We start from the raw sequence: 70,866 nt of genomic DNA, 5'->3' as shown, positions 1-70,866 counted from the left end.
ACAGCAATCCTCCTACCTCTGCCTCCCAAGTGCTGGGATTAAAGGCATGTGCCACCACGTCTGGCTTTTTTTTTTTAAACTTGGTTTATTAGTTGCTTCCATGAGCATGGGTCTGGGGTTATTTATCAGGGCACAGACAACTTGCCAGTGGCCACACCACTGAATAACATGATGTTTTCCCCAGTAAACCATCAACTGCCAATCACTGTCTGGGAGGAGTGAGGCCTCCTGTGTCCCTCTCCATCCACAGTGGAATATTAATAAGTGCATCCCTTTGTGGGAAACCACAGCTACTGTATTCATGAGTGTAATGGCCATATCCTATCCAGAAGACAACATTCCACAGCATTCTTCCCCACCCTCTTATATTCTTTCCATCCCTTTCTTCTGAAATCTGTGGGATAATATAGATATCCCATTTAGGAGTGAGTGGTCAATAGTCACTTATTCTCAGCATTTTTACCAGCTATGCCTCTCTGCATGAACTACCAGCACTTTCTCTCTTACTCATCTTATCACCAAAGGCCAAATCCCAATCTCAGAGCTAGGTGTCTGGTGGCCTTCTATTTGGTCCTCTCAGCTTCTCTTCCCTAACTCTTTCAAATCCTTCCAAGTCCCATGTCAGAATACACAGTGGGTCTCTCTCATATATGCAAACACGGTGAAGGTCATCATCCGTAAATTCAGCATAGAAGGCCATTTAAACAGGATCCTCACGGAGAAGTATGAATCTCACTTCTGAGGGTCACATCACCTCCTGAGAGCATCATTTCATTCCACAGGCCCGAGGCCGAGTCCTTAGGCTGCAGCAGAAGGATCTGCAGCACGCTGTTCTTAAGACCCTCGCCAGCAGTCTGGTTTCCGCGGCTTGTTTTCAAGTTTGCTGGAGAGGAGCCACCCGGGGCCAGATTATGAGTTCCAGAGGTCGCACCGTGACGAGCGCCTCCCGCGCGCCCGACCCGGCTGACTTCACAAACGCTCCGGCCCCAAGGGCCCAGCGCCGGGCGGACCCACCCGTGTCCCCGTCCGCCCCGGCCAGGCCTCGAACCCCGCGCGGTTCCAGTAGGATGTGGGGCCAGGCGCCGCGGCGCCCCGGCCCACGGCTCCTCGACTTCCTCTCTCCGTAGCCGCACCTCCCCGCCGCAACTCCGCCTCCGTAGCCCGGAGCTGGAACGCGGCCGCTGATTGGCTCGGACGCGCATCCGGAGGCGTCGCGAATTGGCTGGAGGCTGGGGCTCGCGGCCTGTTGCCGGGTAGGATCCTGCGCGAAGGGGCGGGACACGCCACGCACGCCACGCCGCCCGAGCCTGCGGCCGCTGCTAGCCAATGAGCGCAGGCGGCGGTCGCGCGCCGGAAGTGTACTCACTACGCCGGGTGGGTGGTCGGTCTCGCCCACAGGAGGAGGGAAGCGGATTTGCGGGTTGTATCTGAACTCTTCGGCTTTCTCGGATTTAGGGTGTCAGAATAGGATTGCCATACTTTTCATTTGCACTTTGAGAGAAAGACTGTTGAATCTTCGCTAATACTTCGCCTGAAGAATCTGCCATTTCCAAAAGCTCAGGGAGAATGAGGGTGGAGCTCAGTGAAATGAAAATGTTAACAGAAAAATCACCGCCACCACCAGGGCCTATAAGAGTGAAGAACTTGAGCTCTGGTACTTCGAGTGCAAATTAAATTAAGTTGTTCTTAGGGTTTCTGATTTGGTTAGAGACAAAGACCATCCCATGGAGACTAGCACTGCAATCAGACACCCCTAATTGAGCTACACCATGTGATGAGGGCACAAGTACAGTAACTTCATTTCGGGGAATGTGTTTTTTGAGGACTATGAAAATAAAAAAAAAAATTCTGCAACGTCCAGTAAATAGTAGCTAATGTTAAATGCCTACTAGGTGACAGACACGTGCTATGTATTAAGTGTTTCTCATCTTGTGTGGGAATAAAAACTTCCTAAACCATATGGCACTGGTACAGATTACACATGAAAACACCAGTCCATAGGACACATTTGTTACTTGCCCAACGTAACCTAGCTATTAAATGTTGAAGAGATTCAAATATAGCCTGAATTTTTATTCAGATATTTGTATTTATTTGAGAGACAGAAACAGAGGAAGTATAGGTGTGCCAGGGCCTCCTGCCACTGCAAACTCACTCCAGATGTATGTACCACTTCATGCATTTGGCTTTACGTGGTTAATGGGCAAATGAACCTAGGCCATTAGGCATTGTAAGCAAGCGCCTTTAATCACTGAGCCATTTCTCTAGCCCATATAGCTTGAATTCTTATAGCCAACTAAAGCTGTTCTTTTTAAAAAAAATTTTTTTTTATTGACAACTTCCATAATTGTAGACAATAACCCATGGTAATTCCCTCCCTCCACTTTCCCCTTTGAAACTCCACTCTCCATCATACCTCTCCTCAATCAGTCTCTCTTTTATTTTGATGTCATCATCTTTTCCTCCAATTATGATGGTATTGTGTAGGTAGTGTCAGGCACTGCGAGGTCATGGATATCCAGGCCATTTTGTGTCTGGAGGAGCACATTGTAATTCTGTGGTGGTTTGATTCAGGCCCCCCATAAACTTAGATGTTCTGAATGCTAGGTTCCCAGCTGATGCAGATTTGGGAACTAATGCCTCTTGGAGGCAGTGTATTGTTGGTGGCCTGCTTATAGGTGTTATATCCAGTGTCCCCTTGCCAGTGTTTGGCATACTCTCCTGTTGCTATTGTTCATGTTATGTTGGCCAGGGGGTGATGTCCACCCTCTGCTCATGCCATAATTTTCCCCTGCTATCATGGAGCTTCCCTTCGAGTCTGTAAGCCAAAATAAACATTTCCTCCCCCTCCCACATGCTGCTCTTGGTCAGGTGATTTCTGCCAGCAATGCAAACCTGACTGCCATAGTACAGTTGGTACCAGAAGTGGAGTTGCTGCTAGACACCTGACTGTGTGGCTTTGGCCTTTTGGAGCTGATTTTCAAGAGGAATGTGGAAGGATTTGAAATGTTGGCTTAAGAGACACTTTGCAGTACTCTAAGTACAGCTTGATGGACTGTTCTGGTCAGAGTTGAAAGACCTGAATGTAGTAAGAACTATGGACTTGTGAGGTGTAGTTTATGAGGGTGAGAAAAAGGTTTCTTGGATTGGGCTAGAAGCAGTTTGTGTGAGAGGCTTGCTTATTATGCATGTGTCCTGAGAATTTGTGTAGGGTTACATTGTGTAGAAATGGACTGGTGTGAGAAGAGGGATATGGCACAGATATGAAATCTTTGGGCCAGAACTTCTGCCTTTTCAGCTGCAATTGTATGAGAAATTACAACCATTGAGATTAGGCCAGTTGACCTGCATTGGAACCACAGAAAGCAGTCTTTTGAAGAGACATGAATGCTGAAGGAGTGTCCTGTTCTTCTAAGTTTGCTTTATTCCCCCATGGATTAACAAATTGGCACCCTACCTGGTATTGTGGAGTATAAAAAATGTGGGAAAGAGAGGGTCATTGAGTTTGCAATGCTGTCTTGTGTTTTGGAAACGGCCATGGGCAGTGTGAAGCAGCTTTGCTGGATGCCTGCATGGGAACCTGATGGAGCCATGAGGATGAACCTTGGATTGCAGTAGAGATGCTGGGACCTCAAGATGGTTGCTAAGGAGAGTTGTCAGCTCTGGATGAAATTTTCCAGGACTGTGAGTAGACTAGTTAGAGGGGTGGAATTGGAACTCCAGAGACTTGTTGCTGGTTAGAATGATCAGACTTGGAGATTTGTCACTGACTAGAGTTGTTGGACTTGGTGCTAGAGTTTGATGTTTGTCATATTTAAATCTTGTATTGGTTCAATATTTCTTTGCTATGCTCAGTGCTATCTTTTGCAGTGAGAATGTTTATTCTATGCCATTATCATTTTTTGGTGGAATTTTTTGGTATTGTGGCTCAGTTAAAACACCTGGGACTATGGGGATATTTGAACATCATTGTGATTCTTAAAAATTATGGGGATTTTTAATGTTGGATGAGTGCATTGTATTTTATATCATGTATGGTTATCAGTTTATGGGGGCCAGTGGTGGAATGTGGTAGTTTGATTCAGGTGTCCTCTATGAACTTATGTGTTCTGATTGCTAGGTTCCCAGCTGAAGGAGATTTGGGAATTAGTACCTCTTGGAGGTAGTGTATTGTTAAGGGTGGGCTTATGGGTATGACAGCCAGTGTCCCCTTGCCAGTGTTTTATACACTCTCCCATTGCTATTGTTCACCTTATGTTGACCAGGGGGTGATGTCCACCCTCTGCTCATGTCACTGTTTACCTCTGCCATCATGGAGCTTCCCGTTGAGTCTGTAAGCCAAAATAAACCTTTTTTCCAAAAGTTGTTCTTGGTCAGATGATTTCTGCCAGCAATGCAAATCTGACTGCAACACCTTCCATTGATTATTACATTCTTTCTGCCACCTCTCCCACAATAGATCCTGAGCTTTGGAAGGTGTGATAGAGATGTTTTAATACTGAGCACTCCTCTGTCACTTCTTCTCAGCACCATGGTGCCTCCTGAGTTATCCCAAGGTCACCACCATCTGAAAAGAGAAGCTCCTCCAACCAAAAGTGAGAGTAGCATTAATATGAGTATGAACATTAAGAGAAGTGCTTACTGGGAATTTTGGTGAACACAGTATATTCATTTAGTCAGACACCAGCAGACATTACACCCCTAGGGCTCATGACTACCTTTGTCATAGGTTTTCACTATCAGGCATGCAGTGTTTCCTTTTTCTGGCTTTCTGTCAGCTGATCTATATGGAGGAGGTTTTTAGCTCAGCTCCAGCAGAATTTCTCAGTGACCTTGCAGCCCAAGTATGTGGTGTCTTCAGCAATAGGGTCTTACCATCTGTTCCTGGTGGGAAACCAAGAGCCTCAGCAATGACCTGTAATGTTTTGGGGGCATCAGAGACCTCCCTGGCCAGCAACATACTGGAAGGTATCCCATCCCTGGCACTGAAAATTTTCTACTAACAATCTATGGCTTCTGGGTGTTCCACTGTGCAAAAAACTAGGTTTCCATATGACTTATTCATACCATCTTAGATTTTGATCAGCTCTCCCCCCACCTTTCCTTTACTCAATCTCTTCCCGTGACCTCACTTAGGCCTTTCCACCCCCATTAATCTGTTCTTCTACTTACATAAATACAATACCATTCTATTACCTCTCCCTTACCTACATTTCTATCTCCTTTCTAGCTTACTGGCCTTTAGTACTGAGTTTTATTTCAACTCACACAGAAGTCCAATCATTTGTATCTAGGATCCACATATGAGAGAGAACATATGGCATTTGGCTTTCTGGACCTAGTATGAGTTTATATGTGTGTACTCCAGACCCTTCCTGCTAATTTATAGTTATAATATATAATATTAAGTATATTATATATAATAATTCATGCACTTAGAAATTAAGCTCAGATAGGTCTGCCATGCTTATTGGTGGTTTCCACATTCTCTGATTCTATTAACCCTGGGTAAATACTTGCATCTGTACTGAATATTCATACTTTTCATGTCATTATTTCATAAGTAAGATAGTATCCAATATTTACATAACATTTGCATGGTGTTATGCATTCTAAGTAATCTCCAGATGACTTAATATAGATGGGTGGATGTGAGTAGATTATATACCAATACTTCATCATTTTATGTAAAGGTTTTGAGCATCCATAGAGTTTGGTATCCAAAGAGTATTGGAAGTAATTCTGGGTGGATTCTAGAGAATAAATTTATTTACCTTTTTGGCCACACCACTGTTATGCCTGGTATTTAGTGAAAGTATTGATGTCCCTTTTGAAAATTCAGTATCTTGTTTGATTTTACACATAAGTGATTTTGATGTCAGAATCTTCAAATTTTTTGCCTTCGCTTATTCAAATAGTATTATATCAAAATGTGTAAAATATTATATATTATAAAGAAAAATAGGAGTCAGAAAACAGAAATGAATATTTAAATAACATTTTCCCTAAAGGGTAAACAAGTTCCTCTTTTGATATGTTAATAGTCTTACATAGTATGCCCCAAATATGATGTAATAATCTGATGTAAGATGTCCCAATGATATGTGCATTGGAACACAAGATTCCCTGTGGTTCTCATTTCTTGGAAATTGCCTGAATTATAGGTGCATTTGAGAATAGAGTTTCCCCCTTGCTTATTGCATTGCTTGAACTCAGTGAACAATAAGTGAACACCCAATAATACAATCTTTTATGTTAAGTGGTGTTCTGACATAAGCAAGAGGAATGTCTTCTAGTTTCTGCCACTATCAAAACCTGGCAAGGCAAAAAATTATTGAAAAATTGCAAAGAGGAAACTCCTTTTCTTAGAAAAAAAACCTCATGTACATAGAATGAAGGAATTATTTCTGTGGTGGTATTCTTTTCCGAAAACGCTTAAGTCATTAATCACCCATGACTGAATATCCCTGTATTGTCACAGGCAGATCTGATTATTTCAGGTGGCTGGAAACTTATTTGGAGCTGGTTTCATATGGCTTTGTTACAATTTCTTTTTTTACATTAGGGGGTCAATATAATAGAAGAGTAAACATGAGATAATAGAGAAGGAATGTTTGCAAAGAACATCTTAGTGTACTACTTATTGGATCTTAAGGAGGAAGTAGGAATAAGCTTAAAAGGTCATAATTAGAACTTTTTTCTAAGAAAACTATTGTGTTGATTAAAATCACATTACTGAAATATAGCCTGCAGCGTTCAGGTAGCGTTAACTCAGTAACTGACAAAATAAGAATTGTGAGTTGAATTCTAATACCTTTGGCAAAGCTGAATTACAGTGTGTTCCATTTTTATCGATACAACATGGGATGTGCCCGTGCTATTAAATACACTCTTATTCACTAATATTTTCACTAATTTTGAACTATGCTGAGCTTTGACTGTACTGATGATGCTTTCATGAGTTTGTTCCTGTTGAGGTTGTCATTTCATGGACGAGGATGACGAGGTCAGAGAGGTTGGATAGTTTTGAAGGTGCTAACATTATACTGCTTCCCAACAGAGGCAAAACTCTTTCCATCTCTGTCTTTTCTCCCCTAATTACACTATGTAGATTTGCATTTCAGAACCTGACTTCTGATATACAGGCATACTTTGGGGTTTTGTTTTTGAGACAGAGTCTTATCTATGTAAGAAGTCCTGTTTGCCCTCAAGCTCACAATCATCCTCTTGCCTCAGATCACCAAGTGCTAGAATTACAGGCTTGTACTAACATACTTGGCTCAGGTATAGTTTTAATAAGCAACATTTTCCAGTTCTCAGCTTTAATTTTCTTTAAAAGGAATGAATGAGGAAGAAAATAGTTGGAAATACATCTTCTTCTGGCATACTAAACATTGTTTAGAAAATTAATATAATAATATATAATATAATAATATAAAATAACAAAATTAATTAATTTTATTTTTGAATTTTTTATTGACTACCTCCATATTACAGAAATAAACCATGATAATATGCTCCCCTCCCCCACTTTCCCCTTCACATGCTCCATCATATCCCTTCCCTCTCTCTATTAGTCTCTCTTTTATTTTCATATCATCATCTTTTCCTCCTTTTATGAGGGTCTTGTGAAGGTAGTACTAGGCACCACAAGGTTATCAATTCCTGTCTGGATGATTGTATTGGAAGCAGTCTACCCTTCCTTTGGCTCTTACATTCTTTCCACCACCTCTTGTGCAATGGACCCTGAGCCTTTGAATGTGTGATAGAGATGTTTCAGTGCTGAACACTCTCCCATCACTTCTTCTCAGCACTGTGGGGCCTTGTGGGTCACCTCAGAGGTCATTGCCATCTGAAAATAGCAGCTTCTTTAACCAAAAGTGAGAGTAGCATTAATATATGGCATACTAGACCCACTCTGGTCCTTACTAATACAGTCATTGCATGGATGACCAAATTAAGTCAGGCTAAATCCAGCTACCTGCTAATTTTTATACAGTCAAAACAGCTAAGAATGTTTCTTTTTTTACATTGTTAAGGACAATATCAAAATATAAATCATAACATGTGACATGAAAATTTTGTGATATTGATCAAAAGTAAATAATTAGGTAAACTATGGACTTTGAATAATACCAATGTATGTTAATTGATTGCAACAATTGTACTCTATCTAGTTGGCATGTTGGCAATGTGGAAAGTTGTGGCGTGAGGAGTGGTGGGGGATGAGTTAGGGAGTATGTGGGAACCCTCTGTATCTTCTGCTCAATCTTGCCGTGAGCCTAAAGTTCTAAAATAAAGGCTATTAAAGTATAGATCAAATTCACATTCAGTGTCACAAATAAAGTTTTATTGAAAGACAGCCATATCCATTTATTTATTATTAACTATGGCTATTTTTACCTTACAAGAGTAGAGTTGAGTTGCTAAGACCAGGCGGTCTGAAACCCCTAAATATTTACTATGTGGGAAATATTTTCTGATGATTAGTTCCATTGCATCTGTTACTGACTTTGAGATTCTGCCTTCCTCTGTGGCCTTTCCACATAGAATCTGGATATACCTTTTTCTCTGCCACTTGCAATCTGCTTTATCTGTGTGCATGACATATGTCTGTCAGAAGTCATGTCCTTACTTATTAGAAGTTCAAACATGACATGGTTAAGTTCTTTGTTTCTACTTTCATTTGGTCTTTCCTTCTTGATCAAAATTAGTTGCAGGGTAGTAGTTATCTGGAACTTCCTCTTTTAAAATGAAAAGTGTCCGGAGAGCAAGTCATGATTAAATTTGTCTTGACCAATATCTGATTTCTGGCTGATTCAGTCTTTCTATTCCCAATGCATAAAAAGTATATAAGCATGTCTCACATGAAATCACGGAAGGATAGTGAAAAATCTAGCTACATCACTATTTTGAAGATTTTCAAAGATTCTTATTCTGTAGAAGATGAAAAAAATGTTAATGCTATTAGCCAAGAAGTTATGGATAAAAGAGAATTCCAAAGGCCAAAAGGTGCCCACTTATAGGCCATCTAATGAGACTATCATTTTATTTTATTATTTTTTTAAATATTTTTAAAAATTATTTATTTATTTATTTGAGAGCGACAGACACAGAGAGAAAGACAGATAGAGGGAGAGAGAGAGAATGGGCACGCCAGGGCTTCCAGCCTCTGCAAACGAACTCCAGACGTGTGCGCCCCCTTGTGCATCTGGCTAACGTGGGAGCTGGGGAACTGAGCCTTGAACCGGGGCCCTTAGGCTTCACGGCAAGCGCTTAACCACTAAACCAACTATCCAGCCCAAGACTATCATTTTAATGACAGGTGTTTAGATGCCCTGATCTCTGGGCAGCTGAAACATGCTATGTCTTTTTTTCTAGACATACAATTTTCACACTGTTATAACATTGTTATAGGTAAGTCAGTGGATCAGCATTATTGATGTGCAATTCTTCAGTTCTAGTAGCTGGTCACTTTGGACAAATTATTTTCTGAGGGTATTTTTGTACAATAGGCTGAATGGGCAGTTGTGGCAAGCAAGGTAAATCACAGGAATAATTGAGCATGAAACTTACCCTACATTTCTGTTCGCTCTTCCATGTTAGTCCCATAAAACACATTTTCCACTTCATCTCAGACCTGGAAAATTAAAGGAATTCTTTTTTAATGTGTAATTTCATTATTGACAACTTCTATCCTTACAGACAATAAACCATGATAATTCCCTCCTTCCCTCCTCCTCCATTTCCCCCTTCACAACTCTACTCTCCAGAGAGAGACAGAGAGAGAGAGACAGAGGGAGGGAGGGAGAGAGGAGGAGGGAGGGAGGAAGAGGGAGAGAGAGAGAGAAAGAGAGGGAGAGAGGGAGAGGGAGAGAGACAGAGGTAGATAGATAGAGGTATGTGTGTATGGGGTGGGGGGGAAGAATGGGTGCACCAGGGCCTCCAGCCACTGCAAGCTCCAGATGCATGTGCTCCTTGTGCATCTGGTTTATGTAGGTCCTGAGGAATCAAACAGGGGTCCTTTGGCTTTACAGGCAAATGCTTTAACTGCTAAGCCATCTCTCCAGCCCCTGCATTTCTTCTTTTGAGAACTCTCTATTTAGTTCCATAGCCCATTTCTTTTTCTTTTTTCTTTTGTTTTCTTTCTCAAGGTAGGGTCTCACTCTAGCCCAGGCTGACCTGGAATTCACTATGTAGATTCAGAGAGGTCTTGAACTCACAGAAATGCTCCTACCTCTGCCTCCCAAGTGCTGGGATTAAAGGTGTGTGCCACCACATCCGGCTGGGTTGATTTCTTATTGTTTTGTTTTTTGAGTTCTTTGTATATTCTGGATATTCATCCTCTGTCAGATATATAGCTGGCAAAAATTTTCTCCCATTCGGTAGGTTGTCTCTTTGTTCTATTCACAGTGTCCTTTGCTGTACAAAAGCTTTGGTTGATTAGTGGTTTTATTTTCTGAGCAATTGGGGTTATATTCAGAAAGTCATTGCCTATGCCAATATGTTGAAGGGTTTCCCCTACTTTTTCCTTTAGCAATTTCAGAGTTTCAGGTCTGATATTAGGGTCCCTGATCCATTTGGATTTGGTTCTTGTGCATAGAGAAAGACAAGAATCTATTTTCATTCTCGTACATGTAGACATCCAGTTTCCCCAGCACCACTTGTTGAAGAGGCTGTCTGGAAAATTAAAGGAATTCTTTTTCCACCTGTGGAAATTGAGAACCTCAGCTTATCAATGTCAGAGCCAAGACCAGGCAACTCCTCAATGTCATGTAGACAGAGATGTGCAAGTGGCCTCAGGACTACTGGACTTCTGGTAATGTGTCCTTGGCAACGCGAATGTGTCTCAGAAATTTAGAATGTGGGTGGGAAGCTCATGATGGTGCTTTGCCTCTGGGCATCTTGTTCTTGTACACTGCTAGCTTTTCAGAACTTGGGCACAAAGCTCACAAATAGGGTGAGGCAAGGAAGGTGTTTGGGGTGCAGAAATTTAGCTAGCATCCACTCAGAATGACGCAAGTTCTCAACCCTCATAACTTTTTCATCCTATCTGTTTAACCATGGAAAGTTTGGCCTTTTCTTTAAAAGCAAACAAAAATGCTGCCCTCATTTGTAGCCAATTATCTGAGTGATGTAAGAGGGATGATTTGGAATAGGAAAGGGAAATTTACCATCACCCTGATCAGTTTTTATTAAACTCCTTTGACTTACGTGCATGTTGGGTTTTAAATGCCTAGTCTTCCACATTTTCTTTATGTGGAGGAGCTGTCACCTAGGGATCTAAAGGAAGACATACTTTCTGGGTTTGTTTTGATACTCATTGTTTTGCTCACCCCTATGTGGTCTTCCAAATTTGGGGTGTTGTATGTATATCTTCAGGTTAAGTGAGCCTAGCTCTGGCCCCAGTGATCCTCCTTCACTTCCCATCTGCTCCGCCAGGGGGCAGTCTTTCAGAACTCCAGTTTGGGGCAGGAGGGAGCACAACAGTACCTGGAGCCCACAGCAGCGGACAGCCACAGGGAGGCGCCTGTGAGAGCTGAGGACTGGGCAGACCCCTGCAGAGAGATGATGGCGGGGGATTCCAGTAGGACCTTGTCAAAAGGTGAGTCTATAGACCTGGGTCCTCAGGGATGCTGGCTCTGGACAGAAGCTACTGGGCCTTGGCCTGTAGGCCAGAGAAGTGAGGAAGGACTTGGGAGCTCCTGTTCATAAAAGCCACGTGCAAAAGTGTCCTCCCTGGAACTTGGGAGAGTGAGCAGGCTCCTGAGACCCCCATGAGGTGAGAGAGCCCATCTCTGCACAGGGCTAACAGACTCTCTACCCTCTCACTCCTCCCTCACCCCTAGGAAGCTGCCCCCCAGGGCCAGTCCCTGATGGTGTGATTCGTCTCTACAGCATGAGGTTCTGCCCCTACTCACACAGGACACGCCTCGTCCTCAAGGCCAAGGGCATCAGGTGAGAAGCTGAAGCCGAGAGCGGTCCTGAGCAAGCAGAACGCCCCTCAGTCGTGAGCAGGGGAAGGTTCAAAATGTTATTTCTTTCAGTCTCTCTGACATGCAGGGCCCTTTTTCCAAGTAGGCTCTGATTACAACTTTTAGGCAAGGCAGAGAAAACTGAATGGCAGTGTTGGCGATCAGCCTGGTGTGGGTTTAGGAAGCACAGACAAGGCAGGTCACTGAGGCCTCGCCTGACTGCTGCCTCAAGGGTGGCCCCGCCCCCACCCAGACATCTTAGGTCAGCTCTGTTCATCCCCTCACGGCGCTTGCTGTGTCCACCGTCTTCCCATCTGTTCCTTCACTCCCACCACCACAACATCCTCACCAAAAATGTGACCTCTTTGAGGGTAAGCACTGTGCTGGTTCATGGACTTGAACGGAGTCTGAAACGTAATAGTTAGTTTAGAAATGTTTGTTGAATGAAGACATCATTCCCAACACTGACGTTGCAGACACTGCTATCAAGAGGAATATGCAAGGTTTCAACATACCTGAGAAATGGGTATATATCTCTCCAGAGGGAATTGTGCAAGGCTAGCTCCTACAGGACTTCATTTGGAAGGCAGAGTAAATTTTTTTGGGATATGGATGTCATTATGTAGCTGGCCTCAAAACTGACATGTTGAGAATGTGTCACTCAGGTGCTGACGGGGGTCTTGGAGAGTCCATCTTAGGAGTTGGCATTAGCATTTCAGAGTACAGAGATTTCGTTCTTTGGGTGTATGTGTGTGTGTGTGTTACTGAAGATAGAGCTTGTGCTCTGAATTGTTAAAATTTATCATATTCTGTTGTGACCCACTAATTCTAAGTTTGTACTTTTGTAGTTATTGTTTTTGAGACAGGGTCAATCTTACTATGTAGTCCAGGTTGGCCTTAAACTCACAACCCTTCTCCCTCTGCCTCCTGAGTGCTTAGAACAAACATGAGCCTTCATTTATATTTTTAAATTTTAAAATGCCCCGATATCTCTAATACTGTGTCTAAGTCTGCAAGTGCTGAGTCAGGGGCCTGGCCTTCATCCTGCTAGACACTGCGGGCATGAGATTCCTTCCCATGAACGGATGAGACAAGCCATAGAAAACGGCGACACCCTTCCTGCAGGAATGAGGACAAATAGGGGCTGGAGGTTGCTCAGAAGTTAAAGGCACTGCTCTGAAAGCTGCCCGACCAGAGTTCAGATCCCCAGCTAGACATGCAGTGGCACTGGGCCTCTAACCCCACTGGGAAACGAAGTCAGTGGAGTCCTGAAGTTTGCAGGCCTGCTAGTCTGGCCTTCCCGGGCCAGAAGCAACGTCGAGAGACCTCATCTCTAACAAAGTAGGAGAGGATCGTTACTCCGAGGTTGCCCTCTGACCTTCACACATACCCTGTGGCATGCATGCATCCGTACATACACACATCACACACCACACACCCATTCACATATCACACACCCATTCACACATCACACATCCATATAAACATACACACAGAATTTTAAAAATATAATGACAAATGTTAATTTTAGAAATTGATTGTTTCTCCTTTCAAAGCCAGCATCTGCCTGCACATACTTCTCATTTCTGCTCCATCTTCTTTTCCCTTTGTTTTTTTTTTTTTCAGACATGAAATTATCAACATTAATCTGAAAAACAAGCCTGAATGGTACTATACAAAACATCCTTTTGGCCAAGTTCCTGTCCTGGAGAACAACCAGTGTCAACTAATCTATGAATCTGTCATTGCTTGTGAGTACCTGGATGACGCCTACCCGGGAAGGAAGCTGTTTCCATACGACCCTTACGAACGAGCTCGCCAAAAGATGTTATTGGAACTATTCTGTAAGGTATATGCAATTATAAAGATTCACTTAGACTTGACTTTACTTTATATGTCTTTCCAAACTCCAAACCATTCTAAAGTCAAATCAAGCAATTGTGAAGTTGTCACAATTGAATGCCATGTCAGCCTGAGCAGAGTATGTGGCATAGGATTAGGATCATGTGTATCTGCTGGCAGTGAAGATCGAAGGCTTAACATCACTGCAGGGTACTTTTCCACTTCACCCAGCTGTCTCCAAATGTGTGGTTATGACATGATAGTGATCGTGTGGTTGCAAATGGAAATATTGAAAGAACCGAAAACTGGTAATCCTTTAAAGGGAGTATTTCTCAGGATCCAGGTACAAAATACTGGAATGAGATTGTGCATGTACAAGGATTGCCTCTGAAGCAGGGCAAGTGTGGCAGCAGTCTAGAAAACATGAAGAGTAAGCATAGTTATTCTTCATGCTTCCCTAGATGAGGGACAGGTGCTGACCATGAGAGAAAGATGATGGAGGAGAAAATAAATACAGACAGTGCCCTCTGGAGAGAAGAAACAATAATGCAATGATATTAGTTGCTGATATATACCAAGCATCTAGGAGGACCAAACCCCACCGTGGTGATTTCTCCCTCACTGTACTGTCCTTTGAGGTAGATGCTGTTACTGGAACCAGTTTTCAGAGGAGAACTCTGAGGCTTAGAGAGGTTAGGTGTCTCATCTAAGATCGTGGAAGTACTGAACCAGACACAGAGCATTGGAGAACAAACACCTGGCCTGACCAGGTGATGTGAGAAGATGTCTGGAAGTACAGAGATAAACCCAGTGCCCTTCACAGGAGGTGGGGGTGGGGGGCACTTGCCCTTGGGTGCTGGCCTGCCAGGCTGCAGTTATGAAGCTTCGCTGTACTTTTAGGCAGAGTAGAACCATGCGGTTTTCACAGACTTCTCCACTAGGGACCTTTATCCTCTGACTAGGTCCCACAGCTGACCAAGGACTGTCTGGTGGCTCTGAGATGCGGGAGAGACTGTACAGAACTGAAAGCCACCCTGCGTCGGGAGTTCTGCAACCTGGAAGAGGTAGGGAAGGAGCACTTCTCTTAGATAGGAGGGAAGAAGCCAGTTGGTGTCTCTAGCCTTGACACCCTGACACCTTCTGTTTGGAAAGGATTATTCTTTCTGCCAGATTCCCCACTGACTTGTGAATGCTTGTCCCCACAGACCTGCTTTGGAATTCTTGAGCCCTGGGAAGGGAGGCAAAGAGGACACGCATACTTCCTTTCCTGGAGCCACGGCATTCCCTAAGCATCCAACAAGCATGGGGTGGTGTGGTACCTAATGGCTGTAAATTTGCCTTAGGAGGGTTGTTCTCTCATTAAAAAGCCAGAGCTAGGCTGTCCAAGGCTGTTTCCATGGCTTCTTGGGGGACAGAGGCTCTTTCTCTTTCACTCAGTCATGCTTAGTGCAAGGTTGCCATTTGCAAAATGACAAGGTAGCTTCTAGCTCTGCCACTGTCATCTCCCAGTCTCAGGCCCTGGAAAGAAACGAAGAGACAGATGGCTGTGTCCCTTCAAAGGACTTTCCCTGAAGTCCCATGATTGCTTACATGCCATTGACTAGAATTCACTTGTGTCATAACTATCTACTGAAGGAGCTGGGGAATTTGTCTTGTAGCTGGGACACCCTGAATAATCAGTGTTCTGTTTTGTCATGAAGAAGGGGAAAGTAGCCGGGCGTGGTGGTGCACGCCTTTAATACCAGCACTCTGGAGGCAGAAGTCGGAGGATCGCCGTGAGTTTGAGGCTACCCTGAGATTACATAGTGAAGTCTAGGTCAGCCTGCACTAGAATGAGACACTACCTCAAGGTAGTGGGTGCAGGTGGATGGGGAGCAAGCTCTTTCAATAGAGTCTTCATTAACATGGTGGTATTGGGGCTACTTTTTGCCTGCCGCTTACCTCTGGAATCACCCAGAAGGTGATTCTTTAACTTTCTTTACCTTTGTTCTAGAAATAGATAAATTCCTTTTATGGGTGGGTTGCTCCTTTGTTGACAGCCACAAAAGACTATTTTTTAAATCATTTTTAAAAAGCATTGTTAAGTTTCTTTGTTTTAAATTTATGAGAGAGAGAGAGAGAGAGAGAGAGAGCGCAAGAGCAAGCGCAAGCCAGGGCTTCTTGCTGCTACAAATGAAGTCCAGATGCATGCACCACTTTGTGTTTCTGGCTTTACATGGGTACTGGAGAATTGAGCCCAGACCACCAGGCTTTGCGAGCAAGTGCCTTTTAGTTGCTGAGCCTATTTTTATCTTTAAGGGAAGGTTGATTATTAAGATGTCCATTTTTCTTTGTCAAGTGGAAGCAGATGAGATTTATATCCACTTCATTCCCTATCTTAGCTTTGTATAACTGCAGGATTCCTGGATGATAAGATAATGAGAAATGTTAACTTTTTGTCTGGACAGGACATGACCCTGAGGAGGCAGAGTGTGTGGGTGAAGGAGTTGTGGGTTTTGGGTGTCGTTATTGAATTCCAAAGGAAGCCTGGGTGGAAGGTTCTAGATTTGCTTTGTGAAGCACCATCTAATCATAGGGTTGGACAAGACCTCTAATAAGACAGCATTTGGGTAAGGAGATAGCTTTCAAAAAGAAGTTTTGTGAATAAAGAATTTTAAGTGCTATTTATTTATTTATTTAATTTGAGAGAGAAGAAGAAAAGAGAGAGAGGAAAGAATGGGCACACTAGGGCCTCTAGCCACTGCAAATGAACTTCAGATGGATGTGTCCCCTTGTGCATCTGGCTTTTGAAACTGGGACCTTAGACTTTGCGGGCAAGTGCCTTAACTGCTAAGTCATCTCTCCAGCCCTAAGGTCTTTTTCAAATAAAAATCATTTTTAATTAATTATTTTATTTATTTGAGAGAGAAAGGAAAAGGGAAGGAGGAAGGGAGGAAGAGAGGGAGAGAGAGAGAGGGAAAGAGGGAGACAGAGAGAGGGAGAGAGGAAGAGAGAATGGGTATGCTAGGGCCTTCAGCCACTGCATATGAACTTCAGACGCATAAGCCACCTATGCATCCGGCTTACGTGGGTCCTGGGGAATTGAATCTGGGTCCTTTGGCTTTGTAGGCAAACACCTTAACTGCTAAGCCATCTCTCCAGCCCTTATTAGATATTCTTAACCTTTCCAATTAATGCACCCACCTGGGATAGCCATTGCAGGGGTCTAACACAGCTGATGCTCTCCTGAGTGCTGTCTCCACATGAATATACACTCTTTCAGCACCACAAACAGAACAAACTGGTCTCTATCCAACTCTCGGCGACATTGTGTTTAATGTTCATAAACTTGGAAACCCAGATCGCTCCTAGCTTCTTAGTCCTTTAAAGTTCCCCCAAATTAAATCTCTCCAATCCTATGATGCAGGTCCTGATGACCCCTCCCTTCCCTCCATCCTTTACACTGGCCAAATGGCAGGAAGGAGCCACCCCTTCCCTGCCAGGCAGTCTTCAATGACGCCCCATCCACTTCATCTGTATCAAGAGCAAATTCCTTGGCACACTAGAATAAGCCTGTTTGCTTCTGGATCTGGCTTGACCCGTGCCTCTGATTCTCCACTCCTCCTCACATACCAACTCTCTTCTGCATGCCTCCAGTCCAGCACTTAACATACCTCGGTTCTCAATGACCTTAACAGTCCATCTCCTCTAGGACTGAGCCTTCTGAAGTCTTTAATGTTTGTACTCCTAGTACCCACTAGGGAGCATCAAGAGGCCCCTCTGATTGGCAAAGTACACCAGCACTATTGGGCTGAACAGGCTGTTGGCAAGGCTGACTGAGTGGGTGAATGCTAAGCATCGCATCATGATGCATGGCACTGCAGACGCCCTCCATCGCCCTGGGAAGGAGGCCCAACCGAAGAAGAGCCAGGCCTGCATCATGCTTTCACCTACTCATTTGGCAATCTGCCATTTACAAAGGGTGCCCATCATCTAAACACACAGAGTAGCAGGGAGAGCTGTCAAAATGTGCTGGCGGCCATCCTTGAATTCACAGGGTTTCGTTTTCAGCGGCCTCCTCTGGCCCAGCTTTTATATATCTCTGAGGCAGTAACAAGACACAAAGGGATATATTGAGATTATCTTTTGTAAAAAGACCTTGGGGGGGGGGCTGGAGAGATGGCTTAGCGGTTGAGGGGCTTTCCCCAGGACCCATGTAAGCCAGATGCATCTCTCTCAAACAAATAAAATAATATGATATAATATGTAATAATAAGGGTGGTGATAATTATTTCACAACCAACTCTCTAAAAAAATGTTTAAAAAGTATTGATTTGCAGCATTTTCCGCTTTCAGTATTAGAAATCCTGCCTCCAGGCCGGTGTTCAGGTTCCAAGACACTCTCTAAATTCAGCTGGGAAGAGTTGTGGGCAGTGGGCCAGCTTCAGAGCCTCACTGAACAACACACTTCACTGCATGTTTAGTCACAGAGCACAAGAAATCCCTGCTGGTAGCCAGCCTGGTTTAGGTAGCTGTCATCAATGCTATGTGAGAACCACACGGTGCTCAGCGCTGTCCCACAGGTGTGACTGCAGTTTCTGTCTCATAACAGAAAATGATAGTAGTGAAGGGACAGGCGGCCGCTGCAAGGTTTGACTGAATTGACACTGATTTGAGTCCAGGATATTGGACTAGAACTGATTAGAATGCCTAGTCTGAGGAAGTCTAGGCTTCATCTCTTTTGACCTATCTGTCTTCTGTCTTAAAAAGCATTGTAATTGTTCCCTTCTCTTGGACCTTGGGCAAGGTACCATTGCCACTGCGCATCACTACTGATGGCCACCAGGGGGAGCCATGCGCACTCCTGTACTCCTGTGTGCACATTCTCCCTTCATCCTTCTGGGGGCGCTGGAGATGTTCCCGGCAGAAGGCCAACCGCTTCTCAGGTTCAGGGTTAGCAACACTGCATTTTTATCATGTCATACAGTTCCTCCTTTATTGGCATTACTCACTGGTAGTCTTACATTTCGGTGACTTGGAAAACCAGGACATTTTAAAATGGAATGTTTCTAAAGCTATAGAACATCAAATGCCCTTTCGCAGAATACCTGGGATTCTAAAGGCAAAGGAACTTTGCATGTCTGGAAGGTGCCAGATTTGCCTGGAAGGGAGCTCTCCTGTCCAGGGTCCTAAAGAGACAGCAACAAACCTTGAAGGAGCCCTGGCCTGTGTCATTAGGAGACAAATGTAAAGGAGCCAGCACTGTGGTTGATCTAACGGGGAGATAGTTTTCCTTGCCCAGTGTACTGGATACTTTTATCGTTGCTGTGACCAAAGACCTGGCAGGAGCAACTGAAGGAGGAAGGACTTTGTTTTGGCCCATGACTTGAGGGTGCAATCAACATGGCAGGGGCAGAAAAAGCAGGGAAACTACCTCACAGATGTGGCAGTGAGAGCTTAAGGCTGTTTGCTCACACTGAGTGGACCAGGAGGCAGACACTGGGCAGGAAGTGGGGTTAAGCTATAAACTTCAAGACCTGTCCATGGTGATCCACTTCTTCCAGCAAGACTTCACCTCAAAGGCTGTACAACCTTATGAAACAGTCCCACCATCTTGGGTCCAAGTACTCAAATACATGAGCCTATGAGGGACATTTCACATTGCAGTCACAACACCTTGGTTGTCTGAGAAGCAGCTTGAGGCAGGGCTTGGAGGCTGTGGCAGCACACGGAGGAGCGTGCTGATCCTGGGTGGGGATCGATTTGGTATCTGTGGCGAGAGCTTTCAGGGGCCTGTGCTCTCTCTTCTTCATTGTGAAAGACCACGGGAAGAGAAGGCCCAGACTGTTCTCCATGTATGCTACTTTCTTCCCCTGTGAGCTCTGGATGGGCACTAGTGTCCCACTGTCCTGCAGATGAGGACATATATGCTTGGAAGGAGGGTGAGGTGAGTTGCTCTGGACGTCATGCTCAGTCAGGAATGAAGCCCAGTAGAGGACCATGTCTTCTGACTACAAAGCTAAGACCACATCCCAGGCAAAGAGATGAGTAGGTCTGGTTTTCCATCTCATTTCTACTCAGAAATTTAATTTACAGGTTGACACTCTGGTTTTTAAATCTCCTGTTGGAAACAACAGCATAGCTTAGCCCCACAATTCGCCTGGCCTAGAAATCTACGTCCACAGTGAATGGGAGCTGTCTAGATGGTTTTGAGTTGTGTGGTTCAATGTGAATTCTTGGCTTGGCTTAACTAGGAAATATGCACTGCAGTTTTCTCTTTGGGAGGTTCTGGCTCAACATCAACTTCCGCCAAGCACTTTTGCTTTTGGAAATTTTCAGGTACATTTTTGTTTTTGTCTTTGACTATTGATCTGTGTCAAGTTTGTCCATTTCCTTTATAGTCCATGTGGCTGGGTCAATTTGTCCAATTTGAGAAAGAAAAAGAAAACATTATCTTAATGTAATATGTTGGTAATATTGAATAGCCAAGTGTGAAGTATGAGGAATTAAAAAAGAAAAAGAGAAAAAGGAAGAAAGCATGATAGAAAGGAAAGACCATGCTGGGATCTGACAGAAGACATTAACAGCATCCCTTCTTTCAGCCTTAGCTGAGAAGGCAAGTGTAAGACATATGGAGACCGTGATATTCCCTTTATTCTAAGGAGTGTGTTGGGGGACAAGGGGTCCCAACTACAGCAAGTGGGGTTTCTCATGCTGGCTCTGAGCACCAGGTTGACTCCCATGCCCCAGGGTGAGCTGATCCTCGCAAGCTCCGCACATGAACAGCCTGCTTCTGGCTGGGGGAGAGGCTTGGCTGCCCTGGCCAGAGTTCTCCTTTCCCAGTTCCCAGTCAGATGAGCCACCTGTCCGGTGTTGAAGGGGGACAGGGAACAGGATGTGGCCAGGGCTGTGACACTGAGGAGGTGGAGGAAACCTCAGGAAAAGGGAAGAAGCAATCTTCGAAGACTGAAAAGTTGAAAGCTGACTTTCCTTTAGACGTAATCTGATATTTGTATTTCATATCTATAAATATGTTGGCAGATGTGTAAATTCACTGCTGTTGTTCTGTTTGTATTACTAGATTCTTGAGTATCAGAACACGTCCTTCTTTGGTGGAAGCCGTATATCTATGGTTGATTACCTCTTCTGGCCCTGGTTTGAACGGCTGGATGTATATGGACTATCTGAGTAAGACAGTTGACTCACTGCGTGACGGTGGTTGAAATGGTCTGGGTGCCTCTAACTCCCCTATAAATGTGTCTCAGGATGGGTTTTAGGCTAGCCGTACCTGCTTCCTTGTTCAACATGTATTCTCCCACTGGCTTTGTGTTCATGCTGCCTGCCATCTCTGTGGGAAAGATGCTGCGTGTGAAAACTTCTCCCAGTAGTACTCCAGAACCTGCCCTCCCCTGCCCATCCACACACTCCTTCCATGGCCCTGCACCAGTGTCACCCAGCAGGTACCATACACCTGATTGCACCTCACTGCCCTGAGGAATCTTCCCTCCTTCCCTCCCCGCCCCCCGCATGAGAATGTCCTTAAATTTTTTGTTATAATAAGCTTGATGTTTATATAAACAAAATGGCAAGTGTGCATCACAGAAGTGCCACACTTCTGTTTCAGGTACATTAAAGAGTGGCAGGGCTGCTTAAAGCTCTGTTACCTCAAAGCTCAGAGGTGACACTGGATGTTACCTACGCCAAGCTCTGCCAGTCACTTGGAGGGTGCTGGGCATCCCTAGCACTTGGAAGCTGGCTCTGTGGTTTAGCTATAATACATGTGGACATTTGAACCCTAAAGCAGGCGAAGAAGTACCCGCCTCCTCCCCAGGCAGAGTGCTGAGCCTGCGCATTAGCCAGCCCGCCCTGCCCTGGACTCCTTTTTGTCCGTGGTTTTACCTTATTAGCCTGCCAGTAGGGCCTGAATTCCCTGGCTCCTCTCTGAAAGGGCCTGCCAGCACCTTCATTTCCAGGTGTTCTTCTTCTTGTATTCACATTTAAAAAAAAAAAAAAAAGTATTTTAGGAGCTACTTTCTTTATCTGTTTCAAACCCCTTAAAGTAAAATATGCAAGTGGCCCAAGATTGTTGGGGAGGGGGGTTATCTGTGGGTCAGCAAACAAGGAAGCCGAGGCCCTTGATGCCCCACCTCTGTCCGCTTGTATTTCACACATCCTTAGAGACAGCAATAATAACGTCTACAATCCAAACACGGAGCTCGTTGTCCTAAAAATAAGTGTTTCTTACAGTAAGTGGTCATGCTCATTTGATAATAAGATAACTAAAATGGCTGCATTCCCCCAAATAAACCCATATATATATATGTATGTATGTATGTATATACACACATATATACATATATATGTATATATGTGTGTATATATGTATGTATGTATATGTATTCTTGCAAATCACTAAGGTAATAAAGGTTCCCATTCTCATACCTCTTTTCTGTCTTGCAGCTGCATCAATCACACCCCGATGCTACAGGTCTGGATGGCTACCATGAAACAGGACCCCACAGTCTGTGCTCTGCTCATCGATAAGGGCATTTTCCTGGGCTTCCTGAATCTCTATTTCCAGAACAACCCTAATGCCTTTGACTTTGGGCTAGTTTACTGAGCCTCATGATCACCTCTGTACCATTCAGACATCCCAGCTTGTCTGATTGACTCTGTCAGGGGTCAGTTCATCTGTGTCTTTCTTTGAGGCTCCTAATAAAAACAGAAATGGAAAATATATTCTGACAATCACTTGCTTGTCTCCTCTGGCCTGTAGCTTCTAATGATTCTCTAGAACATGGGTGGCCAATGTCTTGGCTTCTCTGGGCCACACTGGATGAGGAATTTTCTTGGTTACACATCAGAGTCTAGAAAGTGCCCGCCACTGATGTTGGAGTGCATTTTGGGAGTGGGTGTGACTTCTGACTCCTTGGTCTCTAGGCCAGTTTTTGTTCGTTTGTTTGTTTTTGTTTTTACTAGTTAGGGTCTTCATCCTGAGCTCAGGCTGACCTGGACCTCATTCTGTAATCCCAAGGCTGGCCTCAAACTCACAGCAATCCTCCTACCTCTGCCTCCCGGTGCGGAGAAAAAAGGCGGGTCTCTGGTGTCTCTGGGTCAGTTTTATCTCCAAATAATGGTAAAGGTGCTGGGGTTCAGGCTTGCTTTGATGACCTTTTGTTACTCAAGATTGACACCTCCACAAACCTTCCTCAGGAGAGGAAAGCTCAGAGGAAAAAAGAAAATGCTCAAAGTTGAAATACCCTGCTTTTGGCAAAGAAACCCTGCTGTCCACGTGGGCAGGCATGAGTTTCATTCTCCTTCAAATTTTGGCCACGGGCCTGGGAGACACCAGGGGTCTTGTGACTGGAAAGAATTCCAGAGCAGGAAATGAAACACCCGTTTATCACTCTGGACTAACTACGTCATAATTTCACTGTGACTGTCGGGTTCAGGATGTCTCACAAAATGTTCTGTGGCCAGCCAGCATCCTGCTTTAAAAACACCCACCCCTGCCCCCAGCCCAGTCACAGGCGAAGGTCACTGCTGGGGCTGTGTCACTCAGCTCATCCCAAAAGATGCCTCTGGTTACCTGTTGGCTACCAAGTCCAGGATTAAGGGGAGGAAAAACGTTGGAATAGACACAGACCCTGCCCCATGGAGACCCCTCATCAACTTGGTTTCATCTGTGCTGCTCTGGTGCCTTGCGTGGATGCTAGGTTTGGCTCCCAAATAGTCCCTCCATCAGCTTGGGTGGGCAGTGCTTGCTATCAAGGGCAACAGTGAAGCCAGGTGTGGTGGCGCACGCCTTCAATCCCAGCATTCAGGAGGCAGAGGTAGGAGGGTTACTGTGAGTTCCAGGACTCTTAGACTACCTAGTGAATTCCAGGTCAGCCTGGGATAGAGTGAGACCCTACCTGGGGGGTTGGGGAGGGGGAGACAACAGTGAGGAGCTAAGGTGGCCGGGTATGCCAGCAGGTGCCTTCAGCCGGGAGTGGCTGTCGCCTCCTCGAGACTGAGATTGTCCCGTGCTGTTTAATGTCAGTGGATTCTGGTCACACTGTGGTCATGTTGACTGCTCACAAGGAATATTCTTCTAACCTCTGGGTGCCTCTAACCGTGCTGAGTCAAGGCAGTGGCTCACGCAACGTTTAGACTTGTCTCTGTCTCATGAGGAGGTAGCTGTCTGCTGCCTCCCTCTTCCCCACCTCCTGCATTTCAGCCAGCTCTGCCATGCGCTGGCTCAGGACTTACTTTGCTCCACGTAAACAGTTACCAGGTGCTACTCCATGCCAGTTGGACAGAAGCAGGCCTGTTGGGTTTGGTGGCCAGGGATTCCAGAAGAGGTGCCACGTGATGGGCAGCATCCCATATCATCTGCTCCGGATATGGCGCTGGTTGCCATGGTACCAGCTGAATGCAGAGTGAAGTGTGTGAATCACTGCTTCTCTGGGATCTGTCCTGGGAAAGAGGGAATCATTTCCTGTGGCAGCTCCCAGGGCTGGAGGGACTGATCGACTTGGCAGGAATTTGGTGAGGCTTTAGCGTGGAACCAGATTGCTATGGGCACACCAAAACTGGCACAGCTCTAGGTTGGCAGGATGAAGGTGTTTCTCTTGGGACTCTCTGTGCTGATTTGGAAAGCCTGAGGATCTGGGCAATGAAAGGTGGAGAAAAGTGCTCATGGGGAGAGATTTCAAGCTGATGGCTCTGGCCCTGCTGGGGTTTGAAGGCCTTTGGGGCAAGTGTGACCGCTGCAGGTTGCCTGGTCACCTCCACTGCTTGCACTTACTCATTCTCACTTTTTTTTAAAAAAAGTTTTCCAAGGTAGGGTCTCATTCTGGCCAAGGCCGACCTGGAATTCATTATGTAGTTTCAAGGTGGCCTTGAACGCATGGTGATCCTCCTACCTCTGCCTCCTGAGTGTGCCACCATGCCCGGCTTCATTCTCACTTTTTTTTTTAATAAAAATTTTTATTTATTTATTTGAGAGCGACAGACACAGAGAGAAAGACAGATAGAGGGAGAGAGAGAGAATGGGCGCGCCAGGGCTTCCAGCCTCTGCAAACGAACTCCAGATGCGTGCACACCCTTGTGCATCTGGCTAACGTGGGACCTGGGGAACCGAGCCTCGAACCGGGGTCCTTAGGCTTCACAGGCAAGCGCTTAACCACTAAGCCATCTCTCCAGCCCCATTCTCACTTTTTGATGTTACCATCCTGACCTATCAAGGAAAGTGAGTCATCAATTTCTGCTTGAAACTAGAAGAACTTATCTTACAGAAAATGGGGAGATGGTACTAACTCATACTTCACAAAGAGCTCTTAGTAGAGGGCTGAGAGTAGAAATTTTTTTCATTTTAATTTTTATTTGTTTAACAGAGAAACAAGGAGTGGGGGTGGTGAGAATGGGTGTACCAGGGCCTCAGCCGCTGCAAACAAACTCCAGACACATGTGCCCTCTTGTGCATCTGGCTAATGTGGATCCTGGGGAATCGAACCTGGGTCCTCTGGCTTTGGAGGCAAATGCCTTAACTGCTAAGCCATCTCTCCAGCCTGAGAGTAGAAATAATTTATGCATGGTTTAAGATATAGTAATATGAAAAATAGAAAATTTGACATGATCTCATGTCCCATAGAGAACCACTTGGACCTCTGCGTATATGTCTTGTAAGAAGAATTTTAAACCTTAGAATATAAGTATGGTGAGAACCCTATCTCCTGCAGACTACAAAAAGAGAATTATTTGAAACAGTAAGCATTTGAAAGACCTCATAGTCACAGATGTTGCTAACATTAGAAGTGGGAACCAGAAGAAATATGTCATTCCCTTCCTGGGAGGTTCTGAACTGGACTGAATCCAATAGCATCTTAGCGGGACTGGGGGACAGGGGTGTGGGTGGCTGGGACTGGCAGTGGTGGTGGGAATGGTAACTGTTATTTGAAATTCCTTCTGGCTTTCAGATTTTCTGATTTCAGCTGATGGCTGTGTTAAAAGGGATTTAGCCTAAGTACAAGTCGGACCGTTGCTTTTGGTGCCGCAGGGACAGCTGAGTTCGGCTACCACACTGCTCCTTGGAGCCCTGCAGTTGCCGGGTAGGGCTTCTCCATTGACTTCTCACCTTCACGTCCATCCTCCTGGGTCTGTGTGTGTCCTCTGTGAGTCACTGGAACACATTATGTTCTCTTTCTCTGACAGGATATGTGGTGGTTTGATTCAGGTGTCCCCCATAAACTTAGGTGTTCTGAATGCTAGCTCCCCAGCTGATGGATATTTGGGAATTAATGCCTCCTGGAGGGAGTGTATTGTTGGGGGCGGGCTTATGGGCTTTATAGCCAGTTTCCCCACACCAGTGTTTGGCACACCCTCCTGTTGCTGTGGTCCATCTTATGTTGGCCAGGGGGTGATGTCCACCTTCTGCTCATGCCATCGTTTTCCCCTGCCATCGTGAAACTTCCCCTCGAGCCTGTAAGCCAAAATAAATCTCTTTTTCCCAGATGCTACTCTTATTGGGTGATTTCTACCAGCAATGCGAACCGGACTGCAACAGGATATCACTAGGAAGCCCAGAATGGCCTCTGACTCTTTGTAGTGGTTGGATTCAGGTGTCCTCCATAAACTTAGATGTTCTGAATTCTGGGATCCCAGCTGATGGAGATTTGGGGATTAACGCCTTCTAGAGGGAGTGTATTGTTGGAGGTGGGCTTATGGGTGTTATAGCCAGTTTCCCCTTGCTAGTGTTTTGGCACACTCTCCTGTTGCTATTGTCAGTCTGATATTAGCCGGGAGGTGATGTCCACCCTCTCTGCTCTTATATTCTTCCCACCATATCTTCAACAATGGACCCTGAGCCTTGGAAGGTGTGATGGAGATGTTCCAGTGCTAAACACTCCTCTGTCACTTCTTCTCAGCACTATGGTGCCTTTTGAGTCATCCCAGAGGTCACTGCAACCTGAAAAGAAAAGCTTCTCTAACCAAAAGTGAGAGTAGTATTAACATATTAAGAAAAGGGCTTACCAGGCAGTTTAGTGAGCATAATATATACATTTAGCTAGATACCAACAGGCTTATGTCTTGCCCCATCATAGGTTTTCAGTATCAGGCATGTATTCCCTCCCATGAAGCAGGCTTCTAGTCCAATTAGAGAGCAGTTGGTTTCCCCCATAACAGACATGCCACTATTGGACCCTGGCTGGCCAAACTTAAGCCTTGCACTGTCCACTGCTTTTTTTATCTCCACTGATGACTTCTCTCTCCCCCATGCAGCATAGCTTTTTCCAGCTTTCGGTCAGCTTGTCTACACAGAGGAGGTTTTCAGCTCAGCTCCAGCAAGATTTCTCAGTGACCTTGCAGCCCCAGCCTGCTCCCCCTTACTTTTTGAAGATGGAGTAGGGAGAAGACAGGCGTCTGATCGTAGGAACAGCCTTTATTAAAGCTGGGCTTAATGCAGGTGTGTGTGTGTGTGCGTGCATGTGTGCGTGTGCGTGTGTGTCTCATGTGCACATGTGTGCATACTTCCGCTGTAACAGGCAAGTATCTGGATGAATTATGGATTGCATAAATGCTAAGACAGGAGGCCTTTTAACAGTTTCATCCTTTTGTAGAGTTTCATCTGAGATTCTGTTCTCGATGGTCTGAGGCGAGAGGAAAATGGAGTGTCAGGGACCCACAGATGTCCTCTGTGCAGCGGTAGCAGGGGTTGCTTAGTCTGACAGCCAGGAGAAGGGGTAGCTGGGGCTGGTCTGAGCAAGCTCTGTGGAAGTCTTCACTAAAACCAGCTCCCCTTGCAGAGGCGGGAGCAGCAAGCCTTGCTTACTGCGCGGCAGGACTTCACTACCCTGCTTCCAGCGCAGAACCCCGTGAGGTGAGCAGGACCGGCCCCGTGCTTTGCAGGTGAGCAAGCAGAGACTTCAAGGGAGTGTGACTGCATGCATGTCAGAGCTGGTAATACGTAAATCTGGGGCTCATGCTGGCGCTGACCAGAGCCCCTGCCCCTAACTCTTGTGCCACTGTACCTCCCATCACGGCTCCTGCCTTGCCTCCACATTCCTGCCCTCCTCCTTCTGCTCCCTGCCCCTCCCCCCGCCCACCACCCACTCTCAGCCTGGAGCTCTCAAGCAAGAATCATTTTCCCTTTGGTTCCCTGGCACCTGCCCAGCGCCTGGTACTCAGAGCACATAGACAGTACTGACTGCGGAAGAGATTGCTCGGTGGTTAAAAGTACATGCTTACTGGGCTGGAGAGATGGCTTAGTGGTTAAGCACTTGCCTGTGAAGCCTAAGGACCCCGGTTCGAGGCTTTATTCCCCAGGACCCACGTTAGCCAGACGCACAAGGGGGCGCACGCGTCTGGAGTTTGTTTGCAGTGGCTGGAGGCCCTGACGTACCCATTCTCTCTGTCTCTCTCTCTCTCTCTCTCTGCCTCTTTCTCTGTCTCTGTCCATCGCTTTCAAATAAATAAAAATAAACAAAAAAATGTTTAAAAAGTACATGCTTACACAGCTTGACAGCCCAGTATTTGATTTCCCGGCACTCATGTAAAAAACCAGATGCACAATGTAGTATAAGCATCTGGAGTTTGTTTGCAGTAGTAACAGGTCCTGGCATGCCGTTCTCTCTGCTTGCAGGTAAGTAACATTTTTGTTTGTTTGTTTGTTTGTTTGTTTGTTTTGAGCTCGGGTCTCGCTCTAGCTCAGGCTGACCTGGAATTCACTATGTAGTCTCAGGGTGGCGTCAAACTCATGGCATCCTCCTACCTCTGTCTCCCGAGTGCTGGGATGAAAGGCATGTGCCACCACGCCCGGCTACATTTTTTTTTTTAAGACAGCAGTGACTGCCACTGAATGCGTCTGCTGCATGAGCGTATGTGGGAGTCCATGATGGACGTGTGGACGCATGACTGGATGGATGAATGTACGCGTGTACCCGGGCCAGTCCAGGGACATCTCATGCGGCGTCAGTCACAACAGGGACCTGTGCGCTGAAGCAGTCAGGACAGACTTGCCAGGCTTCCCGGCTCTGGCTCACTTTCAGCTTCAGAGCCTGAGAGAACAGAAGAGTTAGAAGGGCCAAGCAAGGCCCTCACTGCTCTGAAAACCTGGAGTGGCAACTGGCCAGGGACTGGTGCAATCGTGGCATGTCTGCTATGGGCATAGCCCACTGCTCTGACTGGATGTGAGGCCTGCTTCAAGGAGGGGATTCACACTTGGTACTGAAAGACCTAATCAAAGCCTGTGGCTGGGAAAGCCATCATCTCTAGGGGAATCCATTACCGTTGTTTGGCTAAGTGGATATATTGTGCCCGTAGACTGCTCTCTACACATTTGCATTTATGCTGTATGGCATGCCTGTTCTTACTTTTCGTTAGAACACTTTCTGTCTTGACATGGCCAGGACTGTGGGGGAGACCCAACGCTCGAGAGTGCTGCCAAGTGACAGCGGAGTGTTCAGCACTAAGTGAGACATCTCTATCACAGTCTTCAAGGCTCAGGGACAGCTGCAGAAGAGGTGGTGGAAAGAATGTAAGAGCTGGAAAAGTACCCGGGGATGGCGTCTTCTGAATGTGGCTGACTGTCGCATTCATGACTTCACAGTGGCTGTCATCTGCATAAGACCTGCATGGTATTGAGCCCGTTGGCATGTTGTCATGGATAATGGAGGACAAAAAAGGACATCAAAATAGAACAGGGACTAGTTGGAAAGAAGGAGGGGTTAAGTGAAAGAGGGATGGAGAAAGAGGCCAAGAAGAAAGTAATGGAGCCGGGCATGGTGGCGCATTTAATCCCAGCACTAAGGAGGCAAAGGTAGGAGGATCGCTGTGGGTTTGAGGCCACCCTGAGACTACATCATGAATTCCAGGTCAGCCTGAGCTACAGTGAGTCCCTACCTTGAAAAAAAAAAAAAAAAGTAGTTGGAGGAGATTATGATCAAAATACATCAGGTACATATGTAAAATTGTCAAGAAAAATTGTAGGTACAATAAATTGGTGCTGGTGTCCTAGACCTCTTCCGTGTAGTCCAGAAACATTTTTCTGGGTACCTACATGTGTATGGGTCCCCGGGAAAGTGCGGGGAAAATAGATCCTGCAAATACAAAGGCAAAATTTCAGGCTGAGAGGATCTCCAGGGAAGATGGGAGCCACCATTTAGGCAGTACATGCCCCACTGTGGGAACTAGGGAGTGGAAATTCGGCTGTCAGGAGCATTACTGGCAACGGGAATGATAGGTGCTGGTTTTGTCTGGAGTTTATCCTTCAGCTCCTAGGCTCAGCACTTTGCACCCCCTTTTTACTTAAGCATTACAGTTGCATCATTACTGCCATCTCACAGTTGAGGAAATGGAGGTAAAACCTAGGTTTATAGAATTGCTGAGGCTTGCTATGCTGCGATGTGGCCAGGATTTGAAGAGTCCCAGCTGTTAGCCCCTCAACCCCCCCCCCCACACTGTCACAGTCTCACTGGAAGATGTCTGGGTGCCGGATGGGTGGATAGACCCTCATGTGTGGGCCTCTGTAGTGGGAAGGCACATGGAGATGGGGCAGAGGCCTGCTTTTCTAGTCTCTCTGGATCATTCAGTAGCCAGCTGAGCAAGCTTAATGCTTGTGGAGTCGTCTTGTTCCGGATGCCTGGGCTTGCGAACTTTCCTGCCCCGGCCAGATCATAAATCGCCACCGGGCAAACCCAACACGGACAGGGCTTCTTAAGAACTGTAGCTGTCAGGAGGGCTGTGCTGAGTTGGGGCATCTGCTGTGGTTTGGCTTGGCCTGGATTCCTGGACAGGGAGTGTATGTGGGGCAGACTCTTCATATTCCACTAGGAGATCTTGGGGATGACTAGCAACCTCCAGACTCTTAAGGGCTGAACAAGCATTAGACGTGCCTTTTGGAAGAGACCCAAATCCACTGTCAGTCCCTGGGGATCCAGCTACTGTCCTAGGACAACTCTGGTGCTCGGTCTACTTTCCAGGAGTAGGTAAGCAACTGGGGAACGGGAGGAATCATTCCCAGCCAGTTGTGAAGACAGCCAGGGTTGGTTAGAGAGGAAATAGGAAGTGGGTCTTTGCTTTCTGTTTCTTTTTTTAAAATTTTTTAAAATTCATTTGTACTTATTTATTTGAGAGTGACAGAGAGACAGAGAGAGAGAAAGATTCACATAGAGAGAGAGAGAATGGGCACGCCAGGGCTTTCAGCCACTGCAAACGAACTCCAGATGCATGCGCCCCCTTGTGCATCTGGCTAACGTGGGTCCTGGGGAATGGAGCCTCGAACTGGGGACCTTAGGCTTCACAGGCAAGTGCTAAACCACTAAGCCATCTCTCCAGCCCTTTCTGTTTCTATTTTAAGTAAAGTTACTCTAAGAGAAACCAAAAACTTCACTGATGGTGGGTTGTAAAGAAACAGATGAAAAAAAAAAAAACAGAAATAACTAGATGGGACCAAAGTCCACCCAACTCTTCTCTAATCCAGGTTGTAAGACTCACTTTGCACCTTCTAGACTTGCCTTTTCCCATGGAGGGAAGAACAAATGTCTGCGAACACCCCTGAGGTTTCTGTGGTTTCATTTTGCTGGGAGATAGTTGGTTGTTGGCAGTTTCATTTTCTGGCTTCTCTGTGGGGCTGCAGAGGAAATCAGAGGAGTGGCACGTGCTGCTTTCACCGGCAAAAGCAACGCCCCACTGTGCAGGGGCAAATAAGACAACCTTGCTCAGATGAATGGGGTACCAACATTTGGAAGACAACAATTTGAGTGGATTTACTTTTTCTTCTGGGAAAACGTTTTGCATTTTCCAAAGGTGTAAGAGAGCCAAAGTGCTAAGAGCTCAAACTCACATCAGGCCTTCGCCGTTCTTCCGTTCCCCTTTAGAGGGTCTCAGAGCCACGCAGCAGTGCTTCCAGTGACTCGCCACCCCTCACGGATCTGATTTGTTCTGTAGTCACAGGGCTTCCTAACAGGCCCAGTTCTTTGGGGACAGAGCCTTTTTCTTTTATTGTGGGTCCCCACACAGTACCTGACCCCACATGGTACACAGCTGTTGCATCGCTCTTGGTTCAATGTCTTTCCTTCCTCTTGGGTGGTGATGGAAGGGTAAATCCTTAGCAATGGAAAATGTATGCTGGTGAATCTGCACACGTCAAGTGGCCAAGTACAGAACTTAGTGGTGATTTCTCAGCATTGAAAACAGTGGACACTGGAAGCCTCAGGTTTGGCCAGACAGGCCAAATGACCGAACAGTGCAATAGTGGCATGTCCGCTCTGGGAGAAACCAAACTGTTCTCTAATTGGACTGGAGTCCCACTCTATGGGAGGGAACACATGCCTGGTACTGAAAACCTAATCAAAAGCCTATGGCAGGGGAGGTCATGAGCCTTAGGGGTATAAAGCCTGTGCTTGTCTGGCTAAATGCATATATTATTCTCACCAAACTGCCCTGAAAGCACTGTACTTAATGTTCATATTCAAATATTAATGCTACTCTCACTTTTGGTTAGAGAATCTTCTTTTCAGATGATGGTGGCCATTGGGATAAAAGGCAACATAGTGCTGAGAAGAAGTGACAGAGGAGTGTCCAGCACTGAAACATCTCTATCACACCCTTCAAAGGCTCAGGGTCCATTGTGGAAGAGGTGGTAGAAACAATATAAAAGCCAAAGGAAGGGTATCTCTCCTTACAATGCAACTGTCTAGGCAGAAATTGGCCTCGATATCCACCACCTTGCAGTGCCTAACAATATCTTCACAAGACCCTCGTAATAGGAGGAAGAGATGACGGCATCAAAATAAAAGAGAGACTAACGGAGAGAGGGAGGGGATATGATGGAAAGTGGAGTTGTGAAGGGGAAAGTGGGGGAGGGGAGGGAATTATCATGGCTTATTGCCTGTAAGTATAGAAGTTGTCAATAAAAAGTTTTAAAAAAGAAGAACTTAGTGATGACTTCAAGAGGAAATTCATTTTAAAACAAGTCTTCATGGAATCCAGGCCATGCTAGACCACAGCAGATGCCCTGAGCAGAGCCAGACTCGGGCTCAGCCCTCCTGGCATCTGTAGGTCCTAAGAAGCTCTCCCCACTCTGTATGATGATTATGGTATGCATGCATGTGGAGGTCAGAGGTCGCTAATGGTGTCTTCCTTAATCACTTTCCACCTCACTTTTAAACATGATCTCTAACTGATTCAGACTAGCTAGCCAGCAAGCCTTAGGGATTCTCCTACCTGTGCCACTATACTCAGCCTCTTACGTGAATGTCTTACTTGTGCATAAACGTTTCACTGACTGAACCATCTCCCCAGCCTCAGCGTCATTGCTAATAGTTAATCAACAAAGAAAAAGAGAAAAGAGGGAGTCAACTGGAGTGTTCCTTAGGATGGGGAATGGGTAAAATGGGGCCCATGAGCTCCTATGGTGAGCGCCTATTCTAAAGAGCAAGATAGAGCCCAAGTACTCAGAAAGATGTCCAAGAAAACTTATATGGTGTGATGTCATCTTTGTAAAAAGGAATGGAAATATACACAGATGCGATATATGCGTAGAAAACTGTTGGAAGCAGACACGGGAAGCAATACTAGTGATTTCTGGAGAGTAAAGTAAGAAGTTAGGAGTGTGAGCTTTTATGTTACTTGATTTCCCTATGGGCATTGTTTCATTTTTAATCATGACTACATTTATTTTTATTTTGTACTAGAAGAACAGCTATCTTTAGATGGCGATGAGAAAAAGTTAACTCTCAATGACGCTCTTCCTCGGTAGTGGGAGGAAGGGGTGAGGAAAGATGGGGACGAGGCCAGTTGCAGGCCTGTTTCCCTCTGAGGGGGTTCTTGGCTTTCCACATGGGACTCACTGCTGGCCAAACCAAACAAGCTTCCAGCTGTCTGCCCCCTGCCCAAAAAGATGGAGACTAGATGTTGTGAATCCCAGACTTGGAGACACTGGGGATTCACTGACAGCTGTCACAGTTGCTGCCAGCCCTGCTCTGGAGGATGGCCGCATGTACCCCACAAAGCAGCGATTGCATAATTAAGGATTCCATAGTTCTGGATGATCAAGTTACCATCATGTTAAAAACACCACCGATGGCTCATTATTGCTTGTTGTACAAAGTCCAAATTTACCTTGGTTAGCATTCATGGTTACAGCACCTTTTCAATCTTACTTGCATGACTTCTCACCATATCCAAACATATGTATCTGCATTGCCTAGTTGAAATCCTGATTGCTAGTTACCCTCATGTAACGTTAGCCAAGTCACATGACCCTTCTGCGCCTCATATGTAAAATGTCCCCATTGACTCATGCGTTTGTGCCTAAGTTTCACACTTGAACCCTGGCTGGTAGAGCCTTTGGGAGGCAGAGCCTTGCTGAAGGGGGCATGCCACTGGGCGCAGGCCTTGGGGTTGGCATAGCCCAGCCATGCACGCTGGACGCAGCTCGCTCTACTTCTCTGCTGATGGGATGCACGGCTATCTGCTTCTGCCATCCTATCACGAGTGAATTTCCCCTTAAGACTGCATGCCAGAAATAAACCCTTTCCTTCCATGAGCTGTTCCTGGTCAGGGTTTTAAAATTTAATTTAATCAATGTATTTATTTGCAAGCAGAGACAGGGAGGAGAGAGAGAGAGAGAATAGACACTCCAGGGCCTCCAGCCACTGCAAACGAACTCCAGATGCATGTGCCCCCTTGTACATCTGGCTTATGAGGGTACTGGGGGAATTGAACCTGGGTCCTTTGGCTTTCAAGTGCCTTAACCGCTAAGCCATCCCTCCAGCCCTGGTCAGATGTTTTGTCTGAACAATGACAGGGTTAACTGCTACAGTAGGAAAGAAACAGCACCCATGTCAGGACCAATGTGGCTGTCTCAGTGTGACTGTCCACTCTTACTTCCAGGTATGGATGCTGTGATGCCCACTCACGGTTCTGTCCACCTGGCACCATGAGGCATTTCTCAATCACCCTGGTTAGGAGTCGGTGGTTCTTGGACTTCTCACCTGGGGAAGCTGGTGGAATGGAGGTCACTAGACCCACTTCCTAGGGAGGCCACTGAAGCCCGTGGTGGGGTCCAGGAGCCTGTCTCCAATCAATATGGGTGGCAAGGGGGCTGTTGACAGGTGAGGGAGCACTTGGAGGGCACAGGCTCAGTCCTTGTCTACCTTCTACCGAGCCTGCTACCCATTAGGCTCCTAGTGTTTGTGGACTTGTACTGACCCACTAGGAAGCAGCCCACATCACGAGCGGGAATGTGGGTTAGCTCAGAGGAAACTGTAGCGCAGTTGGTGCCATATGGACCACAGGTCTCCAGCAAGCTGGGCAATCTCTCCCAACAGAGATCTATCTTTCAATAAAACAGCCCACTTGGATTTTCTCTAAAGGGAGTAAAGAAGTCTTCCTCAACTGGACCACTTATGGGATGCTTTAAAAATAGAGTCTTGTAAAAGTAGATACTATGCTCACCAAACTGCCCAGTGAGCACTCCTCTTAATGTTTGTACCTATATATTAATGCCACTCTCACTTTTGGTTAGAGAAGCTTCTCTTTTCAGATGGCAGTGACCTTGGAACGACTCAGAAGGCACCATGGTGCTGAGAAGAAGTGACAGAGGAGTGCTCAGCACTGAAATATCTCTATCAAACCTTCCAAGGCTCAGGGTCTATTGTGGAAGAGGTGGCAGAAAGAATTAAGAACCAAAGGAAGGGTAGGACTCCTTACAATGTGCTCCCCCGACACAAAATGGCCTGGATATCCATGACCTCACAGTGCCTGATACTACCTACACAAGACCATCATAATAGGAAAAGATCATGACATCAAATAAAAGAGAGACTGATTAAGAATGAGGGGGATATGATGGAGAGTGGAGTTTCCAAGGGGAAAGTGGGGAGAGGGGGAATTACCATGGGACATTGTTTACAATTATGGAAGTTGTCAATAAAAAAATAAACGAAAAACAGTACAGCCTTACATGGTCACTGCAGATTGCATGCTGAGCACTATACAGGTTTAAGGCACTGTCTAGCTCTCCTGTGACTTGGATTACAACTTTCATGAACTAACACATTAACTGGTTCCAGGTTTCCAACCTGAGGCTTCAGGGCAATGATGAGGGAGCTGTGCTTTCGGTGTTGTGTATACCCGGAGATTCCCGTATTGGAAGGCTGGAACTTGGGGGGAGGGTGCTGTTGGGAGGTGGTATATTTGAAGTTGAGTCTAATGGGATGGTCTTCAGACAGGCAGTGCACCCTTGAAAAAGATTAAAATAGTTCTCACTGGACCCTGGTTAGTTCTAACAAAGACTGTTATAATAGCCTCAGCCTGGCTCTACCCAGCTCCCTGTTCTCAGTTCAAGATCGTGAACAAATTGCTCCTACACGTGTTCCCATCATAATGTGATTTGATCTGCCGTCATCATCAAATGAGGCCACCTAAGCTTGAGCCTAGAGCTCTCCAAACTGTAAGCTAAATACACTTTTCTTTTTAGGTAGCCAGTTGGATAGTTCATGATAGTAATGACAAGCTACCTAGAACAGAGGCTTTCTGGATGTAGTGTGTATGTGCGTGTGTGTATGTGTGTGTGTGTGTGTGTATGGAGAGAGAGAGAGCATGGACACACCAGGGCCTCTAGCCATCGTAAACGAACTCCAAGTGCATGTGCCACTTTGTGCATTTGGCTTAGGTGGGTACTTGGAAGGTGGACATGGGTTATTAAGCTCTGTAGGCAAGTGCCTTAACTGCTAAGCCATCTCTTCAGCCTCAGGATCACTCTTTTTAAAGTTTGAAGCCAGCCTAAGCTGCCAAGTGACTTCAAGTCAGCCTGGCATAGTGAGAGAGAGAGAAAAAAAAATTGTGATAAACTCTTTCTTCAAACACCAACAGCTTGCTTTCCAAAGGGTCCATGTTTTCACACATCAGCTCTGTGAAATAAGGTCTTGTGCTCGAATCTGCCCTGCAGCCTGCAGCTTTCAAAGGCTTTTTCGGGACTCTGCAGGCAGCACACAAGCTGCCTCAAAGGCAGAAATATTCCATTTTGTTATTTTAAAAAGTTTCCTCAAAGTGTAATAAAAGAGGAGTGAAAGCTCCTGCTTGTCAGTAGGAAATCCAGCCCCATCCTCCACTCTGCCCTGAGGGCCTCGCAGATTTCCCATGAAGTTAAAAACAGACACCATACCCGGCTCTCCTCGTTGCAAGAATTTAATTCTCCCTTTAATATAAATAAGGCAGCACGAAACACCAAGATCCCCGGTTCCATCAGAAGCTGTATCCGTCCCTACCAAGTTCCACATAAACAAGAAGTCAGAGGTGTTCTTCCAGCAGACTCTGGAAGGGGAGGGGACACCCAGGAGACACAGGCTTGGTCTTGGCTCCTTGAGGCTGGCTCTTGGGTGCTGGGCTGTCTTCAAAACACAGCGTGATGAGGATGATGATGGGGAAAGGCACAGAATGACAATAAATAGGGGACCTCTGCCCTGATTGTGGAAAGGAACCCTAGTGGAATAGGTGGCTCAGGGCTGCTGTGAGAGCCACGCTTAGTCAGGTTCATTCCCTTGGGCCCCGCTGCCACCGTAAGGCTGGGAAGGGGCAAGCTAACCATGCTCCGTCTAGCTCCTCACATGGAGGCTTCTGCCATTTCTGGCTGCGCTGAGCACAGTTGTGCTTCCTCACCACTAATTACCCACAGCAGATTATCTTTTGAAGCATCCTGAGGCTACCTAAGAGCGTGTGTGGAGCTAGGGCAAGCCTGGGCACCCCAGTCAATGTGGTTGCGCTGCCTGCCTTAAGTCTTGGAGGGAGAACACAGGTACCACCCGGCTCCCCGTTCTTGCTTCCTCATTGGCTCCCTGTGAAGGTTACTGCCTCGATGCTGACAGGGGAGGTCTCAAAGGGCCAGAGAAACTCAGGTGGAGGAGAGGTTGTGGGGACTCAGCCAGCCCTAGAGAGGACCCCCACTCTAGCCTCGGGCTCTGGTGCTTATCTGGGGCCCACTGTCCCCCAAAGTGCTCAGGTGGCTTTTGAATGTACAGGCCCAGCCTTCACCATGATCTTTAGGTCTGAGTCATCTGGGTGGTCAGCAAGGCCCATGCAGAAAGGGCGGGTTGTGTGCAGTGACCACGGCACCCCCGGAGTGAGGAAGTGGAGGGCTTTAGGTGGGTTTCCATAGCACCTCTTGCTTCCAAGCTCACTTTGCCTTAGGGCTGGGATTCCCCCCACCCCAAGGGCAGCTCAAGATTATGGCAGTCTTTGTTTCAGGACTCTGCAAATTTTCTCCAAACACACAAGCCAGAGCCCAGCGCCAGGCTGCGTCCCTTGCCCCCGTCACCCTGAGCCTCTTTCTGTAATTAGCTCCCACATTCAGCACCTGCCCTCCCCCTACTACCCTGATGACCGGGAGAGATGGGGGCTGCTGGGTTGGCACCCATTGTAGTAAATGACACCTACGGTGCTTGCGATGAGGCACATGAGTGATGGGACAAGGAAGAGGACACGTCTGAGTGAGAAGTGGGGCTGACCAACTTTAAACTCTGCCACCAAGTACTCATTTCTATGTCACAGAGACATTAGCTACTCAGGGTCTTGAATCCAAGTTTCTTTCTTCTCCAACTACCAAAGTGGTGGCCACTGTGGGATGACCCCTGCTATTGTGCTTGATGTGGTCCAAAGGCTGTGAATTCCCACATCTGTCCCTATTCATCCTGTGGCTGCCGGTGGCTGGTTGCTGGCACGGGGTGCTGGGTTTTACCTCTGTCCCTGGCAGCATTCCAGCAGACGGTCTACTGATATGAAGCTGACCGGACCTGTGATTACGCTGGATTCCGATTACCCTCAAATCAGAGCTCACGTTCTTTCCAACCCAGCGTCCAAAGAGTGTTCTGTCGCCCTCTTGGCCCCCCACGATGATGATCAGGATCCAAAAGTAAACTGCAAAGGCTCCGTCCCCAAACTCAACCAACAGCTTCACCGACAAGCCCCTGTGGCGGGAAAGTGAGCCAGCGTCCCATTGGAACTCTGGTTTCCTCCATTCTGCAGGACCTGGCTTCCCGGCAAGCCGAACCTCAGCTCTGCTCCAGGCCTACCATGCTCCCCACAATCGGGGTGGCAGAGCAGGGTTAGATGTGTGGGATGCTCTCCCTCTTGGCCCTCAAATCTAGGAGACCACAGATTTTGGGGACAGGCTGGCATGGTCGGAGGGGAGGTGGAGAGAGTACTCGCTGATGAGCGCGGGGGCGTTCCTGAGCATCTCATAGAAGGAGTCCAGCGTGCGACGGTAGAGAGTCCGCTGCAGGACGAAGGGCCGGAAGAGGTTGAGAGGCTCGGCCCTGCGTATGGCCTCGGGGAGTCCCAGGGTCTCGGGTACTTTGCGGTTGCCCACAAAGAAGTGACAGAGCTTCTTCTCCAGCAGGCTCTTCTCCAGGAAGCGCAGCAGCTCCTGCAGACGCGTGTCCAGCTGCGCGGCCTGCCAGTCGGCAGCGCGCCGGGACAGCAGCAGGTGCAGCAGGGCGGTCTTCAGGTGGTACTTGCTCAGGGCACTGGGGCCCGTCAGGCGGCTCTGCTTGGAGAGCAGGAAGGAAGCGATCTGTAAGCAGCTGAGGTGGCAGGCCCCCTCGGGCAGGGCCTTGGCCTTCGAGCGGAGGAACTGCCGCTCATAGACAGCGAAGGATAGAAGCCAGTCGGTGCTCGAGGCTGGGGTCCCCCCGCAGGGCTCCTTCGGAAGGTGGGAGACAAAATACAGGTCAGAATCCTCATACTGGATCACAGGGGTCAAGATGAAGGGCATGTATTTCCCCGAGCGGAACTTGATCTTAAGAGACCCTGGCGTGTCCAGCTGGCCAAAGGCGAGGTCAAACTCATACTTGTGGGCAATGCGGTGCCAGGCTCTGGTGAGGGCCACCTGGAACCACTTCATGACCTGCATGGTGTCTAGGTATGGGGACTCTCTGGAGCACAGCAGGTCTTCCACGTGACCACCGCCGCTGCTGTCACTGGACTGCTCCCGGTCGCTCTTGCCGTGGAGGAGACACAGCATGTCTTCTCCAAGCTTGGTCTTGCCGCACACGCAGCCGAGGGGGTCCCCGTCGGCCCGGGCTACCTTGATCTGCCCGTAGCCCTGCAGATCCAGGGGCACAGAGCGGCTGGAGCACCAGAGCTCCGGGTGGAAGCGGTAGGACTCTGGAGGCGTGAAGGGTACGAACAGGTGGCACAGCAGTGGCCTGTCCACGTGCCAGTTCTCATACATGCTGCCCACGCCCACGAAGTCCTCCATCTCCATGTCGGTGTCCCGGCTGCCCAGGCTCCTCAGTGCCTCCAGCAGGTCGTCCACGAAGCCTTCCATGAACTCCCGGGTGCGGGCGGCGTCGGCCGTGGCGCTTCGGATGCAGCGCTCGTGGAAGCGGGCCAGTGTGGCCATGTCGGGCAAGGCCAGGCCTTGTAGCCGGCTGCCCCCGAGCGCGGGCAGCTCATCCTCATCGCCCCCCAGACACTCGGGCAAGGGCGCGTCCTGGTAGTCCTGCCTCCACACCTCGATGGCCAGGAAGAGGATCATGCACAGGGTGCTCCACAGGTCCCAGGCCGAGTGCGCGTCCGGCCGCTGGCCTTGCTCCTCCGCCCGCGCCAGGGACTCCTTCTCGGCCGCCAGCCGCGCCACCTCCTCTTCCAGGCGCAGCTGCTCCAGCTGCAGCTTCTCGTGGTGCGCCTGCATCTTGCGGATGATCTCCTCCTCGCTCTCGGGGACCGTGGCGTTCTCCCGCGGGAAGAGCAGTGGGTGGTTGACGATGGCCGTCACCACCACGAGACACACCCGGAAGAGCCCCATGGCCATGGCCGCGGCGTTCCTGAAAACACAGAGACACTGTCAGTCACACCTATGCCCCCTTCCTTCCTTCCTTCCTTCAAGAGAGGCAGAGAGAGAGAATGAGAATGAGAGCGAATGGGCATGCCAGGGCCTCCAGACACGGCAAACAAATTCCAGAGGCATGTGCCACTTTATGCATCTGGCTTTATGTGAGTACTGGAGAATTGAACCCGGGTCTTTAGGCTTCACTGGCAAGCACCTTAACCGCTAAGCCATCTCTTCAGCTTCCCGTGCTCTGCCCCCACATGCCGGCCTCTGCCTCACAGAGCCATTGACTTGGTTCTTTCCCCAGAAGCCTCCTGTAATGGCCTCTGGTCTTCAGGTGTAGGTCTTAGAGGAAGAGTTGAAGGGCTATACCTGTTGGGGACATTTTCTTTCTGTCTTCCAGAACATTCTTCTTGCTGGAGACAGTACCCCACTGTTCCTGAAGGTCAGCCTTTTCTCTTCCTTGCACTTACAGCTGAGGTAGGGATAAACTTAGCAACCTTCAGGTGTGAGCATAGAACCCAGGTCCAAGACAGACTGTTACACACAGCCGCAGCTATGCCTACAGGCACTGATTCTGCGATGAACATGTCACTTAATTTGAGCCAATGGGAGACAGACATGGGACTTGCTGGGACCAGTGGGGAGAAGGACTCACCCTGTTGTTAGGGTTGTGTGTTAACAGGATTTCACCTGCCAGTGCTGACCAGCTTTTCAGCCACCAGGGAGGTGAGTCAGCCTGAGAAAAATGCAGCAGAGGAAAGCACATCCTCAGTCCAGTTGGGCGTGAAGCCCTCACTTCTGGGCTTTCATATTTGTGAGTTCCCAGAGAAGGCCTTTCTTGTATCACTTCAAGTCATTACAGGCTTGGATTGCCTTCTATCTCCACTGGACTGTCTAGAGAATGCACCTTCCTGTCGTCACAGCAAAGCCTGGCGGTTAAGAACGACCGGCTCCATGTTAGGAAGGTGGCCTACATCACAGTGGGAGCCGCAGTTCCTGCATTAGGTGGCTTAGTGGCAGTCCTGGATCACCAAAGGCGAGGTGGGCACGTTACCGTAATGGACAGCATGGGCAAAACAGAGCTCATAAAAGGTGTACACCTTTGGTACTGGCTGATTGATCATGGTGTTCCGAAAAGTGAAATAGATAAGAAGCCTACTAAGCGCCTGCTTGACCTATATAAGCAGGAAAGCTCCAGAGCAAAGGAACAAAAGGCCACTTTGAATTACAGCAACAGAGAATCAAGGCCTCTTAACTGGTTCCTAGACTTGAGCCAGTGTACAGATCCTGAGCCCCTTGAATAAAGGAGTGGCTAGGTCCCCCCAAAAGTTTCAATATTAAGCTTAGTCCTAGCCTTCCTCAGAGGGACCTATGGCCTTCTGGTAGGGTAACTGTACACCGGGGAAGAGGAAATAATCACACCTTCGGGGCCTACCGGACACTGGCTCTGCATTAACAATGATTCCAGGACACCCCAAACAGCACCGTGACCCTCCAGTTAAAACAGGTGCTTATGGAGGTCAGGTGACCAATGGAGTTTTGGAAAACGTTAGACTGACAGTGGGTCCCTGAACTCACCCTGTGGTTATTTTCCTAGTCCCAGAATGCACTGCATTTTACATCATGTATGGTTATCTGTTTATGGTGGCCAGGGGCAAATGTGGTGGTTTGATTTAGGTGTTCCCCCAAAACTTAGGTGTTCTGAACGCTAGGTTCCCCAGCTGATGGCAATTTGGGAAATTAAAGTGCCCTGGAGGCAGTGTATTTTTTGTATGTGGGGGGGATTATGGGTGTTATTGCCAGCTTCCTCGTGCCAGTGTTTGGCACACTCTCCTGTTGCTGTGGTCTACCTTATGTTGGCCATGGGGTGATGTCCACCCTCTGCTCATGCCATCGTTTCCCCCTGCCATCGTGGAGCTTCCCCTAGAGTCTGTAAGCCAAAATAAACCTTTTTTTTTTTTTCCCCACAAGATTCTCTTGGCCAGCTGTTTTCTGCTAACCTGACTGCAACAGTAAATGGATTGGTAATGTGCAGATTGTGTAAGCAAAAGGACCTGAGTTCGGATCCCCAGGATCCACATATGCCGATGTGTAGTGTGCACCTGTAATCACAGAACTGGGTAGGTAGAGGTAGGCCCCCTAGGGCTGGCTGGCGAGCTAGCCCAACTGGTGAGTTCTAGGTTTACTGAGAGGTACTGGCTTTAAGAAACAAACAAACAAATAAACAAAATAAGGCAAAGTGTTGAGGGAGACACCTGGCATTGACCTCTGGCCTTCACACATACACACACACACAGTGAGCCCACATACATAAAAATATACACACGTGCATGCACCCTACAGACACAGTATAATGACAGGCTCCCAAACTAGCCCAGTTATTGAATAATTGTGTGACCCTGGACATGGTCATTCATCTCTTTGAGTCCAGGCTTCCTGGTACAAAAAGAAGGTGATAATATCCCACAGGGTCATGATACTGATGTCACTGGCTTATTTTCACAAAGCACAGAACTCTGACTTCTTCACTGTGAAGGGAGACTTTTCACCTCCCTCCCCAGGACAACTGGAATTGCAGGTCTTAAATAACTGTGTGGGGACAGGGTAACTCCTTGCAGTCTTTGTGAGTGAACTCGTGATCCACAGAATATCCATTGTAGTATCTCCTGGGAGCTTGCTAAAACCCAGAATCCCACCAGGCACGGCAGTTGGTGCTTATAATCCCAGCACTCAAGAGGCTGACAGGAGGCTGGCCACAAGTCCAAGGATAGCCTGGGCTACAGAGTGAGACTCTGTCTCAAACGAAACAAGATGTTGTGGCTTGAGTGTGTAAAATGTCCCCAGTAGGCTCATGTGTTAGAACACTTGTTTCCTTTGCTGGAGGCCCTGTTTGGGAGGGTTTTGGCACCTGTAGGTGTAGGTAGAGCCTTGCTGAAGGAAGTGGGACACTGGCGGTGCGCCTTGAAGTTTTGTAACCTGGCTCCACTTCCGGTTTGCTCTCTCCCTTTCCAATTCTGGATGCAGTGTGACCATGTCTGCTTCATACTCCTGCCATCACGAAGTCTCCACCGCGTGGAGTGTGTTCCCTCAAAACTGTAAGCCAGAATAAGCCCTTTCCTTCCCTAAGTGACTTCTTGCCAGGTATTAGGTTACAGCTATAAGTAAAGCAACTAATACACTTGTTTTTGACTGTGGTCTGAAAATAAGAAACAAACAATTCATAGCCATTCTGAGTAGTGTGTTGCAATCTTACACTGTTCCATTCCTTCCTGCCCAGGTTATGAGTCACACATTTGCCCAGCATCTATCTACCCGGTATACGCTACACACCTGCTAGTCAAAAGCAGGCACCTTGGTTATCAGACTATCACGGTATCACAGTGCCTGTGGTCAAGTAGTCCATATTACACTTAGTAATGGCCCCAGGTGCAAAAGTCTTGATGCTGACAATTTGGATATAGTGACAAAAAGCAGCAAAGTGCTTCATTTGCATGGAAAGATGAATATGGGACGAGTCTGCTACGATCTATGGCATCTCTTGCCTGTAAAACTGTTTAGGAAAAGATATTCCCGTACATTTTGTCACCTCACCTCATCTCACCTCAGATGCAACTGTTATGGCCCCAATATGTGGTGAGTGGAGGGAGGATAGTTAAGAGGAAAAAGGGACTATCTGCATATAGACAACAGAGCGTGTGGTTCACCACATAAAGGGCTCAGTACTCCATGGTTCCAGGCTCCCCATGGAAGTCTGGGAAGTACAGCCCCTCAGCGGGCATTTCTGAATAAACCTTATATATATACTCCCCTCTCCACAGCAGGAACGTTAGAGATGAACAATCTGCCCCTTCCACACCTGCCCTAAGGTTGTTGTTGGACACCAGAGAAACCAGAGGGCTTCTCCCATCACCTCCTGGGGAAAGACGATAGCAACTGACAGGAACTTTAGCTTGAGCCAAATTTGACCTTGAATTCACATGATGAAATTCTTACCCTCATGGCATCTGGGAAGAAGGGGTTGGTCAGTAGGTGAGGGTACCTTGGCAGGTCGTTCACAGCAGGAGGTAAAACTGACTGAGTTTGGCTGTTGGCCATACCTGGGTGAAGCAACAGCTCGTAAGTGATACAAGAGCTCCACCCCAGACATAGCTGGACACATCAGCAGGATCCAAGAGGGCTAGGCAGGGAGGACTAGGCACAAGGAACTTCAATACGTGCTATGTTCAGGCTTAGAGACGAGTTCCACAGAGCTCTCAGGTTTCCACAGAGTGGGAAGTGGTGGACAGGAGAAAGTGCAGGAAGTCAGACTGGAACCTGGTCAGAAGTCCAGGGGCAGCCAGCCAGTTTTCCACACTCAAGCCCAGGAGTGGTGCACTGGATAAATGCAGAATCAGGGCACCCCCTAGTTTCTACATTACAGAAACAGCAAGGGATGGTTCCACCAGGGTGGTCCAAGACAAAGCTGTCAGGCTGGCTGATGAGTGTGGATAAGAATTTTTAAGTTAACTGGAGTGCCAGCCATAGAGTGCCAGGGGGCAGCCAGCTACAGATACTATGGGGCTTTTGAGGTCCTTCAAGGCCCCTCGACCACAGGCAGCTTCCTTTGGGCACAATAGCCCTGGCAACTACCAACCACAGAGGGAGATGGTTTCCATGTCAACTGAGTGAACCCTTTCACCAATCAAAGGGTAGTGCCATTACCAATCCCCAAACTGGGAAGCTCTCCTCTGTAACAGATGGCTTTGGCTACACCATCGAAACACAGCCTCATGAACCCTGGAGAATGTCTGGCTCTAGAAGCTTCCCTGTTCAAAACCAAGGGGGTTAAGAAGATGGGCTTGAAGGAGATGGAACCTGGCATGGGTACCTACCTACCTACTAGTGCCCTTGGACAAATCACCCAACTCTGAAGCTCAGGGTCTCTCTCTCTCTCTCTGTCATTTGGGAACACCTCCTGCTGCAAGCAGTAACCCTTACATAAGTGGGCGTACATGGAGCCCTAACGAAATGCCGACAAGAAACCCTGGCAGGACACAGGCAATCCCATCCACACTCCTAGCAGCCTGACTTTAAACAAGCCTCGTCAGAAACACTGGGGAGGGCTGGAGAGATGGCTTAGAGGTTAAAGTGCTTGCCTGCAAGGCTTAAGGACTCAGGTTTGACTCTCCAGGTCCCACATAAGACAGATGCACAAAGTGATGCAAGTGCACAAGGCCACACATGGGCTTAAGGAAGGGGGCACATGCACCTGGAGTTCCATTACAGTGGCTGGAGGCCCTAGTGTGCTAAGTCTCTCTGTGTCTCTCATTAAAAAAGAAAGGCCAGTCTGTTGGGCTTGCTTAAAAAAAAAAAAAAAAAAAAACCATTGGGGAAACAGCACAACAAAATGTAAGAGACCCAACCTTGAACTTTGCCTCTGCCCCTTGTACGATATCAGGTGAATCTCTAGGCTTCTCCAGGGCTCCTATTATGACCTGTGAGGAGTTCAGAACAGTCCTTTCAGAGGGCTGGGGAGAGGGTCAAGTGCATCTTGGGTACTCAGCACAGTGAGTGGCACAGAAGAAGAACCCCACAAATGCCAGCTCCCTGCCCCAATCCCTAGCCAAGCACACTAGCCCTGCCCAAGTCTCAGGGTGTGGAGGAACGCACGCTCAAAAGTGCTTTGAAAGCACAACATGATCCACTGTTCCTTGGCACACTGCTCTGCCCACCCTGCCTCCGAGCAAATGGGGAGAACCCTTCAGAGCCGGCACCCTCCTGCAGGTTGGGAGTTCCCGCTGACTCACCGCCTTGCTGTTAAACCATGGCCTCCTTCCCAGAAATCTCATCCCAGGTGTCATGTCATTCCTTGCTAAACTGCTCGGGGTGGCTGGCTGTAGGACTTTAGGGATGAGGTAGGAGGGCTGTGGTCATTTAGTGCTCAGTATCCAGGGCTGAGCTGAAATCCTCTGAGTGGGTTGCCTTCCCAAACCAGTTAATAGGGTCCACTGTCTTGGAGGATCCACTGTCTTGGAGGATCCTGGGCAGGAGGAGGGGAGGAAATTGCATTCTGAGATGTGTAGGTCATGGAGATGGGAGAAGCTGCCGGGAAGCTCCCCTGAACCAGGGACATGTATGTGCAGACTCACGTATGTACACGTATGATTCCCACTCCAGAGGGCACATTTCCCCCATCCCAAGAACGTCTGCTTCTCCTTATCCCAAAGCTCTCGGTCCCACGAGACTGTCCCATGTCTGCGGTCTGTAACATCTGTTGGCAGCTTTGGCTTTGAGAATAAACCTGGGTCATTTGGAGGGCTTTTTGCCTGCTTGCCCGGAAGCTGACAGGAAGCCTGCTGAATTCCTCCCCACCCTCACCTCACCCACAGGGAGAGTGGGTCATACAGTTCACTGTTAAACTTAGCCTGGCAGAGGGCCAGGTCACAGAGTATGGGGGCTTAGGGAAGATGGCAGCCTTCGGGTGCCTGGGTGGAAGGTGGAAGGAGGTATCTAGGAGAGTCTGACAGACTCTCCCTGTGAGGCCAGAAATCCAAAACCTTGGAGAAAGAAACCCCACAGATCTGTTTGCTGGGATCCCTTATTTCTGCACCCCAGGGAATTCCCCACTACAACTTCAGCCAACTTATATAAGAGTTGTCTAATTAACTATGGGTCCCATCTCTAAATCCCTCACAAGTACCACTGTGACCTTCCAAAGGGTGGTTGTGAACTCTTTCTCACGGATGGGTTAGTCAAAGTTCAAGGAGATTTCTAGTCATGGGGCTGTTAAAATCAGAGGCAGGGCTGCTGGAGAGATTGCTCAGTGGTTAAGGCACCTGTCTGCAAAACCTAATGACCAGAGTTTGATTCCCCAGTATCCATGTAAAGCCTGATGCACAAAGTGACACATGCATCTGGGGCTCATTTGCAGTGCCTAGAGGCCCTGGAGCACCCATATTTCTCTTTCTCTCTGCTTGCAAATAAAAATAGTTTTTTTTTTTTTAAAAAAAAATCAAAGGTGGGCTGAAATACAAGTGTGCTCTAGCTCATATTTTCCCAGTGTGCTCCAGTGATAGAGAGCCTCCTGAGCTCAAGGTCAAAGCTGGATGCTTCAAGAACTCCCTGCCTCCAGCAACAGGCATGGCTGATCCCTGACAGTGGACTTACAGCCCACCTATTAAGTCAGACAGCAAGAAAATACCAGTACCATGCTGACAAGCCTGGGCTGTGAAGATGCAAAGAAGAAGAGATTTATTCCTGTTCCCAATTGGGGAGGGGAGCTCTATTATCCCTTCTTGCCCCACCTACTGGGGAGTTGTCAGTGTTCAACTCCTTGACTCGACATGCACCCACTCTACTCTTTCCAGAGAGATTTCTGCAACAAGCTTGTGGCCAGACGCCTCACCTTTCTGTCCCACCACCAGCCTATTGCCACCTAGGACTAGATGACTGATCTAGGCCACAGATGTGGTCCAGATCTATTTCTCAGTGGCTTGGTATTTTCCTCTGGTATAGTAGCTTTTCAAGTGCATGTAACCATGACACCAGCTAGGAACTTCTTAAAAACACAAACTTTTTGCCTGGCATGGTGGCGCACATCCGGAGGCAGAGGTAGGAGGATCACTGTGAGTTTGAGGCCTACCTGAGACTACATGGTGAATTCCAGGTCAGTTTGGGCTACACTGAGACCCTTTCCTTGAAAAACAAGAAAACAAAAAAAGCAAACTTTTTTTTCAGGTGCTGTCCCAAGCATGCTGATCAGAAATTCCAGGGCGGGGCCTGGCATCGTCTACGTTTTAACAAGCTTCCCAGGTGAAAAACTGGAGCCAAATCAAGCCATCTAGCCTGAGGACCTCCCATTCTGATCACAGCTGGATCCTGGAGCCCGCCAAGGACTCAGGTCTGGCCTGGCCTGTCAGATGCAATTAGCTCCGCTAATTACAACAGCAGCCTCAGCGCTGGCATGGCCTTCAGAGGCAACAGGAGCAGCTGATGGCTTCCTTTCCAAAGCAAAATAAAGGAGGTGGCTGATGACCGAGAGGTACTTTCAGTCTAGGCCGGGTGGGGGGACTTGGGTCCTTTCCCACGGTTTAAATTCTTGGTCCTCCAAGACAAGAGCCACAGGAGAGACTCACACTGTCCTGAGTTTAGAACGAACACCATTGCATGCGTGGGCTTGTGCTGGAGTTTCCCAGCCCAGCTAACGGGGTTCATAGTTGGGGAGCATAAAGCCAACATTGGGAAAGTCAGAATTCGGAGTTGGACTAATAATGTAAGCCTCATTTACAAACAGCAAACTGAAGCTGAAAAAGGAGACAGGCTTGACCTGGATGGTGGGGCAGAGAGGCTGTGGCTGGCTGGGCAGCCTCCATGGCCAGCGAGCGTTAGGCAGGTACACCTGTACAGGAAAAGCGTGGGGAAAAGTGAGGAGTTTTCATTTCTGTTTTTGAAAGTTTTCTCTCTCTCTCTGTAGGGTTTCACTCTAGCCCAGGATGACCTGGAATTCACCATGTACTCTGTTAGCCTGGAACTCATGGCGATCCTCCTACCTCTCCCTACTAAGTGCTGGGATTAAAGGCGTGCACCACCGTATCTTTTTGAAGCAGAGTTTCACTCCACCAAGCCCAAGCTGACCTGGAACTTACTTGGTAGAATTCATGTTGATCATTCTGCCCCTGCCCTCTCAAGTGCTGGGATTAAAGGTGTGAGCCACCATGTCAACTCAAAAGTGAAGACTGGGCTTGGGGAGATGGCTCAGTAGTTAAAGGTACTTGCTTGCAAAAACCTGCCAGAATGGGTTTGACTCCCCAGTGCCCACATTAAAGCCAGATAACCAGATGCACAAAGTGGAGTGTGTGTCTGCAGTTCATTAGCAGTGACAAGAGACCCTGGCATACCCACTCTCTCAAATAAATAATTTAAAAAAAAATTGTTTTTACATCTTTTGAGATAGGGCCTCCCTCTAGTCTAGGATGACCTGGAATTCACTGTGTAGTCTCAGGATGGCCTCGAACTCATGGTAATCCTCCTATCTCAGGTCTCCCAAGTGCTGGGATTAAAGGCATGTACCACTGTGCCCGGCAAAAAAAAAAAAAAAAAAAAAAAAAAAAAAAATTAAAGGTGATTTTTTTTAATGCATTACCCATGTCATGCAGGATTGTAAGCACTCTGCACATGTAACCCCATGTCAGACACAATGCTAAGCACTCGGCATGTGTTCAACATTGGTTTTCAGTTAGGAGCTTCACCAGGTATCTCTCTTAGTCCGCCTGGTCTGCTATACATAGAGCTGCATGTGAATAGAGTCTCACCTGAGTCTGCCCCCGTTTCCTATGTTCTCCTTCCATTCCCCAGGAAGCTGATAGGATCCCACCAGGGAGGCCCCCACTCTCCCTGCAGCCCAGGGCACGTCCTGGCCACCGAGTCAGTGGTGACCACCCAAATCTTCAGGTGGGTTGTCTCCCAAGTTAAGTCTTTGAGAAACAAGACTGTGAGGAAAGGTTGGTTGATTGGAGAGTCCATACTTGGCCTCAGCCTTGCTTTTGGAGTTTCAAGTCCAAAGAGCCAAGCAGTGTGAAGCTGTGTGCAGACTCTGCCGCTGTGGCCCCGCACCCGGTCGGTCCCCAGTCTGCGGCTATGCTCCTCTCCAGCAGAGAGTAAGACCCGCTTCCTCGGACAGCAAGGCTCAGCTCACCCTTCACAGGACGGCGGCAAGGTCAGACCACCGTGTCACCTCACACACTGCTTCTGCCTTCCTGCCCACAAGACCAGCAACCAATTTCTGCAGCCTTCAAGGCTCCCTGCATAGGTCAGATGCAGTACAGAGATGGCCAAGGGAGGCACAGCTGCGGGAGTCACGCGTCTCCATCAACTCCAGGGCTAACTCAGGACAGCGTGCAGTCACAGCGGCTCCCAAGGTAGCACCACCTGCGGTGACAACACCCCCCCTTCTGGGAAGGAGGAAGGGCTAGCAAAGCTAGTCTTTGTCCCAGCAAGGGCCATTGAGACACAGGGCATCTATGGCTGGGACCACCCTTCACTAATACCCAAATGGAGACAGGATCTGTGAAGGGCTAGGCCTCTGGGCCTGGCAGGAGAGGGAGGTGCTGGCAAAGACAGGAAGTGAAGAAAGAGGAAGAAAGAGGATTAACAACAACAAAAAAGTAATAATTGAGCAAGTAGGTAGAAAGGGTGTGGCTCTGCCCCCACCTCCTTCGCTCAATATCCTTGCAGCCCTGGCCCCACGCTGGCTGCCCTCCACCTCTGTGCTTCCTTCTGAAAGAGCCATTGTGAAACCGAGTGTGTGTGTGTGTGTGTGTGTGTGTGTGTGTGTGTGTGTGTGTGTGTGGTGGGGGGGGAGTGTGGGAGACAAGCCCTCAGGAAAAACGCAGACAGATGGGGAGTACTCAGTGCTGGGGACTTGATGTCAGAAGCTTCACCTGCAGGTGACAGGCACACTGCATATTCTATGTCCCCGGAAAGGCAAGATTTTTTTTTTTTGCATTCCCTAAAAGAAGCTAGTATTTATAATTTTTAAAATCTGAATCCTCCAATTTAATTTTTGTATATTTTGATTTATTTGCAAGCAGAGAGAGAGAGGGAGAGAGACTGGGCATGCCAGGGCCTCTTGCTGTGCTACAAACAACTTCAGATATGTACACCGCTCTGTGCATTTGGCTTTACATGGGCGCTGGGGAATAGAATTCAAGCAGACAGGCTTTGCAAGCAAGTGCTTTTACACGGTGAGCCATCTCACCGGCCCGAGTCTTCCAATTTTAAGGTTCTGGCTACCACGTAAAACAACTTCTTTTCAGGCTAGAGAGATGGCTTAGTGGTTAAGGCACTTTCCTATGAAGCCTCAGGACCCAAGTCTGACGTCCCAGTTCCCATGTAAACCAGCTGCATATGGTGGCGCATGCGTATGGAGTTCATCTGCAGTGACTAGAGGCCATGGTGCGTGTGCCCATTCTCTCCCCCATAAATAAATAAATAATTTAAAAAAAAAAACCTTTGCAAACCACATGACCCTGATGAGCTATGTCGGGGGCCACCCAGGGCTTATGCAGGACTGTTCTCCTGCCTGTCATATGCCAGCGCAGGGATCTCTTCGACTCACCGCCTCCCTCTCCTGGGAAGCGTCCCTCTAGACGCCACCTCACGGAGCCCTTTCTCCTCCTGTCCCCTCAGTACCTGGCCCGACCTTTCTCCTAAGCCCAGTCCTGGCTTTGCAGCCCAAGAGCCACGCTGGGAAGAAAAATCACTACAGCTTGAAGGCCGACCACATGCCAGGACCTGTGCTAGGGGCCTTCTGTAAATCTCCTTCCTTCCTGACTGCCTCCCCAGGGACTGGAAGAGGAGGAGACTCCGGACTAGAGGCTATACATACATTGAGGAGGGCTGAGCACTGCCGAGTGGGGGCTGTGTTCGCAAAGACCACGGACCCTTGGCCTTCTCTCAGCCCTGGGAAACGCAGAATGAATGAGAAGGGCCCACCAGGGAGCCACTGAGCAGTGCCCACAGGGTGGGCAGCAGCCTCTTTGCTGGGATGAGCTCTCCTGCCCACGTGGGGTTGCTGGCTGGACTCACAGGAGGAGCGTGATCACACTGCCAAGAAACACTCAGGAAAGGGCACTTTCAAGAAAGCCACCAGGATGCAAATGCCCCTGTCTGGACTGGGGTCATGAGAACGGCCAGGGCAGCCAAGGGACAGGAAGGTCAGTGGCCTGTACCCTGCCAACATCCTTCCTGGTCTGCTTCTTCCCCAAGCTGGTGTGTGCCCCTGGTGAGCAAAGGATGGCAGGGACGCATCAATCCTCCAGAAAGGACAGGCTGTCCATCAAGCCCCCTGGCTGACTCCCTGGCAACAGAGGCCCTGACCCACAGAACATCACAGTGTCTTGGGACAGACAGGCAAGTGGATGGGAAAGTTGCAGGGAGGGGAAACAGGAGCGAGGAAAAGGCATAAAACTGTAAGTCATGATCCCCCTGCTGTCCCCCCAATTCTGGGTGTATCTCCCTTCCTCTCATCCATCCCTTCCAAGGTACCTTGAATCTAACAGTCTCAGGTTTCAATGGCAGCCCTCAAAAAATTTTTTTTTCCCAAAGAGAGCTAGTGAATAAGAGAATCTGTCTGAAAAACAAGGTAGAAGGTTAGTACTGAAATCCAAAGTCACCCTGATTTCCACACATGTGCTGTGGCACACACATGTCTGCACTCACACAAACATCCACATCACACACAATAAAACAAAATGTAGGGCTGGAGAAGATGGCTCAGCAGTTATGGTGCTTGCCCGCAAAGCCAAAGGACCCTGGTTTGATTCCCCAGGACTCACGTAAGCCAGATGCACAAGGAGGCACATGTATCTGGAGTCTGCTAGCAGTGGCTGGAGGCCCTGGCATGCTCATTTTCTCTCTCTCACTCTGTTTTACCTCTTTCTCTCTCTCAGATAAATAAATGAAATATATTTAAAAAAAAAGTCTAAAAAGATGTGTCATTGTGATAACACCCAGGCTCTCTGAAAATGATCTTATTTGGACCAAGGGACTTTGCAGATGTGTATAGATAAACACTGTGAAATGAGGTCATCCCGGATTACCAGGTGGACCCTATGTCTGGTGACAAGTGTCTTTATGAGGAGCCTGAAAAGACAAAAGAAAAGGTAATATGAGGTGAAGGCACAGCGAAGGGACATCTGGACTTGAAGAGGCAAGACGGCTCCCCTAGAGCATTTGGAGGGAATGTGGCCCAGAAGGCACCTTATTATAGCAGCCCTAGGACTGATGCAGACTCCTCTACGCACAGCGAAGGCTCCCTCTGCTCTCCCAGCCAGCAGTGACCTTGCCAGCTGTGCTGCAGGCCTTTGCTTTGTGCCCAGGCCCGAGGGAACCACTTGGGAGCAGGCTCTCACACATCCTGGCCTTTGGAATTAGCTCCTCTGAGCTCTCGCTGGCACCCAGATCTCCCACTGCCTGCTTCCCCAACCTTGGAGTTCCCCACTTCCACACAGACCTTTTGCCATGCAACACAGGTCCGAGCTTTAAGTCTGGTTCATTGGATCTCTCAACCCCCTCCCTGACTGGCCCAGTCACTTCACATTAACCTAGTGTCCCATGAACAGGCATCTGCAATTCCCATCACTCCCATGCTTCAGATTCTGTCGGCTAAGTTCTCTGTCATAATAAGCCCCTCCCCAAAACCACTTCATGGAGCCCTCCATAGCCCACCCATCTCTGAGACACATCCCTCTTTCTTAAAGGAACAGAAGAACAGTGGAAGGGAGTCGGACACGCAGGCTCAGGGTTTGGGCAAAAGTCTGGCGCCTTCATAGGTGAGGTATCCCCTTGGATGTGCTTGACATGCTGGTTTCCTGGAACTCTATCCTTAGTGTGTTTATCCTATGTGGCAGCCCTGGGGGAGACAGGCATCCATCCCATGTCAGAGGTAGGAGCCCAAAGCCCTGAGGTCCAGCAGCCTCTTCAAGGCCACACGATCGACCAGGGCCCATCTCCCCCATGCCCATCCTGCTGGCTCACCAATTAGCTGCCTTCATCGGCTGCCAGGTTCCTCCAGGGCAGGGGGAGGGTCTTGTTTGTCTTCAGGTTCCCCAAAGTGCCTGGTACACACCTGCTCACACGCATCACCCTGGGGACCCACAGTGGTTCAAATCACACCCGCTGGAGACACCACCTTCAAAAGGAGGCTTCCCGAACACCATCTACTCTCGGGCAGGATGACTTTCCTATAGTGAGCCAGCAGGGGTCAGGGAGGTCCCCCTAGGCCCCTGGGAATCCCGTTGGAGATCTCTGAACCTTAAACAGGCCACTGTGAATCCCCCATCACGGGTTAGTGCTGCTCAGAGTAGACTCTCTTACTCCCCCACACTATCCCCCCGCATCTGGCCCCAAGCTGTGGGTACAGAGGGTACATCAGAACAGGGCATGCCAGGGCTCCCACTGCTTGCCATCTTCCCATTTCTTCACCCTGTGTTGTGTACACACCCTGCCTTCCAGCAGAGCACCAGGGTTCCAGCAAAGCCATCCTTCTCCAGTACAGGGCAGGCTGCTTGAGGGGGGAGCCAGCCGGAGCAGACAGAAATGGGGTAAACACATAGGAAAACAAAGCCCTCCCGGCCCCTCCCTCCCCTTCCAGCGGGAGCTGGGGTGGGTGGGATGAAAGGAACTGGGCTCCCAGCAGCCACTTTCCTTTTGATCCTGGCCTGGGAACAAAGACCAACTCCACAGACAGCTAGCTGGAGCTCTCCAGCTTCCTTTAGGGCACAGAGAAAGATGCCCCTGCACCCCCCCAATTGCTGTGGCTATAGAAAGGCTAGTTATCCCACTAAAGACTTCCCAGCCCACCATGTCCTGGCCATGGCAGAATTCCCTTTTGAGTCTTCGCCCTGGTCCCTGGCTTGGTCCCCTGTGGCTCAGGCAGTACTGACATAGTATCTGGGCCCCAGCTGGGCTAGGGAGTGTGTGCAAAGAGGGGTCAAGAAGTAGGAAAGAAAGTTCCCAGGGTTTCCTGTGTGCACACACGCATACACACCCACACTGTCTAGGCCTGCAAAGATTGAAAACCCCCTTCATCTTCACAAAGGAGAACAAGGGGAAAACGGAGGCCAAACCCAGTCTTAAAAAGTTAAGAGCTGTGGTCAGCTTCTTTGGCCGGGGCCCGGCTGCAGGGACCTCGCTGAACAACAGAGGCCGCCCGCCCGCCCGCCCTCCCACACCTGTTAGAGCCAACCAGTGAACCAGAAGGCTCAAAACAGCTAGAATATTGCTCCACGGTTTGTCTATGACAGAATTCACACTCCCTGAGAGTTAGCCAAAACAAAACATCCACAACCACCTACCCACCACATCATTTTCCAGCCACGGGCATGGGGAGATGAGACATGTACACGCTCTGCCAGGGCTGCGGCCTGGCACACTGCAAATGTCTACATAATGTCTGACGAACGTATGAACCATGACTACCCCAGAAAATGTCAAGTTTACAAGTTCACTCGGACAGACTTCTGGCCCCAACATCACCCAGAAAGAAACAGTCCAAAGCGCTTCAGCTAAATGTTGACAGTGTGCGGAGACTCAGAGAACAGTAATTAAAGGGCCTCGCCGTGATCAGAAGGTTTGAGTCTTGGCTCTGCCGTGTGTGTGTGTGTGTGTGTGTGTGTGTGTGTGTGTGTGTGTGTGTGTGATGATGCCCACACCCACCATGGCTTTTGCACCGGGAGGCGATGCACAGTCAAAACCAATGTTTTGTAACTGGCATTGAGGTTGTTGCCATTCACATTGGTGGCAAGGTCAGATCTGTCTTAGATTTGATCATCCTGGCTGAATGAAACTCTGGGAAGAGAAGTGGGTGACCCACGTTCCTGACGCTTCCTCCAGAAGCCTGGGGGATGATGACTAAGTTGTCTCTTCCCCCTCCCCTCGTCTTTCTCTAAATGTCACATGTGGAGACGATAAAGTCTGGTCCGCTCGTAGTCTCAGGGTGACCTCTGTCATTCCGGCCAGCTGGCACCCTTGCCATGTTTGCCTAGAAGGTTCTGAGCAGTGGCAGGGCAGCCACACTATGGGTGCTGTTGATGCTGCTGAAATGGGTGCATGGATGGCGAATAATCCTAGCACTTGGGAGGCAGAGGTAGGAGGATCGCTGTAAGTGCAAGGCCACCCTGAGACTACATACTAAATTCCAGGTCAGTCTGGGCTAGAGCTAGTCCCTACCTAAAAAAAAAGAAAAGAAAAGAAAAAAAAAAACACATTGCCATCACTCCCAGGAGCACGTGAGATTTCTGGAGTGGGGACTACACAATAAAGGAATTTCTAGATGCTTCCTTCCTGGGAGGGACCCCCTATAGTCAGAAAGCACAAGCTAACAGTGGTATGTGCCAAGTGCATAGGAAAGGTGACAAAAGCCCCTTGGAAGATGCAGTTCTGAAGACAATTGTAGCTCCTTGTGGTCGTAACAGACCTCACCTGCAGGCCAGTGCTCAGTAAGAAAGGAACTCTTGACATAAATGTAGGACCTTCACTTGCAATGAACATCAGCGGAGGATTACAGTGTTTGACACCAATGCAGTGAGGCAGAGAGACCAGCAAGTCTTTCTATCAAGAGAAGACCAGACAAGCTTCTAGACCTGACAAGCTTTGGGAACATTTAGTAGACTGCAACCAACACACAATATTTGAGGCTTAAGCTTTGTGTCAATTCTTTACCTCTACCTTCCTCATGTTAACTCTCTGAGGCAGGTACTTAGCTCCATTTTCAGGTAAGGAGACATAGGCAAGAGTGGCGAGGCCCCTCACTGAACATGAACATCCCATACTTTGGATTAGGACTTTCAAGCTTTCCATGAAGCCATGCTGCTCAGAGGCCGGGCATGTGGATCATCATACCTGTGCCTCTGGTCTCTTCCTCCCTGTTGTGGTACTTTAAATGTATATCCCCCAACAGAGTCAGGAATTCATTAAAGCTGATTACTTGGATTTCCAGCCGTCTGGCTGGAGGAGGTGTGACTGTAGGTGGACCTGAATCCCAGCCTCAGGTGCGCAGGGTGCTTGAACTGCCCGGGGTTCCCAGAGTGTGCTTGCTTGTGCAGCTGGTGATGTTTTTTTCTCTCAGCATGCGTTTGATAAAGGGGGCCAGCTTCTTCTGCCATTATGAAACGTCCTCTGGATCTAGAAGGCCTAAAATAAATGCCATTCCTCCCATAAACTGTGTCTGGTTTAGAAGTTCAGAACGCCCAGCAGCAAGGAGCTGACTACAACACCTGTCCTGTTTAGGGAATGGGAGGTGACCCCCTAGATGAAACCTGCACAAAGGCAGACAGAATGAATTCATTAAGACTCCTTCTGCCAAGACATGGTGCGGCCTGGGTTAGCCTTTTCTGTAGCTGACTAGGAAAGGAGAACAGAGCTCTTCTGACCCTGGCGGTGGAATCAGAGACATAGGACTGAAGAGAGAGAAGCTCAGGGCATTTGGAGGCAGACTCAGGGGTGGGGCCCCAGCATTCTTTGCCTTCCTCCCTTCCAGACACTGCAGTCTTGCTCTCACAGGGACTCAGAACAAAGTCTCAGCAAACAAAGGGCTCCTTCAAGAACTTCGGGCGACTCCCCTGCTACTGCTAAGAGGGTTAGTGAAACAGGCTCCCATGGGAGCAGTGTGCTATACACACATGTTTCTACTAACAGGCAGGGCCAAGGTGATGACCACACCCTCCCTCCTGCTTTGCTGCCATTGGTGGGAGACTCTTCTCTATCTCCCTGGAGGGGGAACGCAGAAGCTTAGGACACCTTCACGGCTGGGCCTCTCTTCCTGGGCAAGCCGAGAATGGGTCATTCCCACGGGAGGGAGTCATTTGGTAACCATGGACTCCACATTTCCCCCCGGGACTCCTAGCAGAGCATCTCAAATTGTACTATGGACTACGTGGTACTTCCCGTTACTATCCCATTAAAAAGACAAGAAAACTGAGTCCCCATCTGCTCACATCACAGAGCAGAGGGAGACCAAAGCTAAGGCCCAGAGTTGGTGATCTGCTTGCTCTCTTCTCACCTTTGACACTCAGACTCTGGGGTGCTTTATGCTACCATCTTGGTCATGGGGCCATGGGGTCCAGGCAGAGCCCTGGGGTGGCAGAAAGAATCTAAAGGTCTGGGAGACGACAGATCTAGGATTTTAGAACTCATCTCTGCACCAGCGAGGAAGTCTGAGCCTATTCTTTCATCTGGAGAACGGGAAAATAGCCACCTGGAGGGGCCACTGAGAGCCCCTCAAGAACACAAACGCACGGGGGGGGGGGCCGAGAGGGGCCCTTGCCAGGAGCAGCTGATCAGAGAATGAAGTTTACTTCACTTTTTGGAACAACAGGTGATGATGCGTGGCTGGGGACCCACTATGCAAGGGGAACATTATCTGCAGTCTTTGTGAGGATATTCCAAATCTCACCTAGAACCCTAAACAGGCTATGCTCACACAAAAACTGTAACAATCACTTGAGCCATGAATCCACTGGACATCAGGGCGACGCTTGAAGTGGTAACTTGTTGCACAAAACAAACTTGAATCAGGCACCTTTTAAGTTGAAAGGCAAGGCTGTTTCTGCTCTGAAATATTGTAGGGACATGTCTCTAGTGTGTCACTTCTCCCTGGAGGGGAGTTCTTATATTGTGGGGAGAAATCTCTAGTGTGTCACTTTTCCCTGGGAGGGTAGTTCTTTCATCCCTTGTGTTGGCTCATGGCAGCCTTTGTTTAGGAATTCTGTCTGAAAAACAGCATTACCTCAGAAGGTATGGCTAAAGCCTCAGGATGGCAGTTGAAGAGCCTCACCTGTGCCATATAGTTTAGCCTTGTGCACAGTGCCATCCCACAAGTGTGCTCTGTTTTTTTAAAATATATATACACACACACACACATACATACATACATACATACATATACATATATGGGTTTTTTGAGGTAGGGTCTCATTCTGGCTCAGGCTAACCTGGAATTCACTATGTAGTCTCAGGGTGGCCTTGAACTCTCGGCGATCCTCTTACCTCTGCCTCCCAAGTGCTGGGATTAAAGGCGTGCACCACCACACCCGGCAAATATTTTTTTATTTTATGTACTTTTTATTGACAACTTCTATACTTACAGACAACAAACCATGGTATTTCCCTCCCCTCGCCTCCTCTTCCCCACTTTCTCCTTCATAGCTCTGCTCTCTGTCATATCCCCTCCCTCTGTCCATTAGGGTCTCTTTTAATTTGATGTCACCATCTTTTTCTCCTATTATGAGGGTCTTGTGTAAAAAATATTTTTAAATTATTTAGTTATTTTACTGATTTGAGAGAGAGAGAGAGAGAGAGAGAGAAAGAGGGAAAATGGGCACGCCAGGGCCTCTAGCCACTGCAAACGAACTCCAGATGCATGCGCACCTGTGCATCATCTGGATTACGTGGGTCCTGGGGAATCAAACCTGGGTCCTTTGGCTTCGCAGGCAAACACCTTAACTGCTAGGCCATCTCTCAAGCCCTCCTTTTTTTTGGGGGGGGGGAACTTTTATTTATTTGCAAGCAGACAGAGGTAGAGAGGAGAGGGTGGAAGGGAGAGAGAGAGAGAGAGAGAGAGACGGAGAGAGAATGGGCACACCAAAGCCTCCTGCCATTGCAAATGATCTGCAGATGCATACACCACTTTGTGCATCTGGCTTTATATGGGTACTGGGGAATCGAACCAGGGTCCTTAGGCTTTGCAGGCAAGCACCTTAGCTGCTGTGCTATCTCTCCACTGCCCCCCAAAGTATCCTTTTTTATTTATTTATTTATTTATTTATTTATTTATTTATTTATTTATTTATTTGACAGCGACAGACACAGAGAGAAAGACAGATAGAGGGAGAGAGAGAGAATGGGCGCGCCAGGGCTTCCATCCACTGCAAACGAACTCCAGACGCGTGCACCCCCTTGTGCATCTGGCTAACGTGGGACCAGGGGAACCGAGCCTCGAACTGGGGTCCTTAGGCTTCACAGGCAAGCGTTTAACCGCTAAGCCATCTCTCCAGCCCCAAAGTATCCTCTTGATGGCACATAGCAGACAACCATGGCTGACCTCTTTAACACCATTCCCAAACTAACAAGTGTCTCTCAAATGCCTCCACTTCTGGCGTGAGCTGCTGGAGAGGAAGGGACTCCGTAGAATCCCACAGATCCTGAGCGAACTGGGTGACAAGTGAACTAACTCTGGGACTGGGTTTCTACTGATGGCTGTTACTGCCCATCACTTAAGGGGTGCCTCCTATGCATTCCTTTCCATGAGGCCACCGAACTGCTTTCACAGCGCCATACCTGTCACAACTGTACAGTGTTTGCTTAGTCGCTGAGGAGCCCCTGATGAAAGGACACAGCGACCCTTGCTTTTTTCCTTTCGAGAAGACAAGAGGATGAACTGTAGGGGAAGCCTTCACTACCCTTCCCCACCTGTCCCTGGACTCTCAGATTTTGGCTGTAGAAACAGAAACGCCAGATGCAGTGGGTCTGGCTCAGTGAATAAAGAGAATAAAGAGCACCAGGTCTTCCCTTTAGGTTGAAGCCAAGGCCTATGGACCCAGGACCCATGGTCAAAGGCTCACAGCCTAGGTCTCAAAATGCAGCCCCGCCCCCCCATCCCCTCCATGGCCTCAGAAACACACCTGCGCAGCCTACACCTTCTTGGTCCTGACTCTTCACCATGTGTCTGACAGTTGAGGCTGGCCTGTCTCCTTCCTGGCTGCTTTGAGGTGGAGGTGTTGCCTAGGGCAACAGTGATGTCATCTGAGGTGCTTCCATTCTGCTGATGTCACCAGCTGGGTGGAGGAGGGGATGTGCTCTCTACAGAAAAACATTACGGGTCCCAAAGCATTGAAGAGGACCCCAGAGGCCTTTGGGCTACTCTCAAAGGACCCCTTTCCTCTACAGAAGCTTTCCCCACCCTGAACGCCTCTCTGGGCATCTGCTTCAGATTAGGCTTGAAACTGACTTTGGAGGGACAAGGAGGAGCTCCTACCCGAGAGACAATCTGATTGGCGGTGGCTTTGCTCTTTGTCCAGACCTCAGAAGGAAATGCAATGGGCTGCATGGGAGTGCCCAGCTCAGCAAAGAATGCAAGCCGTTGACTGACACCTATGTGCCCAACAGGCCCTGTACTAAAGCACTTTTTATCCAAATTGGCCTTCCAGTAGCCCTGGGAGGGTTAGCCCCATTTCTCTGAGGATGTGGCACAGACTTGAAATAATCAAGGAAGGCACTCACCCTACTGCTGAGAACACCCAGTAACTGAGCAGTAGACTCAAGTCTCAACTTGAGGGCTCTCCACTCCAAAGCCCACGTAGGTCACAAGACCTTGGCTTTAGAATAGCTGGAGGTGTGGCTCACTGAACACAAGCCTGGCATGACCCCAGACAGCGACCATGGAACTCAGGTATAAATCAGTTTCTGTTTTTTTCTTTTTTGGTTTTTTTTTGAGGTAGAGTCTCACCCTAGCCCAGGCTGACCTGAAATTCAATCTGTAGTCTCAGGGTGGCTTCGAACTCACAGAGAGGGGCCAGACAGGCAGGTCAGGTGGCCTGCAGCAACCAGACAGACATTGCCTTATGTGTGCCCTATCCCCAGGCTGACCCAGCAGTTCTGAGAGACCAGCTGGGCTTTTCCATTCCCCAGGGCCTCAGTGCTCATTAAGGACCACGTTTCTTGGTTCTATGCTTGGCTTCCCACTGACCTACTTAGGTTACCTGAGCATCCTCTTGATTTTCATATCGTAAAACACACACACACACACACACACACACACACACAGCCCCATAACCCTGAGGTTGCACACTACTTAATTCAGCTTACACAAATCTATGTAGCTAAGAGTTCATGCTTGCAAAGCACTAAACAAGTAACTAAAAAGCGGGATGGGGGTGGGAAAGCGCCACATGATGAGAGTGTAAAGGACAAAAGCCCACCTGGCAAACACTACCCTTGAGGCCACTGGTCAAGGAGATGTGTTCAGCCACTGGTGAGAGGGCCACAGAGGTGGATAGAGCTTGGCACTACTGCCGATCACTGTGCCACACTCTCCCACGTGACCTCCCACTGCACCTTAGGTTTCCCATGTGGTTTGCCCAGGATGCAGGCAACAGAGGCTGAGGACATCCAGCCTGTGTGATAGTCACATTCTCCTGTAATTCAGTAATAAGCTAGTGTCTGTCATGTTTGTCCTCTGCTGGGAGCTTTCTCAGAGTGATCTCCTGGAGCCTGAATGCAGACCACTCTGAAAATGGTCAAAATAGGCTTTCTGAGTGGCTACAGCTGAAAGGAGCCGTCCTTCAGGTATCTGCTGGCACTGGCACCTGCCAGGGGACTCTATCTTCTCTATGGGCAGGAAGCCTGTTGTGTTTACACATCTACGGATAGCACACTTCAAGATGCTCCCTTCAGGGCTGGAGAGATGGCTTAGCGGTCAAGGCACTCGCCTTCAAAGAAAGCCTAATGACCCAGGTTTGATTTCCCAGCACCCACGTAAAGCCAGATGCACAAAGTGGCATGTGTGTCTGGAGCCCATTTGCACTGGCAAGAGACCATGGTGTACCCATTCTCTCTCTGGTGCTTGCAAATAAATAAATAATGCTCCCTTCAGTTAATTCAGTGCTCAGAGGTGCAGTGCAGGAACTAAGGGATCGCAGAGTTAGAGCTTAGAATGGGAGGGCTGGGCGAGGTTTCCTCCAGCGACTTGGAAGGGCGTGTGTAGATGAAGAGACGCTGGAGGAAGAGGGAAGAGGACGCGGGTGAGGACAAACGGCTTAGAGGGGCAGAACAGCATGTTCCCTCACTGCTGCCTCCGCTCCTGGGAGGACTCTGCCTAGGTCAGGGCCTGCATGTAGCCGTCACCTTTTCCCTCAGCACCACGCCCAGGTGGCACTTACTCATCCCTTTCACACCAGACTGCAAACTGGATCTGCTGCTTCACAGCACCCAGTGATCAGGAAGGAAGGGCACTGGATGCTTGGGCCAGGCTTCCCATCCACCATCAAGGCTGGACTTGCCCCTTTCCTTCCTCCCTTCTTCATTCAGTGGGATGAGTCTGCCACCCTTCCATGCTGATAAAGAAAAAGGCAATTTTTCTTTCTGCCTTCCTTCATTAGGGTGCACCACACAACTTGCTTTGGGGGGGGCACGTGTATTATATGCATGTATGTACATTCTTATGTGGGTACACTCATGTGTGAGTGCTCATGCCTGTGTGTGTGTGTGTGTGTGTGCGCGTGCACGCGTGCGTGCACGTGGAGCCCAGAGGTCAGGTTCGGTGATCCTTCTCGTTCGCTCTCTACCTCATTGAGACAGGGCTTCTCACTGAACTTTGAGCTTGCTGACTGGGCTACACCAGCTAGCCAGCAAACTCCTGGGATCTTCCTGTCCCCGTCTACCCTAGTGCAGGAATTATAAGTATGCACCACCAGGCCTGGCATTTGTAACTGCATGCTGGGGGTCCAAACTCAGGTTCTTGTGCTTGTGCAGCAAACTCTGCTGAGCCCTCTCCCCACCCCCAGCTAGATTTGTGTGTGTGTGTGTGTGTGAGAGAGAGAGAGAGAGAGAGAGAGAGAGATTTTGTTTTTAAGTTTTAGTTTTGCTTAAGAGAGAGAGGGAGAGGGAGAGAGAGAGAGAGAGAGAGAGAGAGAGAGAGCACATTAGGGCCTCCAGCCACTGCAAATGAACTCTAGATGCATGTGATCCCTTGTGCATCTGGCTTATATGGGTCCAAGACAATCAAACCTGGGTCCACTGGCTTTGAAGGCAAGTGACCTAACCACTAAGCCATTTCTCCAGTCCCCTCCCCCCCACCTAGTTTTTGAGCTTAACTTGCTTCTTGTTGTGTGAATGCTCAGCAATTGGGACTCCTGAACACTGTACTTCCCTTAGGCCTCAGTTTCCTCATCTGTAACATGGCAATACCAATACCTCAGGGCAAACTCTAAAGATTAAGTTAGTTAACACAGCAGAGTGCTTTCGAGGTGGGAAGGAAAGTTTGAAAATGCTAGGCCCTAAAATAGCTGGTTATGAGGGATTCTAAGAATGGTAGTTCAAATAGTAAATTGCTCAAGGGCACCAGGCTGGGGGAGTGGCTATGGGGCCCCAGGGTTTCATTTCATTAACTTTTTTTATTGACAACTTCCATAAATATAGACAGTATACCATGATCATAATTCCCCCCCACCACTCTCCTTTTCCCCCTCTCCCAACTAAATCAGCCCCTGGGTTTTATTAAAAGACAACAAAGGTTATCCTCTTGCTAAGAGGGAACATCTTTTTCTAATTCACACAGAGGGCTGAAAAAAGTGCCAACAGAGCTGGGGAGATGGCTATCACACAGTGCCTGTCTTGCAAGCATGAGGACTTGAGTTTGGTTCTCAGAACCTATGTGGGAAAACACAAACAAATAGAGAGATGTTTATGATCCTAGGGCTGGGGAGGTGGAGACAAACACAGGTCCCTGGGACTTGCTAGCCAGCTAGTATATCCTAATTAGGTAAGTTCCAGGCCAAGGAGAGACCATGTATGAAAGGAGATAGACAGTGACTAAGGGGAACGACACCCATTATTGTCCTCTGGCCTCCACACCCACCCACACACATGTACACCCGCACACACATGAACACACACAGGAATAAAATAAGAGACAAGAAAAGTGGCAACAGTCCTACAAGTCCAACTCCAACAAGACAGGGTGAAGACATCCAAGATGGATGGAACTCAGGTATAAATCAGTTTCTGTTTTTTTTCTTTTCTTTTCTTTTTTCTTGAGGTAGAGTCTCACCCTAGCCCAGGCTGACCTGAAATTCAATCTGTAGTCTTAGGGTGGCCTCGAACTCACAGTGACCCTCCTACTCCTACCTTGGCCATCCAAGTGCTGATATTATTAAAGGCATGTGCCACCATGCAGAGCAATTTTCTGCTTTTTTGGCGGGGGGGGGGGTGTTGGGGAAGCCCTTGTCCCCCTCTTAATCCACTCCTCCATTACAGATTTGCTGTAGCCCCTCATCCATACTTGGGGCTATCATCTTCAAAGAAAGAGCCACAAAAGCATGAGTCCAGAAGGCATCTTCCTCTTCGTAACCGTGGATGACCCTTGTCTCTGCTGACACTGATGACCAAGGCATTGCCTGCTGAGCTCTGAGGGTAGTGCTCCACTGAACCCCATCTTTCTGCTCCTTCTAACTAAAGAATCTGAGACCAGACTGAACAAGGCTTTTTGTTTTCTCAAGTTTTAATGCCTGGGGTACCTGAAGGGCACAGTCAGGCTCCCCTGTGCTTCTTCTGGTTCTCCCTCACAAGTCACACTTTGTAGGTCATCCAGCATTCCTTCTCCCCTGGACAAGTTCCAGGCCGCCACTGTTGACCCTCCAAGAAGAGACTTTGAAAATTGGGCTAAATTTGCCCAAGCCTATTCTTGGGGAACACTATGCATGGGCTGCTCACCCCTGTCTCCCATGGGGATTGGATACCCTTTTATCAAACAGGACCTTCATCTTACTCTTTACTGACCCCACAGGGCCCCAAAAGAAAAAAAAATACAAAATCAAGGGCTGGAGACATGGCTTAGCAGTTAAGGTGCTTGCTTGAGAAGCCTAAGGACCCATGTTCCACTTTCCAGATGCCACATAAACCAAAGGCGAGTCAAGAGCAAGGGTGCACATGCCCACTGGGTGGTGCCAGCATCGGAAGTTTGATTGCAGTGGCTGAGACCCTGCCAGTTCAATCTCTCTCTCTCTCTAAAATAAGAAAAAAATAAATTAAAAAACATACAAAATCAAGTTCCTCCTAGACAGCGGGACAACTACTTCCTTACAAGTTGCTGTACATTCTTGGCCTCTGATTCAAAGTTCGCCCACGTACCCTCTTTCTCCCTCTCAAGGGTACTTCAAGAACAGAGAAGTAACTTCTGAGATGACGACATCAGGTTAAGAGTTCAGGCATTTGCTCCCTGAAAACCAGAGCCGCATCTTTGAAAATTACCCAGCAAGAGGATAGCATGGTGAGCAAAAAGTCTTTTCTATTCACCCAGGGAGATCCATCCAGATGGTGGGTATGTAACCACTTCATGGTTACCCACAAGTGGAAAATCTGAGGGCAGAACGGCCTGGAGCTACAGGCGGAGAAGTAGCGCATGATAAAGGCCAGTTAGGCACCGAGAAGACCCGCAGGCGGGATGACTCCACACAGCCCACTCACTACCATTAACCAGGGGGCGGATGACAGCCATCCTACCGGCCTCGGCCACCCCATTTCACTGCTACCCTGGACCAGTGACCGCATCAGCCGTGGGTTGGGGTTTGGCTGGCGCGACTCTCTGAAGTAGAACTAATGTGTAAAAGGGAAGACATCCGAAAGGGGAAGAAGAAAAGACAAAGCGACCTGAAATTTGAAATGGACTTAGAATGCTTACCAGCCAGCATCTATCTAATCTGAAGGCTAAAGGGAGTTCTCACCTGGTTCTGTGACTATTTTTCCCATTTCGGATGGGGAGTAGTCTGGCTTGGGGCTCCCCTTCACCCGCGGGCCAGACTTTCTGGAGACAAGGAGACCTCGGCTTGAGGATGGGGGTCAGGAGTCAACGACTGTGGCTATTTGTAGCCCCAAGAGAAGGTTTTGCCCAGCATGGGGTCAACTCCATTAACAGTCTTGAAAAGAGGAAGTGGGGTGGAGGTGGGGGGGGGGGCTTCACAGAGACCAAAGTAACCAACCGTGCCTCACCAACAAAATAAACCAAGAAGAAACAAAACTCCACTTCCAAGAGCTTCGTCCCGGGAGGGGAGGCGCTGCTACCGAGCAAGACAACTTAGCGGGAGTCACGGACGGTCCCGGCCCTGGGCACAAACACGTGGCCCCGCTGGGGTCACCCACGCTCGTGGGGACCCGCAGGAGGAGCTGCCTGCCTCGCCTGCTGCAGGAAGCACCCGGGGGTGGTGGTGGTGGTGGGAGAGGGGTTCCGAGGCTTGCAGCGGGGACCCCAGAGCATCACCCGGGGGAGATGGGACAGCGAGGGGACAATGCCCGCCTTCGCACGCGTGCTTTCCGTGGAGGTTTCCAGAGGGCCGCGCTGCCCGCACCCAAGCGCGCCCGGCTCCCGGGTGGGGATCACCCGTGCACCCCCACCCCGTCCCCGGGCCCCATCGCACCCTTCTCCCAGGTGTCCCGGAGCAGCACAGCCGCGCGCCCCCGCCCGCCGGGCACTCACGGTATTGTCGCCCGCGGCGGGAGCACGGCGTGGGCGGGCCTGGCTCCCGCTCGCGCGTCGGGGTCGCGGGTGGGCGGGAGGCAGGGCCGCGGGCACCGGGGGATGCTGGCGGGCGGCGGGACCGCGGCTGGCTCCCGCCTTTCTGGCCTCCGACCGACCGCCGCGGAGCTCTACGAGGCGGCCGAGTTACTCATTTCCTGGATGTCACGGAAACTTTTTCCTCCTTATAAGAACAAAACACCCGCCTCTGCGGGCGGCCGCCGCCGGCTTCTTAAGGGCGTCCGCGCGGGTCGGCGGGGACCGGCCCAGCCTCCTCCGTGGAGAACGTGCCGGCCCCGGGACACGGGTCCCCAGACTCTGCGGACGAGACGGCGGGTCGGGGGAGCCACCGTGGCGGGACCACGGGCGGCCATCGGAGGGCGGACAGGGAACCTGGGAGGACGCCCTTAAAAAGTCGGTCTAGGCCGCGGGCGGGAAGGGGTTAAGTCACGGCCAGTCTGGGCGCCTTTCAGTGGCGCGTTTTATGAGAGGTGGAAGTTCTGGGGCCACCTATTCTGTCCCTTGGAGGAAAATATAAGCGGAGACACAACGTTGGCCCTCTTTCTGTCCTGCAGCTTGAAAGGGAATAAATAAACTCAGTAAGTTCTACGATTAGTGAATGCGTCGTTGCGTCTCCGCCCCAGTCACCAGGCACAAAGGAGGGGGGGGGGGCAACGCTGCCGGGACGCTTTCTTTCTCGGTTGTGAGGTTGGATCTAGTATTGCTACCAAAGTATTAAGAGGTTTAGGGGGCCGGGGTGGTGTAGCTCAGCGGTAGAATGCTGGTCTAAATACAAATTTGTTAGTTTATGGAATCCATTACCTGCTGTAGCCTTCCCTCTGTGGACTCTGCGCTCAAACCTACAGCCAGTGGGAGTAGCTGGGAAAGGCTGGGATGAACTCATTAATCCCCTTCAGGAGCGCCTAGGGAACATGGGGGGAAATTAGAACACCTTGTGTGGAGATTATCACCATTCCTGCTACCATTTGGTCTTAGATCACCTTGCTTTCGTCCTCCGTCCAGCCAAGTAACTTTTAACACTCTCCTGGAACACATTAGGCCGAGTCTGTCAAAGATAAACAGGCGATGAGAAAATGTGCTAAAAATAGGTCCTTTGGCCCTGGGCCCAAGGCACTTGTAAGTTCAGTTTTCTACTGCTGTGCCCAGCCCTTTCTTGAAGTTGGGAGATTGTTAACTGTAGTTTGGGGGTCCGTCAAGGGAGGTAGATCTGGGGAAATGGTCTTGAAAGAGCTTTGCTGTTTTCAAAATATCCACCAATCAGCTGGGTTGGGCTTTCACCCATCTACCCTCCACAAAGCCTGTAGGGGCAATGCACCCAGTGCATTCCTTCCGCTGAGTGCAAGGTTAGGGTGGAATGCCAAGGTTGGTGCTTGAAAAGCTCTTTGGTGTTGTCTGGCCTGCAAGATGTTTCAGCAATTTCTGACTGTTTGTGTGTGTTTGTTTATACAAGGAACATTTATTGTATTTGTTTTCTTTTAAACCTGATGTCTTCACTCTTTGTGCCCCGACAGTCTCTTTCATGGGCATCCGTCTGCTCTGACGACTAGGTCCACCATCATAACCTGGCACACAAGCTGTTCAGGAGCTGGAATGTTATGTCCCCAAGCCCATATCTTACTCCATGTGTCACTCCAAACTCCTTGCGGTTCTTGGAACCTGTGCTTCTCAGAACACGATGTGCCATTGGCTCAGTGTCCCCCGTGGGTAGTCAAGGTGAGCTTTATCTGCCTGCAGCCTCCACCCCACCTCTTCCTTCACTGTGTCACCCCCAGTGCACACACATTATTTGTGCCCAATTGTGTGTTCAGCCATCAGATCTCAGAAGAAGCGCTCATGCCTCCAGGAAGTATCTCCTGAGTTAGGCACCCACTTGGAGATGAGGGGAGAAGTGAGGGATCTCCAGGCTTTGGGTTCTAGAAAGACAGAAATTTAGACTCATGACTTCTGTCCACAGCTGGGGTTATGGAACAACTCTTGAAATAACAGGAGGATGGAAAAGTCTCCCATAGGGTCAGCAAAGAAGCTTGCGATTCATCTGGGACATGGTCTAATTAAAGAATGATGGTGCATGCCTGGGATTCCATCACGTGGGAGGCTGAAGTGGAGTCTATGAGTTTGAGGCTATCCTTGACTACATAGGAAGGCTACATAGCAGGACTGTGTCTCAAAATAAAACAAAAAGCAAACTAACATGCAAAAAGAATATCTGCTGGAGAAATCAAACTTCTGTGCCCACGCAGCAATGTGAGGTCCCAGTTGGCACTACTCATGTGAGAAGAGTCCTGAAGTGACAGAATATGAAAACTGATTCCAAAGTGCTGGTCCTCCTAGAAACAAATCTAAAATGCAGGTTATTCTGATCTTTAGCAAAATAAGTAACTCCCATTGAAGATTATGAATTTATAATAAGAAACTATAAACCAAGCCAGGTTTTATGGTACATATTTATAAGCCCAGCTACTTAAGAAGCTGAGACAGGATGGCAAGTTCAAGGCCTGCTTGGGCTCCAGAATGAATTCAAAGCCATTCTCAAAGAAGTTTTTAAGGGCTAGGGAGATGGTTTAGTTAGTAAAGTGCTTGCCTTGTGTGGGAGTTTGAATGTATGGCCTCCATAGACTCAGGTGTTAAAACTAAACTTGTAACTTGGGATGGCTGAAGAAGGTGGCACTGGGATGGATCCTGGTGTCCAGCCCAACGGTGTGCAGAGAAGACTGAGTTCTGACAGCCCCTGCTTGCTACAGGCTTGGGCTTGCTCCTTCTGGTGTTTGCTGGCTGTTAGGTTGTTTCTCTGTACTTGAATATATGGAAGCAGCTTCTTCCACCATTGATGGACCGTCCCCTGGATCTGTAAACTTGCAATAAATCTCTTCCTCCATGAACCGTGTCTGGATTGGCTGTTCACGCCAGCACAACATGGAGCTTTATACTACACCTTGCAAGCATGAGGACCTGACTTTTATTCCCATCATCCACGTGAAATGCTGAGTGTCGTGTGTGCCTGTAATCCCAGTACTGGAGAGGCAGAGACAGGAGGTCCCTGGAGCTCAGGGGCCAGCATTCTAACCCCAACTGGTGAGCTCCAGGCCAAGGAAAGACCCTGTCTCAAAGGAGGTGGATGGTGCTCCCAAGGAATGACACCTCGGGTTGTCCTCTGGCCTCCACACACATGTGTACCTGCACACACATCACTATGCACACTGTATCTTAAAAAGGGTTGTAAGGGCTGGAGAGACGGCTGGACAGTTAAAGGCACTTGTTTACAATGCCTGGCAGCCTGTGTTTGATTCCCCAGCACCCACATAATGCCAGATGCACAAAGTGTGCATTTATCTGGAACTTGTTTGCAGTGGCGGGAACCCATACTCACTTTGTCTCTTTCAAATAAGTAAATAAAAATATTTCTTAAAAATAAAAAAAAATAAAAGTTTTTTAAAGGGTTGATTTTAGCCTTATATCTAATCCTCAGT

General features: G+C 48.5%; 2 protein-coding genes and 1 long non-coding RNA gene across 3 annotated transcripts; 2 read left to right on the top strand and 1 right to left on the bottom strand.

Moving 5' to 3' along the window:
- The first annotated feature begins 10,688 nt into the window (after window positions 1-10,688).
- Gsto2 (glutathione S-transferase omega 2) lies at window positions 10,689-22,416 on the top strand. The gene is made up of 7 exons (XM_004659368.2): window positions 10,689-10,819; window positions 11,443-11,605; window positions 11,850-11,958; window positions 13,602-13,824; window positions 14,780-14,881; window positions 20,878-20,984; window positions 22,257-22,416. The coding sequence occupies exons 1-7, from the start codon at window positions 10,739-10,741 to the stop codon at window positions 22,414-22,416; spliced, it is 945 nt and encodes a 314-aa protein (XP_004659425.2). The 5' UTR covers window positions 10,689-10,738.
- Window positions 22,417-36,955: 14,539 nt separating this feature from the next.
- On the bottom strand, window positions 36,956-67,377 carry LOC101595051 (inositol 1,4,5-trisphosphate receptor interacting protein). Its single transcript, XM_004659367.2, has 2 exons — window positions 67,340-67,377; window positions 36,956-40,606 (listed from the first exon to the last, which is right to left on the bottom strand). The coding sequence occupies exon 2, from the start codon at window positions 40,591-40,593 to the stop codon at window positions 38,923-38,925; it is 1,671 nt and encodes a 556-aa protein (XP_004659424.2). The 5' UTR covers window positions 40,594-40,606; window positions 67,340-67,377; the 3' UTR covers window positions 36,956-38,922.
- Window positions 67,378-67,839: 462 nt separating this feature from the next.
- LOC123457632 lies at window positions 67,840-70,278 on the top strand. Its single transcript, XR_006635089.1, has 2 exons — window positions 67,840-67,977; window positions 68,911-70,278. It is a non-coding gene; the product is annotated as an uncharacterized LOC123457632 (long non-coding RNA).
- Window positions 70,279-70,866: the final 588 nt, after the last annotated feature.

Source organism: Jaculus jaculus, chromosome 1 (genome assembly GCF_020740685.1).
Source record: "Jaculus jaculus isolate mJacJac1 chromosome 1, mJacJac1.mat.Y.cur, whole genome shotgun sequence".
Taxonomy (NCBI): Eukaryota; Metazoa; Chordata; class Mammalia; order Rodentia; family Dipodidae; genus Jaculus; species Jaculus jaculus.
Note: the sequence above shows the minus strand (reverse complement) of the source record. Positions and strands in the feature narration are given on the sequence as shown.

What these genes read in the sequence shown, in the direction of transcription:
- Gsto2 (XM_004659368.2), top strand. Translation starts at nt 10,739, where the DNA reads ATGTCAGAGCCAAGACCAGGCAACTCCTCAATGTCATGTAGACAGAGA. An exon ending in CAGTAGGACCTTGTCAAAAG is followed by an intron (nt 11,606 to 11,849) that starts GTGAGTCTATAG and finishes CCTCACCCCTAG; the next exon opens with GAAGCTGCCCCCCAGGGCCA. An exon ending in CTCAAGGCCAAGGGCATCAG is followed by an intron (nt 11,959 to 13,601) that starts GTGAGAAGCTGA and finishes TTTTTTTTTCAG; the next exon opens with ACATGAAATTATCAACATTA.
- LOC101595051 (XM_004659367.2), bottom strand. Translation starts at nt 40,593, where the DNA reads ATGGCCATGGGGCTCTTCCGGGTGTGTCTCGTGGTGGTGACGGCCATC.